The sequence below is a fragment of the Neoarius graeffei genome, chromosome 15, assembly GCF_027579695.1.
Source record: "Neoarius graeffei isolate fNeoGra1 chromosome 15, fNeoGra1.pri, whole genome shotgun sequence".
NCBI classification, from domain to species: domain Eukaryota; kingdom Metazoa; phylum Chordata; class Actinopteri; order Siluriformes; family Ariidae; genus Neoarius; species Neoarius graeffei.
The window spans coordinates 77,027,348-77,099,436 of NC_083583.1; the positions used below are offsets into that span (position 1 = coordinate 77,027,348).

The window sequence follows — 72,089 nt, forward strand, 5'->3', positions numbered from 1 at the left end:
GTCTTCATGACCCTGTAGGTTTAGCCAATATTATACTGATAATTTCAGTCACCTGAGGTCCAGTGGCATCTCCCCTACTTCCACCTGAAGTGCTGGGACTGGAGAGGTCCTGAAGGCACCACAACATATACGGAGGGCTTTGGCTTGTATCTTGTTTAGCTCTAATAAGGAAGTCTTGGCTACTGAATTATATGCTATACATCCATAATCCAATACCGGTCGGATTAGGGCAGTATAAATTCTTTTCAAGGATGTGCTTGATGCCCCCCAGTCATTCCCTGCTAAGCATTTCAGAATATTAATTCCCTTTTTACATTTGTCTATAACCTTTTGAATATGATTTTTAAAAGAAAGTTTGTTATCGAACCATACACCAAGGTATCTTAAATTATCTGTTTGCTTGAGTGGCTGCCCATACAACCTGAGGTCCACTGTAGGGTTAACCTTTTTTTTTGAGAAACATATAACTTGTGTCTTTTGAACAGATAAATGAAACCCCCACTCATGTGACCAACCTCGTTTATATCTATTTGCATTCTGTTCCTTAGACTATCAGAATTTCGGCCTCTCACCCACAGTGCTCCATCATCTGCATAAAGTGCTCTACTGATTCTGGAAACAATATTGTTAAAAACATCATTAATCATTATATTAAATAGAATTGGGCTGCAGACACTACTCTGTGGGGTACCATTTTCTATAGCGTAGATTTTTGAATGGCTCGCTCCAACTCTTACCTCAATGGTTCTATTCCTTAAAAAAATCTCATCTCATTATCTCTAGTCGCTTTATCCTTCTACAGGGTTGCAGGCAAGCTGGAGCCTATCCCAGCTGACTATGGGCGAAAGGCGGGGTACACCCTGGACAAGTCGCCAGGTCATCACAGGGCTGACACATAGACACAGACAACCATTCACACTCACATTCACACCTACGCTCAATTTAGAGTCACCAGTTAACCTAACCTGCATGTCTTTGGACTGTGGGGGAAACCGGATCACCCGGAGGAAACCCACGCGGACACGGGGAGAACATGCAAACTCCGCACAGAAAGGCCCTCGCTGGCCCCGGGGCTCGAACCCAGGACCTTCTTACTGTGAGGTGACAGCGCTAACCACTACACCACCGTGCCGCCTCCTTAAAAAATCTCTAATCCAATTGAACATTTTGCCTTCTATTCCCATTTTATTCAATTTAAGTAAAAGACCCTCTTTCCAGAGCATATCATATGCTTTTTCAATATCAAAGAATGTTGCCAAGACTGACTCCTTATTTGCTTGAGCTTTCCTAATTGAATTTTCTAGGCAGATTATTGGATCCATAGTAGTACGGCCATTTCTAAACCCACTTTGATGTGGAGAGAAAAGACTTCTTTTTTCAATCTCATATACTAACCTCTTAGTTATCATCCTTTCCATTAACTTACAAAGATTAGATGTTAGTGCTATAGGCCTATAGCTTTTGATCTCTGCTTTATCCTTACCTGGTTTAGCTATAGGTACCACTACTGAATGTTTCCAGCTAGAGGGCAGCTTACCTTGCTCCCAAATTTTATTATATAACTTTAAAATCACACTTTTAGCCACATCAGATAATTGTTCAATCATTTTGTAACAAATTCTGTCTTTACCTGGAGACGTATTCTGTCGTCTTTAATGCGTGATCACGCTTTTATACTACATCCGCAGCAAGTTAAATTGCATCACAGCTTCGTAATAACTACGTTCTTACATTACTAAATGAATTCTTAACATTACTAAGATGCATTTATATTCTTATTCTTATTCTACAAATTAACCAGAAATATTATAACAAGTACAACCCCGATTCCAAAAAAGTTGGGACAAAGTACAAATTGTAAATAAAAACGGAATGCAATGATGTGGAAGTTTCAAAATTCCATATTTTATTCAGAATAGAACATAGATGACATATCAAATGTTTAAACTGAGAAAATGTATCATTTAAAGAGAAAAATTAGGTGATTTTAAATTTCATGACAACAACATATCTCAAAAAAGTTGGGACAAGGCCATGTTTACCACTGTGAGACATCCCCTTTTCTCTTTACAACAGTCTGTAAACGTCTGGGGACTGAGGAGACAAGTTGCTCAAGTTTAGGGATAGGAATGTTAACCCATTCTTGTCTAATGTAGGATTCTAGTTGCTCAACTGTCTTAGGTCTTTTTTGTCGTATCTTCCATTTTATGATGCGCCAAATGTTTTCTATGGGTGAAAGATCTGGACTGCAGGCTGGCCAGTTCAGTACCCGGACCCTTCTTCTACACAGCCATGATGCTGTAATTGATGCAGTATGTGGTTTGGCATTGTCATGTTGGAAAATGCAAGGTCTTCCCTGAAAGAGACGTCGTCTGGATGGGAGCATATGTTGCTCTAGAACCTTTCAGCATTGACGGTGTCTTTCCAGATGTGTAAGCTGCTCATGCCACACGCACTAATGCAACCCCATACCATCAGAGATGCAGGCTTCTGAACTGAGCACTGATAACAACTTGGGTCGTCCTTCTCCTCTTTAGTCCGAATGACACAGCGTCCCTGATTTCTATAAAGAACTTCAAATTTTGATTTGTCTGACCACAGAACAGTTTTCCACTTTGCCACAGTCCATTTTAAATGAGCCTTGGCCCAGAGAAGATGTCTGCGCTTCTGGATCATGCTTAGATACGGCTTCTTCTTTGAACTATAGAGTTTTAGCCGGCAACAGCAGATGGCACGGTGAATTGTGTTCACAGATAATGTTCTCTGGAAATATTCCTGAGCCCATTTTGTGATTTCCAATACAGAAGCATGCCTGTATGTGATGCAGTGCCGTCTAAGGGCCCGAAGATCATGGGCACCCAGTACGGTTTTCCGGCCTTGACCCTTACGCACAGAGATTCTTCCAGATTCTCTGAATCTTTTGATGATATTACGCACTGTAGATGATGATATGTTCAAACTCTTTGCAATTTTACACTGTTGAACTCCTTTCTGATATTGCTCCACTATTTGTCGGCGCAGAATTAGGGGGATTGGTGATCCTCTTCCCATCTTTACTTCTGAGAGCCGCTGCCACTCCAAGATGCTCTTTTTATACCCAGTCATGTTAATGACCTATTGCCAATTGACCTAATGAGTTGCAATTTGGTCCTCCAGCTGTTTCTTTTTTGTACCTTTAACTTTTCCAGCCTCTTATTGCCCCTGTCCCAACTTTTTTGAGATGTGTTGCTGTCATGAAATTTCAAATGAGCCAATATTTGGCATGTAATTTCAAAATGTCTCACTTTCGACATTTGATATGTTGTCTATGTTCTATTGTGAATACAATATCAGTTTTTGAGATTTGTAAATTATTGCATTCTGTTTTTATTTACAATTTGTACTTTGTCCCAACTTTTTTGGAATCGGGGTTGTATTAATGGAAATATTAATTCTAATTGTACATATATGCAATCTATTTTACATCTCTTACAATGCAAATATGAATTTTCAGTTAAACATAAAATGGCTCTAACAGTATGGAAAATGCAAATAAAAAAGAAAGCAGTGATTTCCAAATATACTTTGACTTGTATTTCATTCCAGACAGAATGAACCCAAGGTATTTCATGTTTTGTTGGTGAACTTCATTTCATTTGTTAATATGCATCCATTCCTGCATTTCAGACCTGCAACACATTCCAAAAAAAGTTGGGACGGTGTAATTTAGGGCTAGTAATGACATAAAACAATTTAAATAATGTGATTTGAAATGGGTGATGTCAACAGGTGAATGTAATCCTAAGATTGAGATGCTGACCTCTTCTGCTCCTCAGACCTTCCTGATTCATCCTGATGCCCTACATCTGGTTTGAGTCTCATCACATCGCTCCTGTGGAGGACGGCCCCATATAGACAGTTGAGAGTCACACTTGGAAGATGCTCTGGACACTTATAGTAATGCTTTTATGGCTGAGGACTACAGCTGACTTGTTAACTTTAGGACTGCAGTTGTCATGAACAGTTTTGCATTCAAGTTTCCGTCAATTTAGCATCAATGAAATAGACTTCATGTTAAAAATGTTATCACATTGTCTGTTATCACCCAAATGAGGATGGGTTCCCTTTTGAGTCTGGCTCCTCTCGAGGTTTCTTCCTAATGTCGTCTGAGGGAGTTTTTCCTTGCCACTGTCGCCACAGGCTTGCTCACTGGGGATAAAATTAGCTCATGTTTAAAGTCATTACAATTCTGTAAAGTTGCTTTGTGGCAATGTCTGTTGTAAAAGCACTATACAAATAAACTTGACTTGACTTAACTTGACTAATCATGATTTGGTACCAAATCAGTATCCAGGAAAGGCCTAGTCTTTGAGGAGTAAAGATGGATTGAGGATCTCCAGGTTGTCATCAAATGCATGAGAAAATTACTGAAAAGTTTAAAAACAATGTTCCTTAAAGAAAGATAGGAAGGGATTTGAATATTTCACCCTCTACGGTGCATAATATAATTAAATGAGTCAAGGAATCTGGAGGGGCGGCACGGTGGTGTAGTGGTTAGCGCTGTCGCCTCACAGCAAGAAGGTCCTGGGTTCGAGCCCCATGGCCGGCGAGGGCCTTTCTGTGCGGAGTTTGCATGTTCTCCCCGTGTCCACGTGGGTTTCCTCCGGGTGCTCCGGTTTCCCCCACAGTCCAAAAACATGCAGGTTAGGTTAACTGGTGACTCTAAATTGAGCGTAGGTGTGAATGTGAGTGTGAATGGTTGTCTGTGTCTATGTGTCAGCCCTGTGATGGCCTGGCGACTTGTCCAGGGTGAACCCCGCCTTTCGCCCGTAGTCAGCTGGGATAGGCTCCAGCTTGCCTGCGACCCTGTAGAAGGATAAAGCGGCTAGAGATAATGAGATGAGATGAATGAAGGAATCTGGAGGAATTTGGGTGTTAAGGGTAAAGGGCTCGAGCCGAAGCTGAACACTTGTGATCTCCGATCCCTCAGATGGCACTGCATCAAGAACTGTCATTCATCTATAGCTGATAGAACCACATGGGCTCGGGATTACTTTGGCAAACCTTTTTCAAGCTACAATACAGAGTTACAGCCACAAATGGCAGTTAAAACTTTACTGTACAAAAAGGAAGCCTTATGTTAACTGTGTCCAGAAGTGCTGTGGACTTATCTGGGATGGACCATCACACAGTGGAAACATGTATTGTGGTCAGACGAATCAGTATTCCAGGTCTTTTTAGTAAGAAATGGACGCTATGTGCTCCAGACCAAAAAGAAAAAGGACCATCCGGACTGTTACCAGGAACAAGTCCAAAAGCCAGGGTGTGTCACGGTATGGGGTTGTGTCAGTGCCCTTGCCAAAGGTAACTTACACTTCTGTGATGGAGCATTAATGCAGAAAAGTACACAGATTTTGGGGCAACATCTGTTGCCTTCAAGATTACATCTTTTCCAGGGAGATTTCAACAAGACAATGGGTAAGTCCAAGCCAAAAAGACCCAATATATAGAAAATTGTTAGCATCAATATTTTTATTTTAATGGTGGAAGTTACTGATAAATGTATGCAACTCTAAATTAGTTTTCAAAATTTCAGCTTTCTAAACCCAGAGGTTTTTTATTTGTGCCATTTTGAAAAATTGCTAAATTAGACTAGAATATACCCCCTAAATCCTCGCCAGGGATTTTTGAGATTTTAAATGCATTTTTCTCAGCTTCTAGGCTACATAGAGGTTTGAAATTTGGTAATAAAAATAAATAACAAATAAATAACTCTCTACATGTTGCTTATCTGGTAGGAAAACATAGAGCCATCTAGCTAGAAAATCCTGGCCATAGGTACTTCCTAAAAATGCTAAAAATTAAGAAAAACGCACTTGCGAGTGGGGTTTAGGGCCCTAAAAATACTAAAAAACAAATGCATTCATCTCCCATCACTACCTGGTCTTATTATAAACCAGATTGCCTGGTCACTTGTATAATGGGAGCTCTCTAGATCAAGTATTTACAGAAATGTAGCAGATTTAATTACATACCCCACAAAAAGTATCATGTCTTTAAGACCCTGAATGGAAATGAAGCACAGGTAGCACAGGTCTACAACTTGGTAAATATAGTACTGTTTCATTAATTCAGTCACTACAAACATGTGAAGTGTCATCTTATTTGTACATCATTCTCTTTTTTCAATCCCAAATCATTCATTTTAATGCCCTTGAATTTGTTGTTTGTATATTTAGATGAGTCATTTTTAATATAGATTCTAATTAGTGATCAATCAAGGATTTAGTATTTTCTGTATGAGGAAGTCTCAGATGTTATTAAAGGTTATTAGCATTGAATTCTGCAAATGCTTACACAATTTTTGCTTTACTTTGAGGGCTAAGCTTATACTGTCGTGCCCTCCTGGTGCAGGGACCAAACACATTTTGGTCTATATTATTAGGGAACTAGCCATTAGTTCTATTTATAGAGTTCCAGCACCAAACGTTTGTTACAAGTACTATCTACACTCGAGACTGCAAGTTTGGATCTTTGAACAGGAGCAATGTTAAAGATCACTCAGATCTGAAAACAGAAAGGAAATATCACCAAAGAAAAAGTCATATAAATTATATACATGTATTTTAAAATACTGGTGTATACATGATCTATGAAAAATTATAAATACTGATATAGTCTCTGTCAGAAATGCAACTGTAAGCAGAAAATACACCCAATATCAGTCAAGACAAACATATGAAAAGGAGAGTGCTGCATCTGTGATCTTAAATTACTTTTTCATGGTCAAGTATATAGTTATTTGTGAACTGTAGAGTACATGTAACAGCAAAAACAACAAATTTGAGGGCATTAAAAATGGATGATTTGGGATTGAAAAAAGAGAATGATGCACAAATAACAAGAAGATGACACTTCACATGTTTGCAGTGATTGAATTAATGAAACTATTTACCAAGTTGCAGACCTGTGCTACCTGTGCTTCATTTCCATTCAGGGTCTTAAAGACATGATACTTTTTGTGGGGTATGTAACTGAATCTGCCATATTTTTGTAAATACTCTATCTAGAGAGCTCCCATTATATACGTGACCACGCAGTCTGGTTTATAATAAGACCAGGTTGTGATAGGAGATGAATACATTTGTTTTTTAGTATTTTTAGGGCCCTAAACCCCACTCACGAGTGCGTTTTTCTTCATTTTTAGCATTTTTAGGAAGTACCTATGGCCAGGATTTTCTAGATAGAGGGCTCTATGTTTTCCTTCCAGATTAGCAACAGGTAGAGAGTTAATTTACCAAATTTCAAACCTCTGTGCAGCCTAGAAGCTGAGAAAAATTCATTTAAAACCCCAAAAATCCCTGGCGAGGATTTAAGGGGTACATTCCGGTCTAATTTCAGTAATTTTCAAAATGACCTAGGTCATTAAATACACACAATAGGGCCCTGAAATTTTTTTTATTAGTTCATATTTCACCAGTACCTATTACCATAAGCTCTCACAAAGAAAATGAATCTGGTGCTGCAACCACCATCTGGTCATTTGGCATGGACCTACCCCAATGCAATACCATATTCTGCACATATTACAAAGGCATGGCTATGGAAGAAGAGAGTGTGTGTCCCTGTCCTCAATAGAGAATGTGTGGAGAATTTAGAAATGAAAAATATGACAGTGGCGACCCTGTACTGTTCCAGACCTTAAGACCTGTTTGCAGGAAGAACAGGACAAAAATAATACCTGAAACACTTCATCACTTGGTGTCTTCCATTCATAAATATCTTTTAAGTGTTGTGAGAAGGAATGGAAACATTATAAAGTGGTAAATGCTATAGTGTCCCAACTTATTTTGAAATGTGTTGCAAGAATCAAAATTGAAATGTGAAGTGTTTATTTTGAGAAAACAATAAAATTCATGAAGGTAAAACATCAAATGTGCTGTTGGATTGTTTTGAGTGCAATACAGATCAAAGAGCATTTCAGATCATTGTTTTCAGTGTCAATTTTAAATTCATCCTATCGTCCCAACTTTTTCTGATTTGGGGTTGTAAAATTTTAGACAGTTATTGAGTACTAACACTTAACGGTTTTCTGAATTACAGGTAATGTGTAAATTTCAAAAACCTTATGTCACCTTCACGTCTACCAAAAGATCAGCTTTGTATCCCGGGTTTTCAGTGTAAGGCCAGAGTTTTCGATTTGAGATGCAGGTCATGACAACAATCAGGACAACAGCAGAAGTGTTTAAGAGACACAGAGCTTATCAACGTCGTGTGAAAAGTCACTGAACATTTTACAGTTTGACTTTGAAACCCGATGGACAGGGATGTTTTGGCTCAGATGTGCTGTCGATGTCATTTTGAAATCATCAGGATGTACATAAGATACACAGCGAGTGTGTGAACAATAATCTCACTGCTTCTGCATGCATACGCAAAGCCATGAGTCAGGCATAAACCAGACTCCTCTGTTTATGTCATGTTATGTCCTATCACACCACACCGGCGTTGATTAATTTCCTATAACAATACAACACTCTCTGCATCTCTTAAAAGTTTCTGCTGTTGTTGTGATTGTTGTCGTGAACTGCATCTCAAGTCAGTGCACAGAATATTCCTTTGGTTTGTAGTTACACATATGTGTGATACTGATTTGTTTAAATGTTACAGTCGTTGTAGATTATAGATCCTGGAATAAGTGAGTAAGTAGCAGCACTGTTAAGGCTTGGAGTCTCAGAAATTTGCCCCATAAACCCCTGTGGGAAGCCCTATGGGAACCCCTGTGGGAAGCCCTATGGGAACTCCTATGAGAACCCCTGTGGGAACCCCTATGGGAAGCCCTATGGGAAGCCCTGTGGGAATCCCTATGGGAACCCCTGTGGGAACCCCTATGGGAACCCCTGTGGGAAGCCCTATGTGAAGCCCTGTGGGAAGTCCTATGAGAACCCCTGTCGGAAGCCCTATGAGAACCCCTGTCGGAAGCCCTATGGGAACCCCTGTGGGAAGCCCTGTGGGAACTCCTATGAGAACCCCTATGGGAACCCCTGTGGGAAGCCCTGTGGGAACCCCTATGGGAAGCCCTGTGGGAACCCCTGTGGGAAGCCCTGTGGGAAGCCCTATGGGAACCCCTGTGGGAAGCCCTATGGGAAGCCCTGTGGGAACCCCTATGGGAAGCCCTATGGGAAGCCCTGTGGGAAGCCCTATGGGAACCCCTGTGGGAACCCCTATGGGAAGCCCTATGGGAACCCCTGTGGGAAGCCCTATGGGAACCCCTGTGGGAACCCCTATGGGAAGCCCTATGGGAACCCCTGTGGGAAGCCCTATGGGAAGCCCTGTGGGAAGCCCTGTCGGAAGCCCTATGGGAACCCCTGTGGGAACCCCTGTGGGAAGCCCTGTGGGAACCCCTATGGGAACCCCTATGGGAACCCCTGTGGGTAGCCCTATGGGAAGCGTGGGAACCCCTATGGGAACCCCTATGGGAAGCCCTATGGGAACCCGTATGGTATTGTATGTTGTGTTTCCCGTCATGTACTGTGGTGTAACAGCGGCCCCTAGAGGCCGCGGACTGCGCGAGCAACGAGATCTCGGCGTGACACCGGAAATGCAGAAGAAGAAGAAAAAGAAGCAGAAGAAGAACATCGGCGGCCCCAGCTCAGCTTCACCGTCCTGCTTGTTTTCGAAAACAGACTCTGAGATAAACAGTAATTAAGAAACATGCCAGCGGTTTCTAAAGGAGACGGGATGCGAGGTCTCGCCGTTTTCATCTCTGATATCCGGAACTGTAAGTGCTAACATGCTAACGCCGAGTTTCAGCCTCAGCAGCTAAACAAAGTGAACTTGGCGTTAGCGTGAGTGCTAGCTAGTTCACTTTATATATAAAAATAATCATAACACACATGAAACCTCGAGAAGGAATCAAACCATGGTTTTTAAGCATTAAACTGTGATTTAAGTTCTCCTGTAAAACCGTTTCAGACCAAAACAAGCCACGTTTATCATCAAATTATTCCTATTTTAACGCCTAGCTGATGTTTGTTTATTGTTGTCACTTGTAAACAACACCAACACCACTGTAAGTGCGGATAAAAGGCGTGTTTGAGGTGCTGCTGTGAGGTTTGTAGTGTAGTGGAGCGGTTGTGATAGGTGTGGCTCTCACTCCATTCACCTCACTCTCTGCTCTGGTATGGGAAAGAAAACATCTGTTTGTTTGTTTGTTTGTTTATTCTCAGTCCAGAAGCACAAACCCAAACACGTTTCTGTACAGCTTCATGGCTTCCTGAATGAATCATAGTATGTGGGGCAAAAAAATCATCACTGGAATTTTTTTTTTTTAATTATAAATAAATAATTCATAAATTCTGGGGGAAAAAACCTTATTCGTGTTTGTTGTAACAGTCATTAATACGTCTCCTAAACCTTGAACATGTTAAAATTGTGTATTTATTATTAATCCCTGTGAGAAGTTAGTGTTTCTGTGCAGCGGTGATCCCCTGAACACGATGTTCAGACCTCCAGCAGGTAAGGTCAGGTCTCGGACAGTGAGCTGGGTTTGACGGTTGAGTGGTTCATGAAGCTCTGCTCCAGGATCGACGGATTTGACTGAGACTCGCACGTTCCAGACTGGAAGTCCTAAACGTGTTTTCTCAGCCAGTTTGCACTTAATAAGGCCATGACTTAATCCAGTGTTTCTTTCTTTTTAATCATGTTTATGTCCTTGCAGATTATTTGGACAAATGTACAGAATTAAAAAAAATTGGACTATTGCACCTTTTAATAGTAGACAAATATTCAGTGAATATCTTAAACATGAGCACTAATCAGTCAGGTTTTAACTCCTTTTTAAAAAAAAAAAAAGGGCTTTTTGTGGAAGTTGAAATCGTTTGTGGTTGAGCTGGACACTAAAGCGCCGCTGCATCACTCTTGATGAAATGAAGCTAGTGCAATTAGTCACACAGTAATTTAAGTGAAAATAGACCAAGATGAAAGATGCTTAAACGTAAAATGCAAAATAAATTCTTATTAATTATAAAGCTCCAACTCCTTCAGAGTGGGATATTTTTAATCAGTTAACACTACCAACAGTAAAGATGTGGTGTTAATGCGAATCATGTTATGTTCATGCAGAGCAAATCTGCGAGTCTCTGTTTGAACTAAAACCGATAACATAGACTACGTTCAGACTGCACCCTGAAACGACCCATATCCGATTTTTTTTGCCCATATGCGACCTGTATCCGATTTGTTATTGACAATCTGAACGACACAGATCCGATTTTTTCACATGCGACCCAGGCCGCTTGGATATGTGGTCCTAAATCCGATGCATATCCGATATTTTCACATGCGACTGCAGTCTGACCGGACAGGTCGCATTCATGCGACCTACACGTCATCAACAAGAGACAAACGTCACTATTCTGCGTTGGCTAATCCCGCCTCTTTGGTGGAAAACAACAACATTTGTACAGTTTTCAGAATTTAAATAGACTTTTATAGAATTGATCAAGCTAATGGTGGATTTGGTAGGGACCTGGATGTTGATCTGTTAGCCTGATTAAATAAAACAGTTTCTATAACTGATTTATAACTTAAACCATCCTGTACCACATCGCCAGGTCTCGCCTCATCTCCATCGCAAACTGCACTAGTGTTTCTGCAGCTTGAGCCAGCGCTGAGAGAAGTTGCAGAATTCAGCTGGCTATAAACAATCTAAATATTTATAAAAATGTGGAAAAGGTTTATTAATATGACAAAATAAATATGTGCAAATTATTAAGCGTGAATTAAGAGTTTGGTAATACAGCGGCCGTATCCCAAATGACTGCCTACTGAAGCTCGAGTGCACTATATAGAGTTTAAAAATCCATTACTTCCTAGTAACATGTAGTGCACTTATATAGAAATTAGAGAGACATTTAGGAGTCAACCCTCGTTACCAGGCTACACGTTTTCATTTCAATTCAGAAACCACACACGAGACCTCACACTTTAACACTAACCAGATAATTAAACAAACAAACAAACAAAAAAATAAATCATTAAACTTGAAGAGTGCGCTTTTTTTTTTTGTTTATGTATTAGGTAGATGTGCTTATTACATGTCAATTTGCGCATGCGGGACACTTTTGGGTCGTTTTCCGTTCATACTGGAGATCGCATACAAGTCTCATATAATTGGTAATGTGAACGGCCTAACAAAAAAATCGGATTTCACAACAAATCGGATATGGGTCGTTTCAGGTTGCAGTCTGAACGTAGTGTTAGACACAAGTAACATCTTCACAGTTTATATTATTTATTTTCTGTAGACTTCCACTTAAATCCAACTGTAATTTATAATATAATGAATAAAAGAATCGTATAGCCTCTAATTATTTTAACCATCATTCCGGTGTGTGTAAAATTCCAGCAGCTTCACTGTAAAACACCTTTCTGTGTCCCTGAGTGCAATAAATATAAAAACAGCACACAATTTTACATTAAAGGCTCCGAAATCAAGGAACTAAAGTGATACGATTGCAAAACAAAGTAAAACAGGAACTGAAGATTGCCATAGACTGGGGGGGGAAAGTTGAGATGCTTTTATTAAATTTTTGAACATTCATGTTTCCAGAAACTTGTTAGTCTGTTGTACAGTTGAAGTCAAACATTTACACACTGAGGCTAAAGATGTTCAGACTCCACACACTTCATGTTACTGAATATTTCTTCTGGTAAGTTAGAGCGTCTCCTTCAAAAGAGTCAATAGAGACAGGTTTATTTCAACTTTAATTCACTATATGGATCTGGAATACTTTTTAAACAATCTGGAAGATTTCACAAATTGAAGTAGCAACTTTTAGAGGTGCTTGATTGGGAATTTCCTTCGGTCCAAGACAACAACAAAGGAACTTGTGAAGGAACTGGAGGCATCAGGTACCAAAGTATGAACATCCACCACTAAGAGAGTCACATCACCAAAGCCTGAAAGACTGCTGTGTAAGGAAGAAGCTCTTACTTCAAGACCGGCATAAAAAAAAATAAGAGACTGAAGTGTGGAGGAGTCTTCTCTGGTCAGATGAAATAAAAATGTAACTGTAAGGCCGTAATGATCAGCGCTACGTACGGAGGAAAAAAGTGAGGTTTTTCATCTGAAGAACATCATCCTTACTGTGAAGCATGGGGGTGGTAGCATCATGTTGTGGTGGAAGAAACTCCTCAAGACTTCAGTCAGAAAGTTACAAAACTTGGTCTTGAGCAAGACGACGATCGTTAATGGTAGAGCATATGAAGGCGTTCTATACAGTTGTGTTCTTTCAGAACAAAATGTCAGGTGTGATACAGCAGGGAGGGTTAAGGGCCATACTGGTGGTACTGGGGCTTAAACCCAAAACCTTCTGATCTGTAACCCTAGACAGATGGGTTTGTATCTACAAGCTACAAAGTGTAATTATTGTGCTTGCTTTGACATGTGGCGTGCCATGTGCCAGATGTGTTGTAATAATATGGGATATCGTTGTCTCCGTCTTTCTGTATTTACAGGTAAAAGTAAGGAGGCAGAGATCAAGAGAATAAATAAAGAGTTAGCCAACATTCGCTCCAAGTTTAAAGGTATGTTCTCAGTGGTGTGTGTCTGTCTGTCTTCAAATACCTGGACAGCAAGTGAACTTGACATCGGGTTTAGCACAGATGTTAACATCCAGATGTTTTCTGCCTGTGTTTAGGAGATAAAGCTTTGGATGGCTACAGTAAGAAGAAATATGTGTGCAAGCTGCTGTTTATTTTCCTGTTGGGGCATGACATTGACTTCGGCCACATGGAGGCGGTGAACCTTCTCAGCTCCAACAAGTACACTGAGAAACAGATTGTAAGTGCTCTAGGAGGACGACCTGCAGATTTTCAGATGTGGTGTTTAAATTAGCGTGTACACAAAATGCAATTGTATAGCGTGGATATAGCCAAGCCCTGTAGGTGTAGCGACGCACTGTTTATTACTGTAGTAGGCAGTTTTGGATGGATGTACAGCTTTGAGGAAGTAATTACCTGTTAATCTCATGGTTGCTTTTTCAGTAAGGTGGGGTTTACATTAGACCGTATCAGCGGATCATCAGATTAACGTTTTTAAAACGATTAGTGTGCACACAGCAACACCAATACACGGATACGCTCGGCTCCGCAGGCATCCTGCGCTCCAAATCACTCCGCCCTGAACAGCGAGTGCCCTCTGGAGGGTGTGCACTCCGGCCCTGCGCAGCTCACAGAGCGCGCGAGTGAAGTGCACAAGCTGTGATTCGGGACTGAGTCGCTGTGTGTGTGATCCCAGCGCATATCACTTACCACTCGCAAGTGGAAGGATGGCAAGCCTAAAGACAATCATAACTACACAATGGGCAGTATTTGCATCAGTATTTGCAGTATTTTCATACTTTTATACTCTTTAATGAAAGGTGATACAAGGCGGAAGTCCGCGCCGTTTTTCAGCAGTCGCGTCACATGACCAACGCCAGCGAATCAGGAAGGTGGATGTCACAGTGACGTTGTCCAATGACGACGCCAGCTAGAGCTCAGCACAGCGTATCCGCGTATTCTCAATGTTTACACAGCACCGGAGCTGACACGATCTGCATTGAATACGTGGACCCTGGCGGATTCCCGTTTCCAGGCGGTTTAATGTAAACGGACAGTGCATCCGCGAAGAAAACGAGACAGATACGGTCTAATGTAAACTTGGCCTAAGTTTTAGGAGAAAAAAATGGCAGCATGACTATCCAAGTTAGCAAGACTAGGTTTAAAGATTTTGTGCAAACAAATTGCTTTGCAGATTTGATTTTTGGCTTCCCCAGTCAGAAATTACGAGTTAATTCCACATCTCCCATGACTCCTTAAATGCCACTCCTTTCCTCCTCTTGATTTTGTACGCCTCACTGCAGAGAGAAAAGTCCTTGGGGTGGAGTTGGACCTGATCTCGTTCTTCCTACCAGAAGTCAAGGGGAAAAGAGTGTTTGAGTTGTTTTGGGTGAGAGGTTAGGGTTGGGCTTATAAGAGGAGTTGGATCCGATCCAGCTCCACCTGCTGGACCTTTTTGGTTCTGCAGCAAGGATCATTTCAAACCGGCTTCTGTTACGACATAAATAAAATCTGCATTGCTGCTTTGTCGTCATTTTAAAAAAAAAAAAAAGAGAGTTGAATATGTACAGTAATTATTTTATTTTGTACATGTTAGGGATAAGTACTTGACATGACAGCAGATTGAAGTTTTTCTCCCCCTGTGGGGTGTTTCAGGGCTACCTGTTTATCTCAGTGCTGGTGAACAGCAACAGCGATCTGATCCGCCTCATCAACAACGCCATAAAGAATGACCTGAGCAGCAGGAACCCCACCTTCATGAACCTGGCACTGCACTGCATCGCCAACGTGGGCAGCAGAGAGATGGCCGAGGCGTTCGCTTCAGAGGTGCCGCGCATCCTGGTGGCAGGGTGAGAGATCAGCTTAATGTTCAGATTGTACTGTATCTAACACATTCATGATATGTCACAGTGAGAAGAACAAAAAGTAGCGCGAGTTAAAATGTTCTGGTTTAATTCATCTCCTTATAGAAGGGAGAAATTCTCTGTGCTAAATGTTAATATGTTAAAAGACGGAGTGTAAGTGAACACTTGTGTTGAGGTTTTGATTTGATTTTACAGAGACACAATGGACAGTGTGAAGCAGAGCGCAGCTCTGTGTTTGTTACGGCTCAACCGGACGTCCCCAGATCTGATCCCCATGGGCGAGTGGACGTCCCGTGTGGTGCATCTTCTCAATGACCAGCACCTGGTATCTTTACGTTTTTATAGATTTTAAAGACATTTTCATATCGCCGTCATTTCCTGTGTGTTGTTAACGAGGCTGTAATCGTAAGCACGGTTAAAATTCTGTATGATTTTGGTGTGCTGGTGTTGCGATATCCTGCATTTTTAATACAGCAAATATGACATTGCCTGAATATGTGCCTTAGGTTTGCGTTTTCGTTTGATTTTAAAATACTCAGTGTTGTGAAAGTAAAATCATCGTTAGTGAATAACGACACAATGTTTGTGGGATCTGTTCAGACCACTCAGTGCTGCTCTCTCATCTTTCATGTTTCCATTTTGACAGTTTTACTTAATTTTGTCCAGCAGGCACTCGTGTGTGTGTGTGTGTGTGTGTGTGTGTGTATAAAAGGATGAGATCAGACATTGATAATGAGGTTAATGCCCTTTTCCCAGGGAGTGGTGACGGCAGCAACGAGCCTCATCATCACTCTGGCTCAGAAGAACCCGGATGACTTTAAGACTGCCGTGTCTCTGGCTGTGGCCAGACTCAGCAGGGTGAGATCGTTGATCCGTCACGTCCACAAAGCAAAATGACACTTTAAAGCAAATATGAAGTGAACGTAGAACTGAAAACAGCATTAATACCCAAGGATGGAACATTTCCTTTTGCTTCAGGGTTAAACATGACCTTTACTTCCTAACGGATGCAGTCTATTGTTTGAAAGCCAAGCGGTTTTCATGGACATTTTCCCCAAAAGTCTGTTCTGTAGTGTCCACGCTGTCCTGGTTACTAGACTAAGATTAATGAATTGTCATCTGAGTTTCATAATAAACACTGGACAAATACAGAGAAGCATCTGCTGTGTGTGGATCATAGCTGTTAATTTAATTCCTTAATCTAAGAAATCATATCACGGTGTGTTAAACTGTTTTGTCATGGTGTTGAGCAGAGAAAGCAGCTGGTCAGCACTAAACAGAATTTTGTCTAGTGTATTAGATTAGGTGTGGGAGGAGGAGGAGGACGAGGAGGATGATTTGGGATGTTTGGATTCTTGTGCTTTTGAATCAGATTGATTTTTAAATTAATACAGAAACGGGTTCCGTCCGTCCGGTCACGTTTTCGTTTCCGGGCCGTATCTTTAAAACTACTGAAGATATGTTCATGAAACTTTGTATACATATCAAGCAATGTGTGAACTGCTGCCTTTTGCTATTTTGGATTTTTTGAAAAGTATTTTTCAAATTTTTACATAAATAGATTTTGACTTGGTTTCTAAGAGTATTGTTTGTTTCCAGAGCGCATATCCAAAACTATTCATGATACGGATTTGAAACTTGGTATACATGTTAACAAGGTGATGTAGATGTGCCTTTTCATACTAAAAATTTTGAGAAATTAATTTTTCATGTTTCCATGGAAACAACTTAGTCTCTCGGGTTAGTCTTAGGGGTAGGTTTTGTTTCCGGAGCGGAACTTGAAAAATGAGTGTTATGGTATTGAAAGTTGGAATATGTGTTGATAATGTATATGGGCCTTTTGATACTAAGAAATGTGGGAAATTTAGCTCACCTGAACCAAAGGTCCGGTTAGGGCTGTGCGATATATCGAATATACTCAATATATCTCCAAAAATTCTGTGTGAGATACATAAAATTATTATATTGTAACTATCGCGTATTTTATGGTCATTGCCGACTTGCGTTTGTTTAAAACATTTTCCGGTGGGTTTCTCCCTGTCCCTCAGGCAGTAACGTGAGAGGCTGCCTAAGGGTAAAAAAAAAAAACAATAACGTCACACACTCGCCAACCAATCCCGGGTGACATCTCGGTGCTGAAAGGAACTTGCGGGAAGATTTTCTAGTTTCGGTTTACAGCGCTGACTCAGTTCGTGCAATCGCTGGTGTTGCATAGGCTACCGTGTAAGCTCTGTCAATTTCAGCGACAAATTAAAAATGGAAGCGGACGAATTGGTTCCTAAAAGAACTAGTAAGGGGTCAGTCATCCAGCATTTTTTTTTTTTGATATAGCGAGGAGGACGTGGAACAGCAAATGCCAGTTTGTAAAGTGTGCAAAAAAACTGTCATCACGAAAGGCAGCAGCACTACAAATATGTTCCATCACCTGAAAACTCACCCGGCACAGTATGAAGAGTCTCTTAAACTCTGAACTACTTGCCCACGAGCTAACACCCCCCCCCCACACACAAGCTAAACAAATGACCATAGCGGCCTCGTTCTCCAAAGCACCCCATATGAGAAAACGAGTCAGAGATGGAGAGCTATAACGGCTGCAATCACTAACTTCATTGCCGAAGACATGATCCCAGTTAGTATAGTGGAAAAACCAGGCTTCCAAAAATTACTAAACACACTCGATCCCAAACATGAGTTGCCTGGTTGCAGACATTTTACAGAGAAGGCAATACCGGAATTATACACATCTGAGAGGCAAAAACTGGCCCGTCATCTGCAAAGATCTAGCTCTATTTTTTTAAATAATTTAATGAAAGAGCACTTTTCTTATTTAGGCTAAATGTCTTTCTCAGTGTTGAGCTGCACTTTATTGGTTTGAGCTCTGAGCAGCTCTGTATTGTGTTGCCCCTTTGTTGCAATTTTCAAGATTGTTTTTGTAGTTTGTGTGACATCTTTGTTGAATAAAAATAGTCTTATTTCAATTCAATTGTGATTAAATCACTAACATGAACATTTAAAATGTGTTGTTGAAAACCACCTGTAAAGTTAACCAAGAATGTTATTTAATCTGCAGGGATTGTAGTGAAAACAGTAGAGTAAAAGTTAGATTTCATGGGGTCCTTTAGAGGAGATTTCAATATATCGAGATATATTGTGAAATAGAGAAAATGTATCGGGATATTCATTTTTTCCCATATCACACAGCCCTAGGTCCGGTGGGTTTATGCCATGGGCTGCTGAGGTCAGTGTAAAGAGGTCGGGTTGGTTTCCTGTAGCAGAACTTGAAAAATATGACAATATCCTGAAACTTGGTATGTAGGGCGGGGGATATAGATGACTCTGCCTTCTTGTTAGTTTTTATTATTTTTCTACTTATTCATTCTTTCCTTCTCAGATCGTCACGTCAGCATCCACAGACCTTCAGGACTACACGTATTACTTTGTAGCAGCGCCGTGGCTGTCGGTCAAACTGCTCCGCCTACTGCAGTGTTATCCACCACCAGGTGTGTGTGTTTAATGAAACTCTTTATAATTTCTCAACATGCTTTAGTAAAAGAGGGGCTTAATTTCCCCGAAGCCTCAGTCTCAACAGGTGTGTCAGTGTGATGGAGTAGTAGGAAGGCTGAGTTCTACTTCTTCGACTACACTTCCTCTAGAATCTCAGCTATACACTGTGTGAATCTGAGGTACTGTGTGTCAAGAAAATGTTGGTCTTTGGTGTCGTGACATAAGCTAAATAAGCAGAACTAGCACAAAGCCAAGATCAGTTGGCATGAGTGTGACGTTATAAGCGTTTAAACATTCCGTCTGAAAACATTACAAAAATAGTGACGTGATGGTGAATTTCTGGCAAGAACCTCAAGCATAATCAAGGCAATGCAGAGTGTAAAATATATCACCACAAATGATCCCCAAGTACAGCCTCAACAACTGCATTCGTCTTTGTAGCAGCTGCTATAATATGAAAATATTGATTGAAGTAACACTATTTCCAAATCTGGAAATTGTTCCACAAAAAAACCAAGTGTTTAAACCAGAACAGGGTTTGTTCCTTATTCGCTCATTCTGTATTAAAGGACCCATGGCATGGTGGTTTGTTGATGCTTTAAACGGGCTCGTGGAGGTTTCCGGATGTTATATCCGCAGCCTTTCTCGAAATGAACCCTCGGCATGTAGATATAGCCTCCTGGGAGAAAGCCCCATTTCAGCGCTTTTCCCAGTGCGTCGTTTTGCTAATGAGAAGCAGGAGGCGGGGAAGGGTAGAGGGTGGGGGCGGGTCTTATTAATATTCATGACGTAAACGTGTTACCTCTGATTGGCTAACAGCACTGTGACGCTACCTCCGGTGGGTCAGAACAAGCGGATGTGGGTGTCTTACTATGGCGAGAGAGAAGGAACAAACCGCGAAGGGAAAAATACCGCACGCTGACGTCATTAAGGTGCAACACGAGGAAATAAAATAAATTCAACAAATGTTTGGGTTTTTACTGAACAAACAAATAAAATGAACGAGTGACTTAAAAAAAAAGAATGTGGGTGTCTTTGTAAAAACTGTTTTGATTGGCTATTATAACAGAGCATGCTGCATGCTTTTTGGTTTTGTAGCGCAGAGTACCTGGTTAACTGCAGGAAGCGGTTAGCCGCACAGCTAATGTAGCCATTGCAAGGCTAACGCACCGATTTTAAAACACGGCAAAACGACTTAACAGTTATACACTTACTTGTTGGGTGTTTGTGGCTGATGCGGCAGGGATGCTTGGTACGGACCCAGGCTTCAGTGACAGTTGATGTGCAAAACCTGCCCTGTACTGTCCCAAGTTGTGGAAACATTCCTCAGGAAAATGCTTCCGACAAACATACACCGTCTTAGGTAGACTCGACGGCGTATTATTGGAGTAAATAAAATTAAGCCACTGCGTCTTCAGGGGCTCTCCCGTCGGCAGTAAAAACAGACTCTTTTCTGTGTTGTCACATCCATGTACAGCGCAATTTCCATGTTTCGCTCGCTTAGGTGATGCCATGTTGTTGTGTCCTCTATGGTCTCCTCACTACAACTGGGCGGGCAATCCATACGGTGGGTGGGAATCCAGAGGGGGGGCGTGGGGATCATCTCCCTTGCTGACGTAGTGAAAGGAAGAGCTTCTCAACGCACCGTTTTGACGCGCCATTCTCAAATGTTGGGCATAGTTTGGTTTACACATTATGAAATTTCTAGCCACTGGGGTGACTTAAGAAGGTCAGAGGAACTCATTTTAACGTTAAAAAACCTCAGAAAGTGAAAATTTCATGCCATGGGACCTTTAAAGTCTGATCAAACAGCACAGATCCAGTCACCACACATCTGCTGCATTAGAACTTTGTGAGATCATTAATATTCTTCAGTTGTACGGTATACACAAGCTATTAATAGCCAATTATAACACAGAGGGGTTGAATTCTCACATCTGATTGGTCAGAAGATGTGCATTATTTCTAGTTCCAGCTGTAGTTTATAAACAGGGACTTGTATATAAACGTATTTATTTTAAATGAAATGTGTTGAGGCTGGTAAACGACCGACTGTTTATCGACGCGATGATATAAGTGTGAACAGGAGCTTACTCGTCTCTTGGAAGTTTCGCAACATTGAACTCATTCTTCATTCTGTGCTGCTGAACCTCTTCTCACAGAAGTGCTTTTGTGCTGTTCTTCACACCACTAGGACATTCCGATATCAGTGTTGTCATTTGAACAACTGCTTAATTAACCACTAATGAGGATAACTGTGTGTTCCACTGTTGCTAATGGGTTCAAAAGGGTAAAGTGGTGCGTCTCTTGGACTGGTTTCTGATTGTACTCTGCTCCTGCAATCAGTGCTGCACACTAATGTTAGGGGAGAAAATCAGACAGCTCATCCATTAACCCCAGTTTATTAAAGACTCGCTAGAGCAAAACGTTCACTCGATTCATTATGAGGGCTTTTTATGTAATAACCAGTTCACTAGATAGTACGGTCTTGGAGCTGGTTTTAAGGGAGGTGTTGTAGCTCAGCTTTGGAAATATCACAAACACTAAACACAGTTAAGCAGCGCTGCAGCAGGTCCAAGTGTTAGACACAAAGGAACACAAGCTGTAAATAGAGCAGAACAGTCATACAGCAGCGACCAGCAATAACCACAAAGGAGCAGAGTTTCAGGAAATGGCTCTTCTTTTTTTAAATGCGTTTGGTTGGTTGGTGAGAATAGTGTGCACAAATACATATTGCTCTAAACATTTCTGTATCGCTCCATACTGTGAGGAGCTACACCTCTACTTTAATCCTCAGTGTTCTGGTCTTCCATACAGAAAACAGGCCATATTGTTATTCTGGTCATGTTTCAGACGTAGAAAGGCTTTTAATTGGCACTAGTTGAAAGTTATCAGCTTTACATCACGTTTATGGTTAAGGGTGGAGGTATGCATAAGACTGTGTTTTTGGTTTTTTTTTCCCCCTCAATCCCACCAGCTCCTAAAGGAGTTCTGGCCAATCCCACAGTTATTTTTGTTTTGTACTCAAACATGAACTTCCACAGCTATAAACAAAGAAGTAACTTAACCCACAGTGACCCTGACCAGGATAAAGCTGTTTACCAATGAATGAACGAACGCACGAGTTTGTCAGTAGCTGGATTTCCATTGTAGTTTTACGCAAAATAGAAGTGGTGATTTTTAAAAATTTCAACAGAACACAATTGTGAATGTTCTGTGTTTCTATGAAGTGATGCTATGTGATTTAAGGCTGGGTTTTCTCCTCACTCACTCTCTTTTCTGAAAGGTAGTGTTTCCATTTTGTCATGTCATGTGACTTAAATGCGAAAAACATGGTTCCATTTCAGTTTTGTGAAATATTGATTTATCAAATTGTCCATTACTCGTTTTTTAGCTCAATTTTAAATTTTGCATTAAGCAGGTTAATGAAATCACGGCCACTGTGACGTCGTCTCTGGTTCTTGCTCATTATGGCTCTAATATAAATCTCATCTCATTATCTCTAGCCGCTTTATCCTTCTACAGGGTCGCAGGCAAGCTGGATCCTATCCCAGCCGACTACGGGCGAAAGGCGGGGTTCACCCTGGACAAGTCGCCAGGTCATCACAGGGCTGACACATAGACACAGACAACCATTCACACTCACATTCACACCTACGCTCAATTTAGAGTCACCAGTTAACCTAACCTGCATGTCTTTGGACTGTGGGGGAAACCGGAGCACCCGGAGGAAACCCACGCGGACACGGGGAGAACATGCAAACTCCACACAGAAAGGCCCTCGCCGGCCACGGGGCTCGAACCCAGGACCTTCTTGCTGTGAGGCGACAGCGCTAACCACTACACCACCGTGCCGCCCTTAATATAAATCTATATCTGGATATCTATAAAGCTGATTTAGGATGATGTCCATTGTTAAAATTAATTGAATTGAAGTAAATTAAATCTCAATTTAATGCATGAATTAAATGCCAGGCTCAGGACTGCACAAGCACCATGTCCAGTATGCTCCCGTGTTAATTAATATTAATGAGTCTTTACATTCAGTCTTGCAGGAGCCCAGACCAGGTGCTCTCCTCTAATATAGTGTCCTTTATTTAAGCATCTAATTGTTTTAAATAGTGGACACACTTATTATTTCAAACATTTATAGCACTCTTTTTTTTATTTCTGTCTTTAAAACCGTAGCCTAAAGCACTGAGTCATCTGTAGCCTGTAATTAAAGTGAACTTGAATAAATTTTGCTGTTGAGTATCAACATTTAAATGCAGTAATACATTAATTTTCTGTGAATGTTGACTGGATATGGTTTCAGAGGATGCAGCGATTCGTGGACGCCTAACCGAGTGCCTGGAGACGATTCTGAACAAAGCACAGGAGCCTCCCAAATCCAAGAAAGTGCAGCATTCCAATGCCAAGAACGCAGTGCTGTTTGAGGCTATCAGTCTCATCATCCATCACGACAGGTCACTGCTTTGTCCTTCACACGCAGATCCTGTGTCTGAAATCACTCCCTACTCACTATATAGTGGACTATATGGTGAGGTCGCCATTTTGTAGTGCTGTTTGAATGTATAGTGAGCACCCTGTATAGTGCACTCAAAGTATCCCACAATGCATCGTGAAAAGTAGTGTACAAGCAAGGGTCACTAACCAAGCAATATATCCCATCATGCATGGCGGTCACGCAGCGGCAAAGAAAGTATTCAGCCTTGATTTAAAAGAACTGAAAGCTGCAGGTGCTGTGTATTGATGAATGTGGGAAATGCGCTCAGTATAATATGGATTTATCACACAAACATGCATGTATTTTATTATTTTGAAAACCCATCAGCCGACTGATCTGATATGTTTTAATTGTGCGACAGTAATGATGTAAATACCTAGTCTGGCTAACGCGACTTCAAAGCTCTGCGAGCATTTGGTCTGGCAAAGATATTAAGCCCAACCGTTTCCCAAAGTGCGTGGTTGACCCGCCTCCCTGAAATGCCTCAGTTTGCTACTGGTCGAAGCCAGAAAAGGCTGTGACGAAGCTTAAACCAATCACATCACTCTTTCCTCTGACGTACGTGACGCGACGGAAACTGCTTGAGTGACAGGAAGAAGAAGGAGGAGCTGAAGAGGACGATAATGGCGCGATCAAAGGCGAGACGACCACAATGATAGGATTCTCGCTGAGCCCCATTGATTTGGCTACCAGCGGGGCTAACTGGTAGATTAAACTCTTCCCGAAGCCGGTCGGGAGCAAGGCGAAAACGGCCTTCCTTTCAATAAATACCTCCAGGGCTGCTCTTTGCTCCGTTTTCAATGAGAACTTCCCGCTGAATGCTTTCAATACAGCATCTACCGCTGTGTCAAAGGCTTGCCGCTGCTCCATGTTCGTAATGTTTCTAGTGAATGAAGCGCTTCCGGCATAGATTCTGTAAACAATCTGTGGCTTCCGGTCGCAGTTCTACTACGTCAGTGCCTTGAACACGCCTCTACCCAGGGCCATTGGAGATGCTCAAAGTTGATTGGCTCCCGATTTTTCGGGAGCTTGGAAGAGCTGTAGATAGCTTGCCTTGCCAGACTAAGCTCGCAACAGGCCCTCGTGTTGCGTCACACTTAGGATGGGCGGGCCCAGGCTAGTAAATACCAGTGTGACGGACTCGTGTCCGAAAGCGGTTTGTTTTTTTTTTGTTTGTTTGTTTGTTTTTTTATTGTATCAATGAGCTCACTGTGTAGTCCTCTATATAGTAATTCACCGCGAGTTAGCCTAGTGGTTAGCGTGTCCACCTCTCGATCGGGAGATTGCGAGTTCTACTCGCAGTCAGGTCATACCAAAGACCATCATAAAAATGGTACCTACTGCCGTCTGGCAAGGCACGCTGCAATACAGATGGGGGGGGGGTCAAACTCTCACGGTTACCAGAGGACCCGCCCCCCCACTGTAACCCTAGCTGTATAGAGGTTTTCGACCCACGTGACCGTTGCTATGTTGACAAGTAGATGGCGCCATTTTGGCGGTCACAACAATGGCGACTCCCGCTAGCCCAACATGTGGGTTATCGAACCTACTTTAAAGATTTGTCAAAAAATATGTATTTTCCCTTTTCACAGCATGCATTGTTTGAATGGTTGCCATGACATGTGCAAAGATTTCCAACAATGTTTTGTGGCAAAAAAAATTCCATAACCGTCTACTTCAACGTGATACCAAATAAAAGTAAATTCATTGCAGTTAGAAAAAGTGTCCAGGTTGAGAGAGAGTTACATTAATCATATAGAAAAACGCATAATAATTAATGTCTAGTATCGAATTCTAGTTTTGTCCATTGCATATTCACATCTAAAAAGTACAACCCACCCAACAACATGGCTCTGCCTCGCCTGAGGGCACCGTGTATGTTAAACCTAGACTACACGTAAGCCACCTGAACACTAGTAAGAAGCCCGGTGCCAGGTAGCCCCATTGAGGAGGCCGAGTGGTCCCCGTCTCACGTATATAAAACCATGGATGTATAAAGAAAAACCATCGTAGCCTGACTAGTGGGGCTTGGTGCCAGGTAGCCTGAACACCGCCTAACAGGGCTTACGTGTAGGCTAGGTGCTAGGCTACATGTGTAATTTGTCATTTATCTCGCATATGCAGGGGTGATAGCGTTCCGGCGCCGCGCCGGATTTCCGGCGTACCGTGGCTGGGGGAAAAAAAAAAATCTAGTTCGCCCATTGTCCTGTGTCATTCTGAGATGCGCAGATAGACAGTAAAGGGAATTCGGAATTCCCTTTACTGTCTATCTGCGCATCTCAGAATGACACAGGACAATGGGCGAACTAGATTTTTTTTTTTTTTTTTTTTTTTCCCCAGCCACGGTACGCCGGAAATCCGGCGCGGCGCCGGAACGCTATCACCCCTGCATATGATATCTTTAAACTTTTGGAAAAGTTACCTGAGACAGAATGTTCGCCACACAAACGCGTGTGTTCGGTGGGCTGCCAATTCTCTCGCCTGATCGCCGCAATCCACTTTTCGCGACGCTGTCGATCGGCCGGGAACCTATGGAACGTTAATCCAGGTTTATCCCCTCTTCTGTTGTGGCAGCTAACTGCACAACACGTATCAGGCATTCTATGATAAAAGTAAGCGATGAAGAAGATGGATATTACAAGCGTTTGCTGATAAGCGTGGCTTTGTTTGACCTCCAAAATGGCGGCGTAAACAGTATCACGTGACCCTATGACGTCAGGTCGAAAACCTCTATAGGCGAGAGGCCAAGGGCTAAGGGGCGGCGCCGATCTCCATTTCAATGCGCCCGATTGCATGGCACAGGAAGGACTTTAGATAGTAATTCCCTATACAGTGACCAGGGAATAGTGAACAAGTGAGTGATTTCGGACACGGAGAGTGTTCAAGTGCTAGCAACGCATCTTTCTTCTCACACACTTGCCTTTTAATTTCTCTCTCATTTCATCTCTTCCTCTCGCTCTTTCTCACTCTCTGGCTTCCTTCCTGTCTCTCCTCTGATTTTATCATTTTCTTGGTAAAATCAGCCAGAATTAATATTTCATGAAGTTACTGGTACTAGTGGAAACGACGCAGATAAAGCACTTCTCTTGTCGTTGGGCATTCAGTGGTGCTAATCACTTGGTCCATGAGTATGCAAACATATTTAGTTTATTTTTTATACCATAGACAGTTATGAAAGTGTGAACAGCATATCAACAATTAGCTCCTAGCGTTTAACTTTTTCCAATACTACATCACTCAAGCTTAAATTAGTGCTGGTGTGGAGCCCCATGTGATCTGCTTTTGCTTCCTGTTCTCCTCAAGGTTCGACATGTTGAGATGCTCTTCTGCTCACCTCCGTCTTAGGGTGGTTATTTGAGTCACTGTAGGCTTCCTGTCGGAGCCTATGACGAACCACTCTAGTCATTCTCAGACAATACTGCCATGAGTGTCCTGTTATATCCTATTTCTTTTAATCTCTCTCTCTCTCTCTCTCAGTGAGCCGACCCTGCTGGTGCGAGCCTGTAATCAGTTGGGCCAGTTCCTTCAGCACAGAGAGACGAACCTGCGGTATCTGGCCCTGGAGAGCATGTGCACACTTGCGAGCTCAGAGTTTTCCCACGAGGCTGTAAAAACCCATATTGACACTGTAATCAATGCACTAAAGGTAAACACCTTTATTTTGTATCGAACTGAATATCTGCTGTGCTGAGGATCACTAAAACAATACCGGTTTAACTCTTGTACTGTAATGGTCTCTTTCTGTCATTAAAGGACATGGGACATGAAACATAAAAGCATGCTATATCAGTTTCTTTCCATTAAAAATATGAATTAATTGCATCAACAAATACAAAATCATCTATTAAATTCAGCAAAATCGTTATATTCGTGATGATTATATGGCATTTCTGCTCGAGCTCCGATATGCATATTTTACAACCGGAAGAGCCGCTGTCATGTGATCATGCGCCACAAAAACTTTCGGGCACAGCACAAGCGGGTAGATGAATGGAGAAGTGGATGACAAGAAAATTGTTTTTATAGTCTTTAAAGTACATTAAACATCATGGTGTATTGTGCTGCTTATGGTTGCAATAATTCCAATGGGAAATGCCCTGGAGTAAGTTTTTTTGCATTCCCCAAGGACCCGAAGCTGAGGAAAGTGTGGGCTCACTACTGCCGTAGAAAAACTTTGCACCTACTGTTTCCCACAAACTGTGTTCGGACCATTTCACTGAGGATTCTTTCAACATTAATACTCAGGTGCTGAGCGATATTAATTGCCAAGCCAAATTTAAGAGGCCGTATAGCCGGGTTCATGGAGGCAGTGATAGCGCCATAATATACAGGGCCTAACATTCCTACAACTGTAGAGACAGTCAAGAAATCCTGTAACATTAATGGACATTTAAATAAATGTTAAGTTATGTTGGTAAGTTTGTTTAACTTTTCTTAATTTTCATCTCTTTCGCCAAACGGCGTAGTGTTGTTGGCTGTGTGATGGCATTTCGCCATTTTGAATGTTTTCATCTCAGACTCTGGAAGCATTGTATCTCAATCAATCTCGAAAAATATCAGCAAAAAAAAACTAGCTTGCAACGGACTTTAGCTAGATCTATGATGAACTTTCAATGTATGATAAAAAAATAATACTTCTTTCAACAGATCATTAGCCTTTGAGCAGAATTGTTTTTAACTTACCAGGAAGTGTTATCCAGCCGACCGCTTTCAGTTTCATGAGGGCTGAATGAACCCTCACTCTCAGAATCATCTGACCCGTCAGAGTAAAGACAAGATCCATGTTCATGTGAATTTCCAGCTATCGGTTCGAATTGATAGGGTCTAACTTCACATCTCTGTGAAACATCGGGAATGTCACTGTCGATGGTGTCCATTTCGGTAACCTGTTTACATTAGATTCCCAAGCGCTGGCTCCTTGGAAAGTTTTTGTGACGTCACGGGTCACGTGACCACCTAGCTCATTAACGAATCCTTGTTTTACGCTGATGTATAAAAAAGTTGAATAATGTAATGATTTTCACATTTTTGACGCCCTGCAGTGATTTAGATGGCATTTCTTATGTCCTTTATACATAATTATACCCAGAAAAAAATCCATGTCCCATGTCCTTTAAAACAAGATGTTTTTAACACACCTGAGTCAAACAGCTAAAACACACACAGGTGGACAAATCATAAATTCATTATCTTTTATTTGCTGTAATTGTACAACAACAAAGTGACCTGTCTGGTAGCTAGACAACAGAGTGAATAAACTAGCCTCTAATAATTGCACCTCGTTATATCTCATTCCTACAATCTTCTGCATGCCTGCTGTGTTTTAATTAATGCACAATCAAATATACTAAAGAAAGTGTGTGTGCGTGTGCAGACTGAGCGCGATGTGAGTGTGAGGCAGCGTGCTGTAGATCTTCTCTATGCCATGTGCGACCGCAGCAACGCCAAGCAGATTGTCGCGGAGATGCTCAGCTACCTAGAGACAGCCGATTACTCGATCAGAGAAGAGATTGTAAGTGTGTGTCTTTAATCTTCTCTCTTTTACACTCTCTTCAGTTAGTAAAGTGCTCTGTAATGTTATTAACATGATTTTCCATGCATCGTGTGTCTCTGTATAAAACGGTTGTTAAGGTTGTAATCAGAAATGAGTCTATAGTTTTACAGTGGTACATACAGAGCGAACATCAGCTCTGTATGTTTGTGGAGCATAAACCACAGAAGGTCAAAATTGTGCTGCGTCAGTGAATTAAAGTTGCACTTTTTTAAATCTCAACCCGCTGACCTGCCTCAGGTGTTGAAAGTGGCCATCCTGGCAGAAAAGTATGCAGTGGATTACACGTGGTACGTAGACACCATCCTGAACCTGATCCGCATAGCCGGAGATTACGTAAGTGAGGAGGTGTGGTACCGAGTCATTCAGATCGTCATCAACCGAGACGATGTGCAGGGATACGCTGCGAAAACCGTGTTTGAGGTATCACTCACACTCCCTGACTAACTGTTCTCATGCATGTGGCTCTTCTTTACATGCGCCTCTGTGCTGCCATGGGGACGTGCTTGTTCGACTGTTTACTGCTCCATATATGTGAAACTCTTCCCCTGGCTTTAACGCTTATGAGTCTGCCATAACTTTTCTCTCTCATCACACTTCATTCTATAGCTGGTCTTCTTTTCTCTCTCTCTCCACTGATCCTTGCTCTTTATTAATGATAGTTTGTTATCGAAGACACACACTGTCTCCTCTATTGTCTGATAAAGACATGCTTGAAAAATATTTTTGGGCTGGTGTGTGTGTATTTTTATTTTTGTGTGTATACAACCCCAATTCCAAAAAAGTTGGGACACGGTGTAAAATCTAAATAAAAACAGAATGAGAAGATTTGCAAATAATGGGAACCATACATTTCATTGAAAATAGTACAAAGACAACATATGTTGGAACTGAGAAATTTTATTGTTTTTTGAAAAATTTCTGCTCATTTTGAATTTGATGTCAGCAAGATGTTTCAGAAAAGTTGGGACAGGGGCAACAAAAGACTGAAAAAGTTGTGAAATGCTAAAAAAAGTAATTTGGTGAATTGGCAACAGGTCAGTAAGATGATTGGGTATAAAAAAAGCATCCCAGAGAGGCGGAGTGTCTCAGAAGTAAAGATGGGGTGGAGTTCACCGCTCTGTGAAAGACTGCATGGGCAAACAGTGCAACAATTTAAGAATAACATTCCTCAATGTAAAACTGCAAAGAATTTGTGGATCACATCATCTGTGGTCCATAATATCATTAAAAGATTGAGAGAATCTGGAGAAATCTCTGTATGCAAGAGACAAGGCTGAAAACTGACACTGGATGCCTGTGATCTTCAGGCCCTCAGGAGACACTGCATTAAAAGCAGACACGTGTCTGTAGTGGAAATCACTGTATGGGCTCAGGAACACTTCAGAAAACCATCGTCTGTGAAAACACTTCATTACTGCATCCACAAATGCAAGTTAAAACCAGATATAAACAATATCCAGAAACCCCGCCACCTTCTCTGAGCCCAAGCTCTTTTACGATGGACTGAGGCGAAGTGGAAAACTATATCTAATGAATCAAAAGTAGAAATTCTTTTTAGAAATCATGGACCCCACATCCTCCAGGCTAAAGAGGAGAGGGACCATCCGGCTTATCAGTGCACAGCTCAAAAGCAGCATCTGTGATGGCATGAGGGGGCATTAGTGCACATGACATGGGGAGCTTGTACATCTGGGAAGGCATCATTAATGCTGAATGATATAAACACGTTTCAGAGCAATATGCTGCCATCCAGACTAAATCTTTTTCAGGGAAGGCCTTCCTTCTTTCAGCAAGACAATGCCAAAACGCTTTCTGCACATATTAAAACTACATGGCGCCGTAGTAAAAGAGTCCAGGTGCTAAACTGGCCTGCCTGCGGTCCAGACCTGTCTCCCTTTTAAAACATTTGGCGCATTATGAAGCGCAAAATACGACAAAGGAGACCCCTAACTGTTGAGCATCTGAAATTGTATATCAGGCAAGAATGGGACGACATTTCTCTTTCAAAACTACAGCAGCTGGTGTCCTCAGTTCCCAAACGTTTACAGAGTGTTGTTAAAAGTAGAGATGATGCAACACAGCGGTAAACAAAGTTGTCCTAACTTTTCTGAAAGATGTTGCTGACATCAAATTCAAAATGAGCATTTCTCAAAAAACAATAAAATTTCTCAGTTTCAATATATATGTTGTCTTTGTACTATTTTCAATTAAATACAGCATTTCCATGTTTTGTAAATTATCGCATTCTGTCTTTATTTACAGTTTACACAGCGTCCCAACTTTTTTGGAATTGGGGTTTTGTGTGTGTGAGAGATGTGTATACACACACACACACACACACACACAGATACATACACACGCATGTATGTATGTGTGTGTGTGTGCCTGATTCCAAAAAAATTGGGGCAAAGTACAAATTGTAAATAAAAACAGAATGCAATAATTTACAAATCTCAAAAACTGATATCGTATTCACAATAGAACATAGACAACATGTCAGAAGTGAGACATTTTGAAATTTCATGCCAAATATTGGCTCATTTGAAATTTCATGACAGCAACACATCTCAAAAAAGTTGGGACAGGGGCAATAAGAGGCTGGAAAAGTTAAAGGTACAAAAAAGGAACAGCTGGAGGACCAAATTGCAACTCACTAGGTCAATTGGCAATAGGTCATTAACATGACTGGGTATAAAAAGAGCATCTTGGAGTGGCAGCGGCTCTCAGAAGTAAAAATGGGAAGAGGATCACCAATCCCCCTAATTCTGCGCCGACAAATAGTGGAGCAATATCAGAAAGGAGTTCGACAGTGTAAAATTGCAAAGAGTTTGAACATATCATCATCTACAGTGCATAATATCATCAAAAGATTCAGAGAATCTGGAAGAATCTCTGTGCGTAAGGGTCAAGGCTGGAAAACCATACTGGGTGCCCGTGATCTTCGGGCCCTTAGACGGCACTGCATCACATACAGGCATGCTTCTGTATTGGAAATCACAAAATGGGCTCAGGAATATTTCCAGAGAACATTATCTGTGAACACAATTCACCGTGCCATCCGCCGTTGCCAGCTAAAACTCTATAGTTCAAAGAAGAAGCCATATCTAAACATGATCCAGAAGCGCAGACGTCTTCTCTGGGCCAAGGCTCATTTAAAATGGACTGTGGCAAAGTGGAAAACTGTTCTGTGGTCAGACGAACCAAAATTTGAAGTTCTTTATGGAAATCAGGGACGCCGTGTCATTCGGACTAAAGAGGAGAAGGACGACCCGAGTTGTTATCAGCGCTCAGTTCAGAAGCCTGCATCTCTGATGGTATGGGGTTGCATTAGTGCGTGTGGCATGGGCAGCTTACACATCTGGAAAGACACCATCAATGCTGAAAGGTATATCCAGGTTCTAGAGCAACATATGCTCCCATCCAGACGACGTCTCTTTCAGGGAAGACCTTGCATTTTCCAACATGACAATGCCAAACCACATACTGCATCAATTACAGCATCATGGCTGCGTAGAAGAAGGGTCCGGGTACTGAACTGGCCAGCCTGCAGTCCAGATCTTTCACCCATAGAAAACATTTGGCGCATCATAAAACGGAAGATACGACAAAAAAAGACCTAAGACAGTTGAGCAACTAGAATCCTACATTAGACAAGAATGGGTTAACATTCCTATCCCTAAACTTGAGCAACTTGTCTCCTCAGTCCCCAGACGTTTACAGACTGTTGTAAAGAGAAAAGGGGATGTCTCACAGTGGGAAACATGGCCTTGTCCCAACTTTTTTGAGATGTGTTGTTGTCATGAAATTTAAAATCACCTAATTTTTCTCTTTAAATGATACATTTTCTCAGTTTAAACATTTGATATGTCATCTATGTTCTATTCTGAATAAAATATGGAATTTTGAAACTTCCACATCATTGCATTCCGTTTTTATTTACAATTTGTACTTTGTCCCAACTTTTTTGGAATTGTGTGTGTGTGTGTGTGTGTGTATTGACCAGCAGCTGCCCTTTAACATGTTTGTCCTCCACAGGCCCTACAGGCTCCAGCCTGTCATGAAAACCTGGTAAAAGTGGGCGGCTACATTCTGGGCGAGTTTGGAAATCTTATTGCCGGAGACCCGCGATCAAGGTAGTTTTAATATCATTTCTACAATTATTTATTTATTTATTGCTTTGTACAATCTGTAAACTTGGCGTAGCTGGATTTATGTCCTGTAAAGAACTTCCAAAAACCTCAGTGTTTCAGAACAGTACAGTGTTGTGGTGTAGTAAACAGGAATAAATAAAATTTTAGGACGTTACCATGATGAATCCATATCCTCTGTAATTTTATTGACATTTTTAAGCTATCATCTATTTATATTATCACAATGGCCATTCAGGCAAATTATCAGAAGAGAAAATAAAGTTTCAAAGATTGATTTGGGTGTGTGTGTACGTACACTGATGATCCAGTGATGAGATGCAAGTTGCTTTTAAGTCTCTTTCTAAGGGATGCCTTGAAATAATGTGATTGGAGGAGCCAATGACCAAACTGGTTGGAAAAAAGGAAAATGATAGCGAGTTTAAAAGCCATCTCGTGTCGAATTAATAAATAAAACAAGTTCTCATAGTTTAATCTTCAGGGGACATTGGATATTAAACCAAAATGGTGTTTAAAACACTCTATAGACTGCAGTAAGTGCAGTAAAGAAAGGTGACGCTTTAATTTCTTGAACCTCCCTTTTCCTTTTCTCCCTCTTTCAGCCCACTTATTCAGTTTAACCTCCTCCACTCCAAGTTCCACTTGTGTTCAGTTCCCACTCGGGCTCTGCTCCTTTCGGCTTACGTCAAGTTCATCAACCTTTTCCCCGAGGTGAAGGGCACCATACAGGAGGTGCTTCGTTCAGACAGTCAGCTGCGTAACGCTGACGTGGAGCTGCAGCAGCGTGCTGTCGAGTACCTGCGCCTCAGCTGCATCGCCAGCACCGATATACTGGTACACATCAAAATGAAGTGTTTTTCTCTTCAACTGTAATTAAATTCATGCTGCATATTTCTTATTTAAAGTCGCAGGGAGTAATAAGTAATACCTGCTCATAGAGTTAAAGTTGGACTGATGGCCAGAGTTTTTAATAAATTGGTAATGTTTTATTATCTACGTGAACTTCACTTGAATAGAATGTAAAGTTTGCAAGTAAAGTTACTAATCCTGGGTAAACCTAGTGTAGGTTTCTCTGTAATAAACATCAGCTTGGAGTTAATCTGTTAACTTTGTAAAAGGCCACAGTGTTGGAGGAGATGCCGCCTTTCCCCGAACGAGAATCCTCCATCTTGGCTAAGCTGAAAAAGAAGAAGGGGTCAGGAACAGTTTCCGAGGTGGACGAAAGCCGAAAAGAGCGCAATGCTAACATTAATGGGAACAGCGATCACACCACGACTAACGCAAAGGTGAGGTGGTTCTTCAGGTTTAGAGTCTAATGGCTCCAGTTTCATCATTTTTGGTAAATTTCTACACCTTTCCAACCAGCATGGGGCTGTGTTCGATGGCATTCTTGCATCATGTGTGAATGTATTTGTGTCTATTTACAGCACAAGGATCATGTCACGAGTGTGTGCAAAACCAGATACATGCTTTATCATTTTTTTTTTTTTTAGAACAGTTGTTTATTAGATAAATTTGTCATTGTTTTAGAAAAACGAAACACAGTTTAGCAGCTCTCAGTACTGGCAGTGCAAAATGCAAGGAACAGGGAATAAAATATGCTGTGTTCACACTTATACCGGTACGAAAGTGGTATAACTGTATCGATACAAAGTGTACCGGTACAGTTTAGTGCATCTGTCCACACTAGCGAGAAATGTTTGCGGTTTTCTTTCATGGAAGTTGAAATGCTCGTGCGCGAAATGTTTCCGTGGTTACCGAGTAACTTCCTTCCGAGAATATGGCGGATGAAACAACGTGTGTGCTTTTTGTTGTCAGTGTACAGTCTGTATTTCTGGTGGTCATTTATTCAGTCGAATCGTATAAAACGCGCGAGGCAGTTGAGAAAGAAACAAAGAAAACAAATCTCCCTTTTTCCCCCCTCACTTTCTCCCTCTTTCCTTCTCTTCCCCTCCCTTTCTCTCCCTTTCCCCTCTTCCTCCTTTTTTCCTCCCTCTTTCCCCCCTCCCTTTCTCCCCCCTTTCTTTGCTCCATGTAGCTCCACGGTCGTTTTGAGCCATTTTGACGTTTCATTTACAGCTGGAAAGCACGTGCGTATTGTATGAATAACCCAGAAGACGTAGGAATGGTTCATTGCGCTTGCGCATTATATTTGTATCGATACAGAGCCGCTTCGTCTGTCCACACTGCAGCGAAGCGCTACAGTACCGATACTGTACCGGTACGAAACCCATACATTTGTGGGTTTCGTACCGATACAGTTATACTGCTACAGTACCGGTATAGTTGCTAGTGTGGACAGGTGTTGCGGTACAAAAGTAGTTTCGTATCGGTACAAAATCCCTAGTGTGGACAGGGTATTAGATGCATAAGAACAATATAATTTTCTTTGGGGGAGGGTGTTGGTTGCCCCTCACTGGTGGAGGTGGGGCAGGGGAGGTGGGGTTGTGCATCCAGCAGCTTGAGGGTAGAAACTGTTTTTTAGTCTGTTTGATGCAGCTCTGAGTCTGTATCTCATTCCAGAGGGCAGTAGGGAGAACAGATGATGTCCAGAGTGGGTGTGGTCGTTCAAAAGAAGGCCAGCTGTATTTTATAGTTGGCCAGTGTAAATGTCTTTGAGAGGAGGTAATGGTGTATTAATTATGCACTCTGCGGTCCTCCGCGGCGCAGCTGGAAAATCACACCGTATGACAGTAGGTCAGGAGACTGTCAATTACAGATCAGTAAAAGTTGATCAGCAAGTGGTGAGGGAGGTGAGCTTGCTTTAACTTCCTAAGGAAGTAAAGCCTCTGTTGGGCTTTCCCTACCTGGTGGGAGATGTTAGTGGTCCAGGTGAGATCAGCAGAGATGTGGACGCTGAAGAACTCGAAGGTCTCCACCCTGTCCACCTCCTCACTGTGTATGCAGAGGGCAGAGTGTTCGGTGTGCCTCAATCTCCTAAAGTCCAATATCGTTTCCTTAGTTTTTGAAATGCTTAAGTCCAGGTTATTGTCTGAACACCATTTTATCAAGTGCTGAACCTCCTCCCTGTAGGCTCTCTCATTGTTATTCATCATTCCCACTGTGGTGGTATCGTCAGCAAATTTGACAATGGTGTTACTGGTGTGGCTGGGGGAACAGTCATGGGTGAAGAGGGAGTAGAGGAGGGGGCTGAGGACACACCCCTGTGGTGTGCCTCTGTTCAAGATGAGCGTGGACGATATGTAAAGTCCAATCCTGACATTCTGTGGTCTGTTACTTCGCAAATCCAATATCCAAGTGCACAGTGAACTGCCTAAGCCCAGGTCGCTCGGTTTTTGAACTAGCCTATAAAGAATAATTTGTTTAATTAGAAATTGGCTGTGTAATTATCACTTATTCAGTTTGTTAAAGTGTATTGCTGATATTATGAACAAGTATTTTCATATAAATATATGTATAAAGTATACATTTAAAATAAATCTAGTTGAATTGCTGTACTGTTGCAGTGCCTCCCACACACAGGGGATACTTGGACAGGTAAATGCAGTCTGTCTTAAAAAAACATTACATTTAATTTTTCATTCAATTTTTGAGAAAACAATGTGTTTTTCCAACCTGGCAGTGGCAAGAACAAAACTGAGAGAGAAGCAGTACAGCACTAGTCGGAGCTGCTGTACTACTCCCTTTTCTCTTTAGTGGGAGCTGAAAACATCAGTTGGAAAGAGAAGTGTTTATTTCTATCAGGGTCTTTGTTTGTTTGTTTGTTTGTTTTTGTTTTGGGTTTTATTATTTTTATTTTTTTGGTGCCCCCCCGCTGCATGATTTCAGTGTCCATATGTTATAAGTTGTTTATGTGCAGTCATTTTGCAACATTAATCTGGCTAATATACCGTAAAATACCAAATAATAGCCTGGGCGATTATTTGTCTCAATCACGTAAGAGACCCGGCGCGTATTAGAGACTAGGCGGCTATTTGGAACAGGCGATTAATTCCTTCTTCACAAATACCTTCCCCAAAATCTACCTCAAAACGGGGAAAAATCATTCTCAGATAGGCCTACTTTTAACCAGTGTAACTTACAGTTTGTTTAGAGTTAGATTACAGATAGCACGGTGCCGACTTCAGGGAATTTTGAAGACGCAGAATGCATCTTCGCATGGCACAGTCGGGGTGGATAAAGGATAAATCACACACCTTTTCCTGTTAATGACTAGTTAAGCGCATGCTTTACAAAATAATCAAGAAACCACACCATTGTCTGTGCGCAGCACTGTGATTTAATTACTCTGCAAAGTTATGGTCACTTGCTATCACCCTCACCCATGCAGCCTCCACCCTTTGCGCTTCGCGATGTCTGTCAATCTGAAATTGCACGGAGGGCGCGACGTTGAAGCAACATAATTAGGGTGCGAAGTGTCAAACCAAAGGGTTTTTTCTTATGCTGAAAAATAAGTGACCTGCAGTGGCTACATACTGTCATCTTGCGTCACGTTTCTCTCCAAGACGTCTCCCTGTTTGGCCGATATGAGCCTATTCCCCGAGTGAGTTGGTACGGTGGCTTGACCCCGTAGAAAACTTAAAGTTCGGATGAAAGTTAGTTGAATAGGTTACTGACTTGTAGGCCTACATGTTGCCTGCCTGACGCGTGCTTCTGCCCAACTTGCACGACAGATTACTTGTTGAAAAGGCCCCTTGGATTAGATTGGCCGCGAGCAGACTGAAATGCATGTTAGAACGCTCTCACCTTTTTTGTAAAGCGTCTTCCAGATCCGAATGGGTAAGGGCAAGTGAAATGGTATAAGGTCTTTAATAAAACTCAGTGTGTGCTTTGACGCATGCATTCGGCAATTTAGGTCGTTTAACAGAAGCAGCAGTCCAACCTTGGAAACCCGCAGTCCTCAATGTCACCACACACGCTGGCTTTCGTTGGGTATACCCAAAGGGGTATTCCTCATTCGATGACGTAAGTGATATCCCACACACCCATGTCAAACGTAATTGGCTAAGACATCTGTCAAAAGTTACGGAGTTGCATTCCTCAAGAAATATTATGGTAGACCAAGATTATAACATTGAAATGGCATGTTTATTATCACGTAACAAAATGTTGTAAACAGTATTATAGAAATAATTTCATTCATTCATTCATTCATTCATATTGTTTCGGTAGAAAACTATGCAATGCAAAATCGTTTAAACACCAGAAAACCAGAAAAGTGCTGGGCCTCAAGATTCTAGATAGAACGTTCGGACGCTTTTTTTTTTTTTTTTAGACCCCGGCGAGTATTCGGAACCGGCCTTTATTTGTCACAACACACGCGTACACCCGGCCGTTAAAGGGAACTCGGCGGTTAATTGGAACTCGGCTATTATTTGGTATTTTACGGTAGTAGTCATTCATTTATTTCCTTTTCTCCAGCTGTGCTGATACTTTATCTCTGTTCATGTCCACTTCTTCCAAATCGACATTTCTGCATCATTCTCCGTCTGTTCTTTCTCCTCCTCCTCCTCAGCCCTCTCCTCCTCCTCCTACTTGTGAAGTTTTGGCTAAAGCCACACCCCCAATCAACAGACCACGCCCAGTTCCCATGTGCTCCACTCTGAACACACTTCTCTCCCCCTTATCACTTCAGGCTTGTGCACTTCGCACTTCTGCTGCTCCTATCTACCAGGTCCCTGCATGGTGTGGGTTTCAGTGTGTGATTCCTAACAGACATGATGGTTTAGAAACAGGGGAATCCAGGATCCTCTGATTAAATCATGCTTCTGTTCATATTCAGGTGAACAGATGATGTTTAAAAGCTGGCTGATCAGTGTCCAACATTTTTTTTTTTTTTTTTTTTTTTTTTTTTTATATAGCTGTGTGTGTGGTTTATCTTCCATGATGTTACTTGAGAAATCCTGACCACTACCTTTCTGTAAAACTTTTGTCTTCTGTATCACACGTGCAGTAAAACCCCTAAGTGACCCCTAACAATCATTAAACCCTTTGTTTATAAGCTGCATGGTTTGTCTTTGGTAATGTTGCCTGTATTGTTTACATCACATGACGTTTGTTGCATTAATAAGTGAACCTGAACAACCAAATGGAATGTCTTCCAGGTGAACTCTTCTCCTCCTTCTGATCTTCTGAGTTTGGGAAACAGCACAACTCTGAACTCTGCCACTCCTCCAGTGGCGTCCAACACGGGCAGCCTGCTGGTGGACGTCTTCTCCGAAAACCTGCCTTCAGCCACTTTCAGCTCCTCCACACCCATCATCGAGGAAAACCTCTCCAGGTGCACTTCAGTCCCACATTCATCACTTCTCTCATACGATTGTTTTTATATATATATATATATATATATATATATATATATATATATATATATATATAGTTTTCCCCAAAGCGTTTTAGCGTGTCGGGCCCGATCCGCTTGCTCTGCCTGCTGATACGCTTAGCTGCTTTAGTTAAAATCTGATACGCTTAGATTTATACCGATACATTACATTTCCTACCCACAAGTAACTCGATACACAGGAGAGCAAATAACAGATCCATTTACATACTGATTGATATTTGTGTTAAACAAGCGCTCTTTTTTTCCAGTGTTTGCGTTGATTCTGTCAAAGTAATATGTCTGCGTGGTATGATGTAAACAAACTGTAATCTGTTGGCTACGTCACGATCGCGTGTTCAAACCGTCCAATAAAAATATTGAAAGAAAACGTCAAACATCCTGGAAGTTTCCGATTCATTATAAGCGATCTCATTGGCTGCCGATGTCGTCCCGCACCAGACGGGCAAAGCCGACTGATTTTAATAAGCGAGGAGACTCGCTGGACAAATTAATCCACATCAGCATGGATGACGGACTATGAGAGGATCGGACTATATAATGATCCATATATTAATTCACGAAGGCGCCTATTTTACAAGTTATGATAAAAAACGCGGCTATTTGGGCAAATTTGACGGGGCTGCAGCACCCAGGAGACGAAAGAGGAGGAGGAGGAGCTATATGACATCAGCGAAAGAACCTTCCTCCTCACTTACCAGTTTGTTGTCAATGCGACAGGTGTTCAGTTTGTCATTATTAGTATTATTGTTATACATTATTTTTATATATATATATATATATATATATATATATATATATATATATATATATATATAAAAAATTTATATTTATAGTTATTATGCCTTTGCGTTGTGTTGCCGGCTTTTGCTCCAAAACCTACAAGGATGGGGTAAGTTTATTCAAGTTTCCCAGAGATCCCGAGCTGCATGCGAAGTGGGTGAAGCAAGTCAGGCGCACTCGTGACAAGTGGGAGCCCTCACCAACATCCGTCCTGTGCTCTGAACACTTCTTCGATTTGGATTGTTTTGACACCCTTCCCAGCTTAAAAGAATCTCTTGGGTGTTCAGTTCAGCACAAACGTGTGTTACTACCATCAGCAGTGCCTACACAGTGTTGCCAGATTGGGAGGTTTCCCGCCCTGTTGAGCGGTTTCAAGTGCATTTTGGTGGGTTTTGGGCTGGAAAACGTCAGCAGTATGTGCTGCCAGATACTGCTGAAGTTTTCCAGCCCAAAATATGTTCAAAACCCACCAAAATGCACTTGAAACCGCCCAACTGGGCGGGATTCCTCCCAATCTGGCAACACTGCCAGTATTCCGGAGGGGGTCTACTAGTAGCTATGCCGGATCCAAAGACAGTCCTCCTGTCAGAACATGTGTTGTGAAACGACATAAGATAAAGGTACGTAGAGCTATAGATTCTACATGATAATCATAAATGTAATCATAAAGTCGGCGTGATATCAGTCATGTATTTGCTTGTGAAAGCTTGCGGCTTTCATGTAACTGCCGCCTAGCAACGAGAGGCAAAGGGTAAAGAGGGTAGGCTATCATAGATTCTATTTGGAAGAGATCAACACAATTCTAGACTCCCAGAAGAGGAAGAGCTAGCACTAGAGAGTTCACCGGCGTTTTCATGCGCCATTTCCATTGAGTAGAACCAGAGTAGAACAGCCAGTGAACCGCAGCGTGTTCTTCCGCTGACGTCACAGCATGGCCGCGAGCCACGGACCCAGTTTTCTTGCGCTGTGCAATTAAAAGTTGGATATTTGCGTAACAACAGCTTCTTTTCACGTAATTATAACAGAAATCTAATGTTTGCCATGTTGTATAGTTTATTTAAGAAATTGCATAGAGTCATGTTCGTGTCATCAGCACTTTAAAAGCACATAATCTTTCTGCAAATGTAAATGAATTAAGTTTTCTTTTCATTTAAATATGTTTTAATCTTAATCTAGTCCATTTAATAAAGTGCCAAAATTTAAACTTTATAATATGCAGTTGCCTGACTTTTCTTTTCAGTGCATCTTAGTTCTACATATATTACGGTAACTGCATCAGAAACATTCTAAATCATTACAGTTATAGTAATACAGCAACTTATTTTAAGGTGGCAGTTCTTAGGTTCAGATCCCTTTGTGATCAACAGGAGGTCATGATCGAGTCTCTTCACTGGATTGCGTAAGATGGAGCAAACCACTGCTCATATTTTCATGCACATTTTTGTTACAGCATTACTTGATCATAGATAATTAAGTGCAAGGGATCCTCATAGATTTTCAAATCTATCGTAGACCTCAGTAATCTATAACACAACAGTTTAACTTGCATGTTGAACTTTAAGGTGAAATTTCAAATGTGTTTACATTAATACTATTTAGGTCAGAAATCATTGAAGCACTGGTAAAATCTGTCCTATAATCATCATGGATCTAAAACCTCTGAGACCCTGAAAATGCACCTGAGAGCATCGATTTTCAAATAATTTTCCGGGGGGGCATGCCCCCACACCCCCCTAGTTTTGCTTCGCGACATTGGCACTCAATTGTCTGTGTTTTGTCATGCCAGAATTTAGGGCTTTAATTTTTTTCTGGGGAAAACACTGATATATAAAAAAACACACAGTGCCAGCCAAAAGTTTGTACACCTGTACTTGTTCATAAGTTTTTCTGTATTGTAGAACAATACTGAAAACATCAAAACTATGAAATAACATATGGAATTATGTGGTTTAAAAAAAAAAAAAAAGCTGGCATTATCTTAACCAGCTTCATGAAGTAGTCACCTGAAATACTTTTCAATTAACAGGCGTGTTTTGTCAAAAGGTAATTAGTGGACAAGTTTCTGACCACCTTAATGCATTTGAGATCAAACAGTCTCATCTCATTATCTGTAGCCGCTTTATCCTGTTCTACAGGGTCGCAGGCGAGCTGGAGCCTATCCCAGCTGACTACGGGTGAAAGGCGGGGTTCACCCTGGACAAGTCGCCAGGTCATCACAGGGCTGACACATAGACACAGACAACCATTCACACTCACATTCACACCTACGCTCAATTTAGAGTCACCAGTTAACCTAACCTGCATGTCTTTGGACTGTGGGGGAAACCGGAGCACCCGGAGGAAACCCACGCGGACATGGGGAGAACATGCAAACTCCGCACAGAAAGGCCCTCGCCGGCCACGGGGCTCGAACCTGGACCTTTTTGCTGTGAGGCGACAGCGCTAACCACTACACCACCGTGCCACCCAGATCAAACAGTAAATGATAAAAATATAGTAAATATCCCTATTTCACAACTGTAGTAATCCATATTATGTCAAGAACCGTTCAAGTAAAGAGAAACGATGTCCATCATTACTTTAAGACATTAAGTGACTTTTAATTAATAAAAATAAAGAAACTAGGTGTGTCCAAACTTTAGACTGACTGCGTGTGTGTGAGAGAGAGAAATAACTCTCGTTTCAGAAGTCCTGTGCTTTCAGATAATCTTTTAATTCCAAATAGTTCCTGCCTTTTTGTCTCCTCCCTGTTTTTCCAAATCATATAATTCCAAATTTTTGTAGCTCTTGCAATTCCAAATGTTTTTTTATATCACTCTTATAAAAAAATTATAAATTGCTGATGACTTGATACAAGGAAAGTGTGTGTGTGGTGTTAATAATTGTCTATTTTGAGTTCATTATGGGTGTGTAATCTACCGTGTGGACCCAGTGTCTAAAGCCAGATGTCTGTGTGGTTTCAGGTTCGTGTGTAAGAATAACGGTGTCCTGTATGAGAACCAGCTGCTGCAGATCGGCCTGAAGTCTGAATTCAGACAGAACTTGGGTGTGTGCCTTAAATATCTTACACACATGAACAATAGTGTTTGTATTTATTTTTTATCAGTTAATAATTTGTGTAATGAGTTTGATTAGAACTTTTATAACCAAATCCACGTGTACAGCACTGATTTTCTTCAGTAATGTAGCGTACATCTGCAGGAGTACAGTCTTTCATATTTCTTTTAGAAATGTTTACTGAGAGTTGTGTGGCTTCGTAATGATCTCAGGCTTGCATGTACTAACATGCGATGGTTGTTAATGCCTGATGCAAGCTGCAAGATACCAATCTCTCAGGTTTCCAAGTTGCTCTGCAGACAGCAGTGCTCGCTGTGTGTGTTCTTGATGACATGTCTGATATAACATGATATTCCTGTGACATTTCAGGCCGCATGTACGTGTTCTATGGGAACAAAACCTCAACACAGTTTGTGAATTTCTCTGCCTCTGTGGTGTGCCATGATGCCCTCAGTAATCATATCCTTTTATAAAATGAGTTATATCCCACTGATCAGACCAGGCTTCAAATGAAATAGAATGAACTGAAGATTCAGTATATGTGTATTTTGTATATATTAGTGAATCAGTGAATTTCTGATGTGTTTTAATGTATTCTTTTATACTAATATAATTTCCTGCCACAGTATAAATACTCTCGAGACAGCCATACACTAGGTGGCGATATTCATCTTCGGTTGTGTCCTTAATCCCTGGTTTACAGCTGAACGTTCACACGAAAGCATCTGATCCTGTAATAGATGGAGGAGCTCAGCTTCAGCAGGTCCTCAACATCGAGTGCTTAGCCGACTTTATAGATGCTCCAGTGCTCAATATACATTTCAGGTGTGTGTGTGTGCACGTCGACCTCGTTTCTGCTTCGTGTTCATACTAAAACTTTAACATCCCAAAGAATATTTCACATGCAGTCGATTATGAACAGTCCTCTCGATGGTGATTGGTTTGTTTTCATATGGTGTGAAAAGAGTATTACCCATAATGCCATGTGGCGTGGCCATCTTACTCAACCCAGTCAGGTGAGCATGAGCACTTTGACTCGACTATAGACTGAATATGGTGTCGGGTGAATGTCCGCTTGTGTAAACGCAGCATCAGAAGTGTTGAATGTTCAATAATTTTTTGCATTGTTCAGTTTTAAGTAAATGAACTACACACACAGGCTCTGTTTTGTTTAAATACTGGTAAGTCAGTGTGGTGAGCGACACACCCCTCACTGCAACCTCTCTGTTAGAGCATGACGCGTCACGCTGTGGTATTCTCCCCCTGCTCCACGTCTTATCTCTTATTACAGTTTGTGTGGCCAATTATCAGCCTATGAATACAGGAGACGGAGAGGATATTCTCCGACTGTATAGAGTTGTAAAGCTACACCTGCTGCTTTTACAGGTATGGAGGCAGTATACAGAACATCTCCGTTCGACTTCCTATCACTCTCAACAAGTTCTTCCAGCCCACAGAAATGACGTCTCAGGAGTTCTTTCAGCGCTGGAAGCAGCTCAGCGCGTGAGTAATGCTCTTGTAACAGTGAGCATTCACCATTACTATAGACTTCAAGAGCAATTTAACAAAAAGACGTTATTATAATCACACACCTCTGATGCATTTATCACTTCTTCTGCAGAGGCCATGTGACCTTTTAGCCAATGTCCTTCCCTTTTTTTTGGTCTAATAGTAATAATAATTGCTGGAAATTGATTACAGTTGAGTTACGCTCACTTTTGTTCTGTTTGCCTGCTGTATATTGGAAGAATTACAAGTTATATCCAGTAAGGGTGTGTGTCGGGACCTAAACCTCCTAGGCTGAACCAGAAAACTCCTCCCCGAATGCTAAATGTTAGTGGTGATATTCTTAATCTTTTTATTAATAAATGGAGCAGCATGGACAAGCCCACACACATTGAGATTCTTTCTAAAGCACATCAGTTTTGATGATGATGTATCTTGTGGATGTGTATCAATGCATTCTTCTTGGTCCTAAGGGGAAGATGAAAATGTGTTAAAAGCGTTATTAAAATTCAGCCTGGACATTTTATTGTTTAGGTGAGTGTGAATATTAGTTATGTCACAAGTTGGATGGCTGAGTTTATTTGCAGTGTAATGGGATTTTCTGTAAATACAGCCACTTGTTAGTGTTTACCAGGCATGTACCGATTCACCCAGTTCGCAGTCCAATTTGATTCATGATATTTTGGGGGAAAAAATTAAATGAAGAAACTTTTATTACCAAAATGTATGCAACATTTATTTTCCTATTCTTTGTCAATGTACTCCTTTTGTTAAATAAATAAAAACCTTTTTCATTTTCTTAATAACCAACAATAATTATTTACTCTCATTTGTAAATGTTGGAATAAAATATAATGGTCTATTAACTAAAATATTCCTTTTATTAAAAATGAAGCGTTACAGTGGTCTGTAAAAAGAGAGCTCCAATTTCTTGTTAAATCTATTTGTACAATCACAACACCTCTTTCACATTTTAGATTTGTTTTATTGTGTTTACATGGCATTAGAGCTGTGTTACTTCCACCTATGGTGAAACAACACCATGAGGGAAGACTAAGAAATTACGCAGCCTGATGATAATCACAATACATTTATTTCTACAATTCGAATTGTCATAAATTTGTATCAGGATTTATCACCACACAATGTGGTTCCATGCCTACTGTTTAAAACGATTCTTTACTCATTTGTGTGAAGATTCCTGTTTCTCTGTATATGAGAGTGCTGAAATTTCCTTATTGAAGTTACAAATAAACTGTTAGCCATAGTTTTCTATTTATGTTCTAATTCGTAATTCAAAAGTCCTACGGAATATGGTGTAAAAATTTAGTGTAAATAAGTGTTATGTTGAACATCCAGTTTAAATGATAATGTAGAATTTGAATAAAATGGATGTTAATTAAAATCAGATCTCCTAATAGTTTCCTTACAAAGATTTTCATCATTATGGACTGTAGTTGTCCCCTTTTGTTGGCATTTATTTAATAAATAAAACTAATTTGTTTCTTGTATCTCTCTTTCCCCTGCAGTCCTCAGCAGGAGGTGCAAAAGATCTTCAAGGCCAAGCATTCCATGGATACAGAGATCACCAAGGCGAAGGTAACCTACAGAATCAGCGAAAGCACAACTACAGTTATATTTACTTCTGTGTTTATTGGACCAAACAAACAAGTCAGAATTTCTCACTGTTGCATCAGGTGCTCTTGATTTTATCTACAAACACTGAGCTCCATTATAGCTCTATTCTAGGGGACATTTTTCACTGCTTGTGTGTGTGTTTTGAATAGATTATCGGGTTTGGAACAGCACTGCTCGATGGAGTCGACCCGAATCCTTCTAATTTTGTTGGTGCTGGTGTTGTACACACAAAAACGATACAAGTCGGCTGTCTGCTGAGATTAGAGCCCAACACGCAAGCACAGGTACACAAATCAGTAACGCACATGCATGTAAAAATAATCAGGTGCTCCCCCCCGACTTTAACCTCTCAGAGAGGTTACTAACAGTAAAATAATTGACCTGACCCTCTTCCTGTCTCATTTCTTGTACAGATGTACCGGCTTACACTGAGGACTAGTCGAGACACTGTGTCCCAGAGGCTGTGTGAGCTGCTTTCAGAACAGTTCTGATGGCTGCTGTATCCCATCAGGCCGTGCTAGCCAATGAGGACGGTCCTTCATTTCCTCTCTGTGAGCGTATAAACACTCCTGCACTTCCCTGACCCACTCCTGATGATCTGATGTAGCTCATTTCACATCTATCCTTATATACATCACTATTAACTCTGTGTACAGTGTACATGTCCCAATGAAACCTTTATTTTTTACTGCCACATATAAGTGACCTTTTCTCCCCCACATTTAGCTTGGCTAATCCTTGTCTGCTTAAATCAGGCCTTCAGATATATATATGAGGCTTTTTTACAACGATGATGATGATTATGATTTATTTCTACCATTTTGTTACACGCCAAATGCAGACAGAAAATTGTGTATTAAAAGAACGGGGAGTGATTATCGTAGCTGGACAGAACTCCATCGTGACTGATGTTACATTGAATTGAATCCAGTCGCTGAAACAAGTGCCTTGGACTAGTACAGCTGGAACTCTTAAGTCCTGTGGAGTGTTCTGGAGAGGAGAGATTTCAGTGTTTTATTGAGCTCATTTAGAATAAATCAGTTCTCAGGGGACAACAGCCTAATTCTTCTTTTCTGAAGCGTCAGTGGAAGATCTACAAATGTAAATCAGTAACAAGTGCTTTGAAAGTGATGAATTAAAAGTGCTTGATCTTTAAACCACATCATGGCTTGGGCACTGCCAGATCTCCACGTGCCTTCCACTTGTGTATTCCATCCGACTGTTGCCCTGTGACTGTGTGTCTGTTGTCCACATCTGAGAGCATGTTCTCCCTACTTTCAGATGGGTTTTTGCCAATTAAACTACAATATGACACTCATCTAATCTGCTTGGGTTTTTTTTTTTTTAATTATTACCACCAAGAACCAGAAATTTTTTTTTTTTTTTAATTAAATGATACTTTGGCTAAAACAGAATGTGCACAATGTTCTCATACACCACAAACCAGACAGGACAAAGATGTTTGGAGTCTGAAAATTGCTTCTTTAGTTTTGCATTGGAGCTGCGAGGCTAAGTAAGGGAAGCTTATGACTCTATAATCTTTGCCTTAATCAGCACATTCACCTAAAATAAGCTGTTTAGCATCTCGGGCATACTTCAGATTCTGTTGCATCTAAAACTGGACAGAAAGATGCCACATAGTTTTTTCACTGTGCATGAGCCTCAGTATCAGGTCAGAGATGTGGTGCAAGAGGAAATAATGGTGCATTTCACTTGTGGCTGACCTGTTCCTTCAGCACTTCTGAATCATAGCAAGTGTTCCAGGTGTGCGTTTTCCATTACTTTATCATTGGCGGTATTCAATCAGTAAAAACAATACACCAGCATTAAAGCTTACACCATTTTGATCATAGTCTCAAAGGGCCAGAAATGATGTATAATGAGGACGCAGTCAGGGTTTCATCAGACAAAAAGGTGCAACCAATGAGCTTTATTACTCTTTTTGTAAAGTTGTGTAAATGTTACTAAAAGCAAAAATTTTCTGCCAGATTTACGAAAGTTCTGTCAGAACCACTTTCATCAAGGAACATTATTTATGTTGCAATATTTGCTTCAAGTTGTATTTGACGGGTGGCTCTGTTCTGGGACCTCCCTGCCCTTCCACATGCCTACATGGAAAGGCTAAATTAGGGAGAGCCGCAGCAAACCCCACCCATACCCCCCCCCCCCCCCCCCAATAGGGTACAGAGCAGGCATCAATGACGACAGAGATGACCTTAATTAAGGTCGGAATATGGGACCTCCATGCCCTTCCATGTGCCTACGTGGAAAGCCTTGAGGCAGGGAGAATGTGTGGAATGGCTAGAACAGGGAGGGCGGCAGCAACAAAAATGCATGGATTTAGGGATCTTAGCCTCTTTTACAAGGGCCAGATGCAATGGTTAGATGACTGGGTCAACACATCTCCAGAATTGTAGGTCATGGGGGTGTTCGCAGTATGCAGTGATTTATCATCTATCAGAAAGTGGTCCAAGGAAGGACAATCAGTGAACCACAGAAGAGCACCTGCACAACTCCTGAAAAAGTTAATGCTGGCTATCAGAGGTGGACAGTAACGAAGTACATTTACTTGAGTATTCATTTGGGGGGGGGACTTATGACTTCACTACATTTGAAAGACAAATATTATACTTTTCATTCCACTACATTTCTATCCAGGCCCTCGTTACTATGAAGTGGCTTTGAAAGTGGATAGGGTTGTTTTTTTTTTTTTTTTTTTCTTTTCAAAAATGTGATTGGTTTTTTCGCAGGTGACACTGAAACAGCCTGTCAGTAATCACTAGGGTCACATCCACAGACTGGATAAAATCAAGTTCAATGATTTTTCCACAGCATTATTTAACATGATCAGTTGATGGCAGAATGGAAGGAGGCGGTTCTTCTGGGGAATGCACACACATGACTTTACCTAGAACCCCGTTTCAGTTTTCTTAAAGGAATGAGTCGTTTCGTTTTAAATGTTTGTTTCGTTTGCCTAAAACGAACCACATCACAGCCTACAAAAACTTGCCATCCAACGTGCGGAAGCATATTGAGGTACGTAAATATTTTATTCCAAGAGAAAGCTTGCAGTGAAGTTGTTTGTGCTTTTAGAGCTAGCGATAACATTGCAATAGCTATGCAATCTGGTTAGTCAAATTACTTTCTATGGATTTGCCCACCAAGTTGCCATCGCCTTGTCCACAGCTAACATTAACACACAGTTAACTTGGACACTGTTAACATGTAAAAATGGAGTTGCACTAACATGAATAATGTTAACTTGTCTGAAGTCCTTTCAGAAATGTTTTGGCGTAATCTTGCCAAATAAAATGTAGAAATCTTTTTTTTCTAATAATGTTAGCTACCCAATATGATTGAGTTTGAAAAGACTTTGCTAGGATGTCAGGTGGAGTTTCACTGACTAGCTAGCTTAACGTTAAACCACCATGATTCCACAGGCAGATTCATATGTACATGAATACTTACACTTGCACATGCGCGCACACACGAGACCTGTGAGATGGACAATATTGTACTAGTCAGTTACAACAAATTGTTGGAATTTTTTGTTTTGATGTCAGATGATGGTCTTGCTCCCCCCCCCCCCCCCCCTTTTTTTTTCTCTTGCTTAAAGCAGTGTTGCTGTTGGGCCATAAGCTCAAGGTGTGGACCTGGGTTTTAAGCAGGTTGGATTGTCATTTTCTGAGCAAGCTGCATTTATAGCTATTCCACTGTCTTCCTGATTAACGTACCTGTATGCACACACTGCCAGAGCTGGGTCAGAACACTACCATGCTGCTTTGTGGGGGTGGGGAAGAGTGTTGCAATTTAAAAAAAAAAATTTAAATGACAGTGGCTCTTTTTCAGTTCTGTTATTTTCATTTTGTAATATTTCTACCAGGTGTTTATTGTACAGGTTCTACAAGTTAGGCCGTAAATCCAGTCCATTGCTTCAGAGACATTTTTGGTTTTGTAAGCATTGTGGCAATAATATAATGCGTTGACAGAAAATGTACTATTTATACTTAAGTATTTTTAAAAGCAAGCACTTCAGTACTTTAAATAAAAAGTTGACTGTACAACTTTCACTTGTATCAGAGTAAGGTTTGACTAGTGGGATCTGTACTTTGACTTAAGTAATGAAGTTGGGTACTTTGTCCACCTCTGCTGGCTATGATAGAAGGTGTTAGAATACACAGTGCATTGCAGCTGCTTGTATGGGCTGAGTAGCTGCAGACTGGTCAGGGTGCTCATGCGCTCATCCTCTCCGCCAAAGAAACTTGGTACTTTCCCGCCAAGGAAAGTGCCTACAGTCAGCATGGGAGCATCAGGACTGGACCATAGAGCAATGGAAGGTGGTGGTCTGGACTGGGTTGTGAGCTGGCATCAGTGATACAGAAATTACATTGATTAAAGTCAGACAGCATGAAAGGAGAGGAGTTGGGGTGGAGGTGGGTTGCAAAATGGCTTGCAGAGGAAGCAGCAAAGGTAGGCAGGTTGAAGCAGCTTAAACAAGGTGGTCTATGAGAGATTTGCTAATACAATGCATGGAAAGGAATCCACTGAGCTGACAGCTGATGTGGGATGGCTTGGGATCAGCTGCAGTCAGCTGATATAGCTGGGATTGAGAGTTGAGCTTGACTCCGTGGCCTGCCAGAACTACACTACGCCTGATTTCTGTCAGAACCACTTTTGTTAAGGAACTTTATTTACACTGCAATATTTACAAGTTGTATTTGGCGAGTGGCTCTATTCTGGGACCTCCCTTGCCTTCCATGTGCAGAAAGCCTTGGAGCAGGGAGAGCACACCTCTCTGCCCTACCAGGTGCCTACACAGAAAGGCTAAAGCAGGGAAAGCTGCAGCAAACCCCCACCACCCCAAGGGGAGAAAAAAAAAGCCACACCAGGCAGACTTCCCTGGCCTTCCATGCTTTCATGGAAGAGCCAGCAGGAGGAGCTTGCTGAACTACTAAGTAGGAATCAAGTTAAACCAAGATGAAATACAGTGAGGCGAGTTGAAACTTCACAGGCTGCTGTTGGGGTAATATACAGTGCCTTGCAAAAGTATTCTTCCCCCTGGCATTTTTTGGGTTTTGTTGCCTCGATCTAGAATTAAAATGGATTGAGGGTTTGCATTTTCATTTACATGCCTACAACTTTTGAAGATGTGAATTTTTTTTTTAAATATTGTGAAGCAAACAAATAGGATAAAGTAACAAACTTCAATGTGCATAACTATTTACCCCCCTAATGTCAGTACTTTGTAGAGCCACCTTTTGCGGCAATTATAGCTGCAAGTCGTGTTGCATAAGTCTCTATGAGCTTGCCATATCTAGCCACTGGGACTTTTGCCCATTCCTCAAGGCAAAACTGCTCCAGATCCTTCGAGTTGGATGGGTTCCTCTGGTGAATAGCAATCTTCAAGTCTGACCACAGATTCTCAATTGGATTGAGGTCTGGGCTTTGACTAGGCCATTCGAAAACATTTAAATGTTTCCCCTTAAACCACTCGAGTGTTGCTTTAGCAGTATGTTTAGGGTCATTGTCCTGCTGGAAGGTGAATCTCCGTCCCAGTCTCAAATCACTGGCAGACTGAAACAGGTTTTGCTCAAGAATATCCCTGTGTTTAGCACCATCCATCTTTCCCTCGATTGTGACCAGTTTCCCAGTCCCTGCTGCTGAAAAACATCCTCACAGCATGATGTTGCCACCACCATGTTTCACTGTGGGAATGGTGTTCTTGGGGTGATGTGTTGGGTTTGCGTCAGATATAGCCTTTTCCTTGGTGGCCAGAAAGTTCAATTTTAGTCTCATCTGACCAGATCACCTTCCTCCATATATTTGGAGAGTCTCCCACATGCCTTTTGGCAAATTCAAACCATTCTTTCTTATTTTTATCTTTAAGTAATTACTTTTTTTCTGGCCACTCTTCCATAAAGCCCAGCTCTGTGGAGTATATGGCTTATTGTGGTCCTATAGAGATCTTGCATGTGACGTCACAGCCGATCCAGATTGTGACAGACGCCATCGTGTCGGTCAAACGCCATATTCCGCCTTCTACTTCTACTTCTGGTTCTACTTCTGCTTTTACTTCTACCTTTTCTTCTGGAAAACCCTACTATATACAATTCTACTACAACGGCTGCGGCTACAAGCTCTCCCTACCTGTGCACGGTTTTTGTTTTTTGTGTGTATTTTTGCGTGTTGTTCGTCTGTACCGGACTTCAATATCCACTACAACCGTATGGACTTACTGGACATTGGTTTCCAGCAGAAAATGACGGTTTGTAGTGATTTCCATCGCATAACATTCCGGACGAGAAAAAAAAAAACATTCCGGACCAGATTGCGAGACCAGCGGGGTCTACGTGGATTGTTATCGGAAGCAAAGGGAAGGAGGCAACGCCGGGAGCCGAAGCAAAAGCGAGGCTACAGGCAGAGCCGGCCTGTTGACTAAGCTCAGAAAACAGCCACTCAAACCTCCACTGCCAAGCCTCTACCTCTCCAACGCCAGATCCATGTAAACAACACGGACGATTTGGAATTACCTTATTCTATAATCGGCTGGTCAGTGCTATACTCAATACTTAAGTGACTTACCCATCCAGTGAGGATCATTTTCTTGTTTACAAGATGCCACATCTGAGTCGCTGACAAATCCTGAATTTCTGTAAAGAAAACTGTCCAGAGATTTATAAACACGCAGTGCTTCACCACTGAACAGCGAGGGAAAGTTGATGAGGTAATCATACACGTCCGGGTATTCCGCTGGCAGTTCAAAATCTGGTCGTGAAAACTCCGTCCGGAAAGCCATAAGGGTCACAAATCTGTAGATCGTTTATTTTAGACATATATCTAGTTATCTGTTCATTAGAAAAATGAGCCGTGTAGTCCGTCGGTTGAAATTGATCCATTCTGTACACGAGTGCAGCAGTATTCAGCGGTGTTTTTGACCGACACGATGGCGGTTGTGTACTTTCCGGTCACGTGACTGCAAGATCTCTATGGACAGATACTCCAGTCTCTGCTGTGGAACTCTGCAGCTTCTTCAGGGTTACTTTTGTGCTGCCTCTCTGATTAATGCCCTCCTTGCTTTTCCATGAGTTGTGGTGGGCGGCCCTCTCTTGGCAGGTTTGTTGTGGTACCACGTTCTTTCCATTTGATGATTAGATTAGATTAGATAAAACTTTATTGATCCCTTTGGGAGGGTTTCCTCAGGGAAATTAAGATTCCAGCAGCATCATTACAGATAAACAAAGAAAAGAAATAGAGAAATACTTCTAGATAAATTAAAATAAATCAAGTATTTACATATACAAATATAAAAGAATAAGATATGGGGAAGAGAGGAAGGAGGGAGAAGTGGGGTTAGGGTGTGTGTGGGGGGGAGCAGGAAAGCTATTGCACTTTATATTGCACATTGTCCGGTATTGCTTATTGTTAGGCTAGGCTAGGCTACTGCTCCTTCCCGTCCTCTGTCCTCCTGTTACCCCTCCTCCCTCCCCCCCAGAGAGGAGTTGTACAGTCTGATGGCGTGAGGGACAAAGGAGTTTTTGAGTCTGTTCGTCCTACACTTGGGAAGGAGCATTCTGTCACTGAACAGGCTCCTCTGGTTGCTGATGATGGTGTGCAGAGGGTGACTGGCGTTGTCCATGATGTTCAATAGTTTGTCCATAGACCTCTTCTCTGCCACAGTCACCAGAGAGTCCAGCTTCATGCCGACCACAGAGCCGGCCCACCTGATCAGTTTGTCCAGCCTGGATGTGTCCTCCTTGGATGTGCTGCCCCCCCAGCACACCACGGTGTAAAACAGGACACTGGCGACCACAGACTGATAGAACATCCACAGGAGTTTCCTGCAGATGTTAAAGGACCGCAGCCTCCTAAGGAAGTATAGCCTGCTCTATCCCTTCCTGTATAAGCGATTGGTGTTACAAGTCCTGTCCAGCCACAGCCCGAGGTACTTGTAGGAATCCACAGCCTCCACCTCGACTCCCTCGATCAGAACTGGTCATGACCTTGGTCTGGACCTCCCAAAGTCAATGACCAGCTCCTTGGTCTTCGAGGTGTTGAGCTGCAGATGGTTCCTGTTGCACCACACAGCAAAGTCCCTCACCAGGCTCCTATACTCCTCCTCTCTGTCGTCACTGATACACCCAACAATGGTTGTGTCATTGGCAAACTTCTGAATGTGACACAGCTCTGAGTTGTAGCAGAAGTCCTCAGTGTACAGGGTGAAGAGAAGAGGGGCCAGCACCGTGCTCTGGAGTGTTCCAGTGCTGCTAATTACAGTGTCAGACGTGATGTCCTTCAGCCTGATGTACTGCGGCCTGTCAGTGAGGTAGCTGGAGATCCAGGTGACCAGGCAGGGTCATCCTGTTCAGTTTGTTCTGAAGCAGTAGGAGCTGGATGGTGTTGAAGGCACTCGAAGTCCAAGAAGAGGATCCTCACTGTGCCATTTTCCCTTATCCAGATGCGAGTGGGCTTGGTGTAGCAGGTAGAGGATGGTGTCTTCCACACCAACACCTGCCTGGTACGCAAACTGCAGACAGTACTGGGCATGTTGTACCTGGGGTCTGAGGAGGCTGAGGAAGAGCCGCTCCAATGTCCATCAGACGTGAAGTGAGCGCCACCGGTCGGAAGTCGTTCAGCTCGCTGGGCCGATTCTTTTTGGGAACTGGAGCGATACATGATGTCTTCCAGAGGGTTGGCACTCTCCCCAGCTGCAGGCTGAGGTTGAAGATGCGTTGGAGTGGTTCACCCAGTTCAGCAGCACAGGTCTTCACTAGTCATGGGCACACCTTGTCCGGGCCTGCTGCTTTCCTGAGGTGAAGCTTCCTCAGTTGACCTCTGACCTGGTCTGCAGTAATGCATAGAGGAGTCTGTGTTGAGTTGGGGGAGGAGGGGGGGCCTACTGTGATGACTGGGGGGAGGTGTGTTGAGGGAAGAAGGAGAGATGGCTGCAGTGAGGGAGAGGGTGGGGGGGACGTGGGCTCGTTGAACCAATTGAAGTCATTCAACTCGTTTGCCCTCTCCACTGTCCCCTCAACGACTCTGGTCTTTGTATTGTGGCCTGTGATTGGTTTTCACACCTTCCCAGACCTCCCTCATGCTGTTCTCCTTCAGCTTCTGCTCCACCTTTCTCCTGTAGCTGTCCTTAGCTTCCCTCATGCAGCGTTTCACCTCCTGCTATGCTGCTTCATCGCCTCCCTATCCTTGCTTCTGAAGGCGGCCTTCTTCCTGTTGAGGACAGCTTTGACTTCCTGTGTTACCCATGGCTTCGTATTAGGGTAACACCGTACAGTCTTAGCGGGGGAGACCACGTCTGCACAGAAGTTGAGGTAATCTGTCCGACAGTGTGTCAGCCCCTCTGTGTCCTCACAGTGTGGGCTAAGCAGCACATCCCAGTCCGTGATGTCATAGCAGTCTCTGAGGGCATCTTCCATTTCAGGGGACCACCTCCTGATGGAGCTAGTTGTTGCAGGCTGTCTTTGAACCAGGGGGGTGTACTTTGGCTGTAGAAGAACCAGGTTGTGGTCAGACTTCCCTAGTGGGGGGGGGGGGGGGGGAAGGGTGTGACTCTGTATGCATCCCTCACATTAGCATACAGTAAGTCAGTTGTCCTGTTTTTCCTTGTTGGACAACCCACAGCCTGGTAAAAAGCAGCCAAAGTAGAGTCCAAAGTAGTGTGATTAAAGTCCCCAGAAATGATGATAAATGCCTCAGGGTGCTGTGTCTGCAGCCTTGCTGTGACAGAGTGAATCCTCTCGCATGCAGCGGCTGCATCTGCCTTCGGAGGGATGTAAACACAGATGGTGATCACGTGACTGAACTCCCTCGGCAGATAATATGGCCACAGGCTAACGGCTAGCAGCTCCAAGTCCGGGCAACATAAAACTGTCTTTACGGAGATGTGTCCTGCGTTACACCAGCGATTGTTGACATAAATGATGAGTCCCCCATCTTTGCTTTTCCCGCATGTGTTAGTGTCTCTGTCGGCCCTCACAGCAGTGAATCCCTGCAGGTCCACGTTAGCATCCGGTACAAGGTGTGTTAGCCATGTCTCCGTAAAGATAAATAAGCTGCTCTCCCGGTAAAACTACAGAGCTACTGGAGAGGCAGCCGTCTCACACAGTGCCCATACGATATATGATGATGGATTTGATGGTGTTCTGGGGGATCATCAAAGATTTGGATTTTTTTATTTTTATTTTTTTTAAATAACCCAACCCTGAATTGTATGTCTCAACAACTTTGTCCCTGACTTGTTTGGAGAGCTCCTTAGTCTTCATGGTGTTGTTTGGTTAGTGGTGCCTCTTGCTTAGTGGTGTTGCAGCCTCTGGGGCCTTTCAAAAAAGGCATGTATATATACTGACAGATCATGTGACACTTGGATTGCACACAGGTGGACTTTATTTCACTAATTATGTGACTTCTGAAGGTAATTGGTTGCACCAGAACTTTTTAGGGGTTTCATAGCAATACATATGCGCGCGTACAACTTTTTAGGGGTTTCATACAAATGCATATGCACACGCCAATTTTCAGTTTTTTTTATTTAAAATTTTTTTTAAATATTTTTTTCTCATTTCACTTCACCAACTTGGACTATTTTGTGCAGATTCATTACATAAAATTCAAATTAGAAAAATTAAATTACAGGTTGTAATGTCACAAAATAGGTAAAAAGCCAAGGGCGTGAATACTTTTGCAAGGCACTGTAGTTAGTAAGCTTATACAGAGAGCCTGAGCAGCTATGTAATAGCATTTGTTTGGTGCAGTTTGAATGAATGGGGCAAGTCAGGCTAGATGGCACTGCCTCCGGGCACAGTTAGCGAAATTCTGAAATTCAAAGCAGGACAAGAATTGGCCATGGTTGTCCAAGCCTGGAATATGGGCTATTCAAACGATGAAATTATCTAGTGCAGAGGACCACGTGAGGCATGTTGCAAATCTATTAATAACAGAACTGAGGGGCCCTTGTTAATGATGTTATAGCTGCCTTATTGTCACAAAAACAGGATTTGCTTCTTGACTAGTGTTTACCCCACAGATGATGAGCTACACGATTGAGTAGATTCCATTAGAGCAGTGGAAAAACTGTCAGCTGACAAGGATGACAATTCGTTTGACCATGCATCAGCAAACCGCTGATTATTGAGTGCCCCCCACCACCACCACCAATGGAAGGGGTTGCGTCTGTGAACAACTTAACCTGGAATCTCCATTAGAAATTTTCATTATAGAAGAATGATATACTGTTCCATTTACTCAACAGAAGGAGACCAGAACCAGGGTTTAGACCTGCAGCCAGTATCCAAGCTCACCCTATCATGGAGTTCTCTACAGATTTCAAGAGGTCAAAAGTCTGGATATAAAGAAGCGTCCCCGGGGAATGATGTGCATGCGTAATTAAGATGCCCAAACATAGAACTGATTCCCTTTTGAAATTGCTATTGCCTCCTCCACTTCTCATGACCTCTCTGAAACACTTTTTTTTTTCTTTTTTTTTTTTTTTGAGAGGCAGTGAAGCTTGCATCCGGTTGCTGTCTGAAGTGATGCCTCGAAATTCTATAATTGTCAGTTTGTGTAGTGTCTTTAGCAACAGGCATTGTTACAAAGCAACTTTACAGAAAATTAAAGACTTTAAACATGAGCTAATTTAATCTCATCTCATTATCTCTAGCCGCTTTATCCTGTTCTACAGGGTCGCAGCCAAGCTGGAGCCTATCCCAGCTGACTACGGGGGAAAGGCGGGGTACACCCTGGACAAGTCGCCAGGTCATCACAGGGCTGGAGCTAATTTAATCCATAATTTATTTCTGATGAGTAAGCCTGTGGCAACGGTGGCATCTAAAAACTCCCTCAGACGACATGAGGAAGAAACCTCAAGAGGAGCTAGACTCGCCCCTCTTCATTTGGGTGATAACTAATATGATTTTCTTCTATATAGGTGTCTTATACAGTCACAAGTATAACTGTATAACCAGGAAAATCGTTATAGTTTTAACATGAGGTCTATTTTGTTGAAGTTATCAACTATTCATTGATGCTTTGAGCTTCGTCATTATGAAGAGCAGATAAATCGATTTATTAGGCTTTTTTTTTTTCTTCCTCTCTCCTGCCCCCAAAATATTTATGGGGAGCTATCTTACATGGTTAACGGAAGTTGCCAAAGTGAGTAGCTGGGTGGTGACGTCATCATTCTACGACGCGGGAGCTGCCCCCTGGCGAATTGGGGGCATGGAGGATGTAAACAAACCAGTAGAGCTCAATGAAATGAACCTGCTGTTACCGGGAAATGTGAACTTGTAGAAGGAACCAACCAGACTCCAGGGCTTGGATTCTGGAGTTCATGGTGGCAAGTGACGCTGCATGCTGGACAAGGCTGACAAGGAGATATTCATGTCTGCAGGTGTACTGCTGGGGTTGAGACTTGCGCGCTCTCGGCCAACAGAGCACTGGAGCTGGGACTGCGTGGAGGTGCGGCAGTGTTTTGTTTTCGGCAGCTTCCCTAGGAGCAGAGGAGCTGAAAAGATCTGCAGCTGGGGGCTCGATGCAGATCTCCTCCTCCCCCCGCAACAATGCAAACAGTTCCTCAAGGGAAGCTCTGACTAGAGCTGCAATGCTATTTATTAACATGATTTCCAGGAGCCTGAACGCAGGCCATTAATTAATCTTGGGAGCAGAAGACTGCTACATGCCAAACGAGAGCTCCAGCCAATGGAAATGGTGCTCACTTGCAAAGTGGCTTACAGAGGAAGCAGCAAAGATAGGCAGGTTGAAGCAGCTTAAATAAGGTGCTCTGTGAGAGATTTGCCAATAGAATGCGTAGAAGGGAATCAGCTGAGCTGACAGCTGATGTGGGCTGGGATTGAAGGCTGAGCTTGACTTTGTGGCCTGCCAGAACTACACTACTGTAAGTACACAGTCCGTCTAAAAACTACATTTCCCATCAGCCCACTTCCGCGTTGGCCTGCGTCACGCCGGGGCGGGATCACAAACATCACATCCTCTATGAAGACATAAATAATGGAACGACACTTCTGCTCTTTCTCTCTCGTGTCCAGATTCCAAGCAGTCTGGACGCACAAAGAGAGATGCTCCGCCGGGCAAACCAAATAAGACATCTTTTCTTTTTCTTTCTTTTTTGCAAGATCCACGAGTTAGTGCGATTTCTTTGTTTACCACTGGCCACGGTAAAAATCTAAGATCGCGCGATTTTAAACTCAGTGAGTTACAACCGTTTTTTTCATTCATTCATTACGTACAACTGCAGCCCAAAGCAGTTAATTTACAATTAGGAGCGACCAGAATTCCTCCTGATTGAAGCGCTGTGCACGGTATTTTAATCAGAGACTTTCTTTTCATCACGAGCCATGACGCGTCGGATCAAGAGAAGTTCTCTGTCCACGGAATCGACTCACGTGCTCCACATCGGCGAACCTCCAACGTCTCGAAAAATCTTCTCATAATCTCGCATAGAAGCGGGACATTAAGAAAGACTGCATTTTTGGGCATAATTAAAGCTAGTCTTTAGGAATTTAGCTTTTATTGAAAGTGTGAATTTAAACCCAGGTTTATTTGTTACAATGTTAAACACGCAGCGTGTTGATTTATTTTGTTCTATGTTCTCTCAATTGTTTAATAGATAGGCTGTGCATGCTTCTTTATTCCTACTAACATTTAATTCTCTTATTATATATCTTGACCGCATCAAGATTTCAGTGAATTTGGTAATGTTATAAAGCTAGTGGATTAGCTGCCACGGCTAATTCTTCTATTTTATTAACATCCAGAGATAACGGTATTGTCCCCAAAGGACGTTTTGGCTTTACACACGGCCTCAAAAGCACGTTAGCTAGCTTTCCTTTGTCTAGTTAGCACACAAAGCTAATCAGTTGCTTACATACACAAACACATGCTAGCTAGCATTCCTTTGTCTTAGCTTAGCCACACGAGGTTAATCTAGGCCAGGGGTCTTCAATCCTATCCGCAAAGGGCCGGTGTAGCTGCAGGCTTTCATTACAGCCAAATTGGAGGCTCACTTGATTGTTGATTGGAGACGAGGGTGAAATGATTAAACAAGTGAAATCAGCTTGGTTGGAATGAAAGCCTGCAGCCACACTGGCCCTTTGTGGATAGGATTGAAGACCCCTGATCTAGGCCTTCACCACGTGGCCAAACACACTTCATTTAGCATTCCACGCTAGCTTCTTTCTTTTACTAGGCCATAGGCCTAGCCACGTGGTCAACTCCTCCCCCACAAACACGCGTGGAGTTAGCTACACAAAGCTAATTCTCTTGTGTGGGCCACACCCACACAAGGCCTCTCATACCCACACACACGCCTCACCGTTTGTATATATTCCATCTGCTATTATCCATTTTTATCTTTCTTATAATAAATTCATTTATTATTGAAACTGTGTGTTTTATTTGTGTTCTAATAATATACTCGAGGTTGCCCAATCTCCAAAGAATTCAGAAAGGTGCACATAAGTTATGTAATACGGTAAGTGATCATAATAATTTGGAATATACCATAATTTGGCTGTTTGGTAATTTATTATTAAGCACCAAAATTAACGGTACGATTCACTTTAAATGATTCACTTGAGTGATTCACTTGAATGATTCAATTTAAACGATTCAAATGAGACTGATTCAATTTAATTATTAACCTTCAAATTTAATGAGACTGATTTAATGAGAGTGATCACTCAATTACCCAAATGCACCCACACTACGCTCAATTTTTTGGAAAGGCTGATTTTCATAATCATGTGTGTTGATCACCAGTAAAGTGCAAAGTGCATTCCTGACACAGTTCATATGCACCACAAAACTCTATAAAAGGTGAAGTGCACAGCGAGCTGAGAGTACGAAATGAACCATCAGGGTAAATTCTGAAAGGCAGAAGTGGAAGTTATTTTAACTCACTTGTATGCCAGTATAAATATTTAATTTATATAATAATAATGAGAGCATAATCTCCATCAGCTGAAGTATTTATTTACAGCTATAAAATATATAATTTAACTGTTCTGTATATTCCAGATACAAAAATGCAGTAAACCATGTAGATCCATGTCTCAACATGCGTACTTCTGCACTTACCCTTGCTATCCTGAGTGCATAAGTGCATTCACACTGACAAATACAGCAACATACAGTGTACTTGGAGACTCCGATGATTTGCTCAAAATGTTGAGTGTGTAACGCTGCACGGTTCTCACCCTCAGTGGTTGCCATCTTGGCTATGTAGCAGAAGGGGAGGGATAACAAACCTATTTTGCATGTCATTAATGGCAATGAAATTTCCATATCATATATCTATATGTATACAAGCAAGGAAAACTGAAAATGCATTCATTTTTAAGAGGTGACAAAAAAAAAGACAGCTGGTATTTTTTGGCAGGTGATGCAACAATTGTGGGCAAATGTTGCAATTGCCATTTCCTGTAAGTACACAAAGTTGCCGTGCTCAGTTTGAGACGACTCTACCCTGTCGAACTTCTTACACTACACAAGTAAGTTCATAATGAACAGTTTACTACATGGAAGTGTACTAACAGAAGTACACAAGTTGAGACACAGCATCAGTCATCTTAGGCGTAAATTGACTTGGGAGCACGAGTAGGATACGAACGTTTTTTCCGAATTTAAGGGATTTTCAAATTACCAGATTTCTTGAGTAAACACTCATCCCACTTAATCGGCTCAATAAATGAGGCTCAAATGCCAGGCACACAGGATTTCCCTCTAAACGCCCTGCCCAGCTTTTAACATCCAGCGTGTAACTGAATTATTTTTACTTTTGCAAAAGATTTATTCAGCATCCAGCCTGCTTTGTGATTGGTTTAGAAATTTAAACCCGAATTTCCCACTAACCCCCAGGCCCACATGTGTAGACTCTTTTCATCTTTACCTGGTCACTATTTGTGCTAAATGAAGCAATACGCCACTTATTATCAGGCAAAGCATAAACAGCACCCACCCAACCTCAAGCAGGCACACATCACTTGAAAACTTCATGTGGAAAATAAGACAGGGGAGGGGGCACATGTCTTGATTAATAAGCCTCCTTCCATCCTGATTACATCAGAACACACTCTTCACTTAACGTTGCTCTCTTGTTCTCTACACAAACTGTCGTGCGTGTACTAGCCCTTTATCCACAGACAGATGACATGACATCATCTTAAGTGGCCATGAAGGGTTGCAGTTATTTTCATCGTTGCTGCTTTATTCATATTCAGTAAGTGCTTCATCCTGGTCAGGGTCACAGTGGATCCGGCGCCGATGAGGTGCAAGCGCCTCCTGGATGTGACACCAGACCACCAAACATGCACTCATTCACATGTAGAGGAAAATGAGCATGACCTAGCATGTTTTTGGGTGGAAACGCTGCTCTTTTTTGCCACTCCAGTATTTTACTCATCTTGCCATGACACGTTAGTTGGAGGAGAACAAACCTAGCAGGCTAATTCCTGCAGCTGAATCAGTCAGCGCTTCATTAATGAATCTGAATCCCAGTGTGTCTGAGTGTAGAGAGGCTCTAACTGGGATGTGCTCCATTAATAAAGTGATCTGAATGCAAGTCTTGGATATCAATGACATCAGGTGTCACAGAGATTCTTGAACTGTAAATAAGACTGGATTGCCATAGTGATCCCATAATGCCCATTTAAGACTGCTCACTCACAGGTCAGAGACGCTCAGAAATGTAGAGGAACAAAAGTTGAGTTAATAAAAAAAAAGTAATACTTGCACCACGTGCTAGAAATTAGCCAGTGTTTATTTGCTTTTATTTTACATTCGAGACTAATGTGGCGAACAAATCAAGTCAAAAGGGATCTAATGTATTCATGGTGTGTATGGATCATTTTCAGGTATCAATATAAACATACATTGCTCACATTACCAATATAGAGATGCTTTGTTATAGAAGGGTGTATTTTATGTTAGGTAATTAGAGTTGGATAAGATAATTCCATATTCCATTATAATGGATTACATGTTACAATGGAAAACAACATTTCTGGTCAATTTAGGTTAATTACATCCTGCATGTAAGGTTAGAGTCCCGATTCAGCCTGAATGAGCTTCCTCTCGTCAGTCATTATAGTGTAGCTATAGCACACTGTTCTGCAGTGACTAAACACAAAGGCTTTTGTATGAGCAGTGAGTCACTCTGGAATTTACTGAGAAGCAACATCAACACTCTCAGGCTTAGGCTTTACTGATCATTTGCCAGTACACTCCATAAACATTGTGTCGGATTTCAATTAATTTCTCATGAGCACTCACAAGGCACTCCAAACCAACGGGGGGGACCATGCACAAGTTAGTGGTGGAACCCAAACCCTCAGCAAGTGTTTTAGAGGGACCATATTTACCTGTGCACTCACTGGGAAAGCATGGTAGGAAATGTTTGGACAAAACCCAGTTAGCCTTTCACCTGCTCCTGGAAATATGGAAAGACCACAACTCCAGATCAACCTCAAAACGCAACTGGTAGAAAAAACAAAAAACAATGTGGAAGATGCGATGAGGTCATGCTTCATCATGACTGTTTGTTAATTATTAAGTAAATGTGGTTTAAATTGGATAATTTTGGTTATGCTAATTAGGGCCCGAGCCCTATGGGCGAAGGCCCTATTGTTCTTGTAAGAGTTCACTATTATTATTATTCCGTCTTCTTCTTCTTCTTCTTCCGTCTTCTTCTTCTTCTTTATTTTTCTCCGCTGTTGGGCCATTTTCGGGGCACTTGCCATGGGCGAAAACGCACGAAATTTGGCACCAGTTCCGAGAATTGCCACCGCTACTCAGAACCAGAAGCCCAAACTTGGCCGGGGCTCAGGGCCTCTATAGCGCCCCCTAAGTCGTTGTGATTTTGGCCTCCCGCATTAAGGTGCCTGGGTGCCATGTAGTTTGTAGTAGTGGCATGCCATTTGGTACGCATATGTATCTCACTAAGCCGGACAAAAATGTCATGCCAATGCATTAGCCACGCCCAACAGGAAGTGAGGTAATTTCACTTTTGTGCGAAATGCATGGCCACGAAGACGGCGCAACTCCTCCTAGACCGTTCATAGGAATGTCACCAAAATTGATACACATCATCTACAGACATGGCTGACAAAAGTTACTAAATACGTTTCACGTAGCATAAACCGTTCAGAAGTTATACGTCAATCAATTTTCGATGCAAAATTTTACATGCTTAAAAATTCATAAATCTTCTGATTGCTCAAAACTGCTCATACTTCACACGCAAATCACTCATTGGGCTTCTGACATGTTACCCTATTTCTGTGATACTTCGCCACTGGGGGCGCTATTTTGGGGCAAAAATCCCAATCTTTCCTCAAATTTGGTCAAACTTCACGGCCACCCTCTTTCTACCTCCCATGTCATGTATACCACATTTTGGAAATTTTCGTCCATGGGGGGCGCTGTTTTTGGCCGACGCAATTGCTCCAAAACGGGTTTTTGGTTAATAATTCCATAATGCTTTTCCTTCACACCACTACCTTGTGAAAGTACGTTGCTGTTGTAGACACTTATTTTTCCAACTCATAATCGCTCATGTACAGCATAGCGCCACCTTCTGACATGGGAAAAACCAAAAAATTTATTCTTCAAAAATCTATATCTCATCTTCTATTTACTCAATTGTCATCGAACTTCATACGCAAACTCTTCATAGCTCACCTGACATATTCACCAAATTTTGTGCACTTTCGCCACTGGGGGCGCTATTTTTGGGCAAAAAATCCAATCTTTCCTCAAATTTGGTCAAACTTCACGGCCACCCTCTTACTACCTCCCATGTCATGTATACCACATTTTGGGAATTTTCGTCCATGGGGGGGCGCTGTTTTTGGCCAACGCAATTGCTCCAAAACGGGTTTTGGGTAAATAATTCCATCATGCTTTTCCTTCACACCACTACCTTGGGATAGTACGTTGCTTTTGTAGACACTTATTTTTCCAACTCATAATCGCTCATGTACAGCATAGCGCCACCTACTGACATGGGAAAAAACAAAAAATTTATTCTTCAAAAATCTATATCTCATCTTCTATTTACTCAATTGTCATCAAACTTCATACACAAACTCTTCATAGCTCACCTGACATTTACGCCAAATTTTGTGCACTTTCGCCCCTGGGGGTGCTGGTTATGGCAAAAATGATATTGCAGCTTCTGATTTGTCAAACTTGGCAAGCAATCTCTTTACAAGACCCTTATTGGGGCGCTTGCCATGGTCGACAACGCACGAAATTTGGGTCCTTTTTCTTAGACTGCCACCGCTACTGAGAACCAGAAGCCCAGATCCAGGCGGGCCTCAGGGCCTCTATAGCGCCCCCCGAGCACCGTACAGTGTGAGACCCTATTGTTACCATGTGTCCAATTCTGTGCTTTGTCGCCATTGTGGGAGTAATGTCTCTTGCCGAAGAAGCTGTGGAAGTTATTTCGCGGGGACGCATGCCCCCGCCCCCCTTGGCCGCTGGCGCGAGGGCCCGTCGAGGCCGCTTGCGGCTTTAATTTAAACTTATTGTTGAAAATTTACTTTGTTGAAAATGTATCTGAATTTACAGTCGGAGGAAAATGTTTGTACACCCTTTGGAATTTTTTACATTTCTGCCTAAATTGGTCATAAAACATCGCCTGAACTCTCCAGCAATCTTAAGAATGAACAAACAGTGTCTGCTTGAACTAAAACCACTCAAACAATTACATGTTATCATATTTTTATTGGCCATAAGATGGAAATATTGACAGGATAGGGAGGCATAAGTAAGTACACCCTTAGCTAAGGCTCATCCAAGAGCTAATTAGACTAATTAGATGATTAAACAATTTGACTCAGGTGTGAGCCAACCTGATGTCCAATCACTGAGGTGTGTCGTAAGCTACCCACCCCACTGGAAAACCAGTTAAAAGGTGTGTTTTGATGAGAGGCATGTTCTGTGCATCATGCCTCGCTCAAAGGAGCTGTCTGAAGACTTAAGACACAAAATAATTGATTTGTATAAAACTAAAAAGGGTTACAAAACCATCTCTAAGACCCTTGGTGTTCATGTGTCTACAATTAGAAAAATTGTGTATAAATGGAGACAATTTGGAACGGTTGTTACTCTGCCAAGGAGTGGCCGCCCTGCGAAGATCACTCCAAAGGCACTGCGAGTCATCATCAATGAGGTAAAAAAGAATCCAAGAGTGTCCGCTGAAGACTTGAGGAAATCACTGAAACATGCAGACATCTCTGTGGACACATCTACTATAAGAAAGACACTGAACAAGAATGGGATTCATGGGAGAAGGCCACGGAGGAAGCCATTGCTGTCCAGAAAGAACATTTCTGCTCGTTTGGAGTTCGCGAAAAAGCATTTGGATGCTCCTCAGCGCCACTGGAAAAACATATTGTGGTCTGATGAAACCAAAGTTGAATTGTTTGGGGGGAACACACCACATCATGTGTGGAGGAAAGTCGGTACAGCACACCATCAGCAAAACCTCATCCCCACCGTCAAGTATGGCGGCGGTAGCATCATGGTGTGGGGGTGCTTTGCTGCCTCTGGGCCTGGACAACTGGCTATAATCAATGGGAAAATGAATTCTCAAGTATATCAAGATATTTTGCAGAAAAACCTGAGGCAATCTGTCAAAAAGTTGAAACTCAAGAGAGGATGGGTTCTGCAACAGGACAATGACCCTAAACACAGAAGCAGGTCGACATTAGAATGGTTTCAGAAGAACAAAATTCACATTCTGGAATGGCCCAGTCAAAGCCCCGACCTCAATCCAATCGAGATGTTGTGGCATGACCTCAAGAAAGCCATCCATTCCAGGCATCCCAGGAATCTTGCTGAATTGCAACAGTTTTGCAAAGAGGAATGGTGCAAGATTTCTCCTGATCGTTGTGCCCGTCTAGTCTGCAACTACAGGAAACGTCTGGTTGAAGTTATTGCAGCCAGAGGAGGGTCAACCAGCTACTAAATCAAAGGGTGTACTTACTTATGCCTCCCTATCCTGTGAATAATTCCATCTTATGGTCAATAAAAATATGATAAAACGCAAATGTTTGGGTGGTTTTAGTTCAAGCAGACACTGTTTGTTCATTCTTAAGATTGCTGGAGAGTTCAGATGATGTTTTATGACCAATTTAGGCAGAAATGTAAAAAATTCCAAAGGATGTACAAACATTTTCCTCCGACTGTAATAGTAGTAGGATATTTTAAGTTTGTCTATTGTTACTTTAACCATTTAGGACTTGAGGCCCTAATTTGAATGACTTTGTTTGTTTGAGGGAAAATGTTTATTATTTCATTCATTTTGAGACAAATACTTGCTTTTTTTGTTTATCTTGAAGGTTATCAACTTATTCAATATTATCCAATTTCATCATTTGATTATGTCCACTGAAACCAAAACCCTCTTCAAGAAAATAAAAATCAAGGAATAAGAAGAATTGAGTTGTCCATTGTATCCTTCAATGGTTGATCAGGCAGTTTTCAAGTTTGGGCAGAGTTGTGGTCACAAAAAGCACAGAACTTGACAGTTGATAACCAGCGTGGCAGTAATGACTGGGATCAAAGGCCTGAAGGCAAGCTGTTGATGCAAAGGAAACTCTTCACCATGGTGAAGGAAACTCTTGGGAAAACAGCCAAGCAACTGAAGCAAGAGAGGACCGTGGCTAAAACTGCCTTCACCAAGTAAGCGAACTACCTGAGCAGAGCTGCAAATGGCATGATCAAGCATGAGCTACAAGAGGAGTTCAGCAAGCTCAGTTTCCTGGCAAGGCATGTCAGCAATGCAAATGAGGAATACAGGGCTGGCCTACTGGCAGATGATGAAGCTGGAACCGGTGAGGGTGAAGAAGTCAAGCTTGGCAAGCACCAGCAGGATGAGCTTGAAAAGACAATGGAAGAGTGTGACGTGAAACTGGATGAAGTCCGGAAAGCAGTCCAATCCAACCTCTGGCAAAGGTACGGTGAAAAGGAGGTAATATCTGCAATCCAAGGAGCAGGGATAGCCTGTGAAAGAGCTCATGCAAGCCCCATCACTGCTATCAATAGAGACGGCTATGAACTGCAGCTGGAAGGAGTGAGAAGACTTGTCCATGATACAATTGCAAGCCTGAAAGACTGGGAAAGATGGATCCCACCTGATCAGACAGCACACTTGGAGGGCAGAATAAAGGACCTGAGAGCATTTGGCAATAACCTCGAAACCAGAAGGGCAGAATTCCTCACCGCACAAAGAAATCACAGAGGAGGAAAGAAGAGAAAGAGAGCCTCAACTTATGTCAGTTCCACAACCAGTAGTGAGGATAAAGCCAATCAGCCTACCTAAATTCACTGGGTTCAAGAGGAATTTCCACAGATGGAGGAGAGACTGGGAAAGCCTGCAAAGGCAGGGAGAGCTGACTGGCTCAGTGGAGGTGAAGAAGTTCCAACTTCTTGATAGTGTGGGCGAGAGGATATGCAGAGACCTGTGGTTGTCAACATACAACAGTGCTGAAGACATATTTAGAGTACTTCAAAACAGGTATGGAAACAAGCCAGCAATCGCCTTGGAAATAATTGAGGACCTGGAGAGGATGCCCCCTGTAAAGTCACACCAGCCAAGGAAGGTGATTGACCTAATTCAAGCTGTAGAAAAGGCTCTGAATGACCTCATCGAGCTTGAGAGCACTGGAGCCATCAAGAATCCCCTGGTGATCAGATCCATAGAGAGCAAACTGCCAGACAATATGAAGAGAGACTGGCTCACATTCATGGTCAATCCAAGAAGTGGAGTCACACCGGACAACCACTCCGACAGCCTTCTCACATTCTTAAAGACTCAGGAGGACATTCTAGAGAAACTAGACCAACTGGGTTTAAGTGAAAGATCTGAAAAAGCCTACTTACCAGGAGAAGTAGTATGCTTCCACAAAGTCCACAAGGAAAGGAGGATGTGTTGTCTGTGGAGATGAAAGGCATCATGAGAGGATCTTCTTTTGCAAGAGGTTCAAAGAACTAAAGCCTAGCGAGAAGCTAAATGCTGTTGAAAAGCTGTGAGCATGCAGAAGATGCCTCATGTGTCATGCAGAGGATGAGGAATGTATGGACACTTACCTGTGCAGGAACAGGGACTGCAAGAAAGGGAGCTCATCAGACTACCATTTCTTTCTTTGCCTGAAAGGAGGATTCAAAGGGAAAGAATCTGAAAAAGTGGGAAAACCTAGCACCAGAAGGCAAGCACTCACAGAGAAACAAGAAACTTTTTTTTTTTTATTTCCGTTTCCGGTTGAGAGTACGTCGTGCGCATTCTGGCTGCTGCTTCTCCCAGAGCTTTTTTTTTATTTTATTTTATTTCTTTTTCAATTTTCATTTTATTTATTTATTTTTCTGTGTGTTTGTGTAGTTTGATGTTTGTTTGAGTGTTTTGTCCGCCAGTTGTGGTGTAGCTCCGGACCCAGTTTTGGGCATTGGTTCCCTTTAGGCCTTGGTTCGCCGTGGGTGATGCCTGTGCTCCCAGCTATGGACTGCAGTGAGCTCGCTGCTCATTTAACATTCGTGGTTGTCTAGCGCTCTGCGCTTTAATGCTTGGCATGATGTTCCGAGCAATGTTGCTCGGTGGCGTCGCGGCGGCTGTGCAGGCGGTTTGGGACACACCAGCGCTCTGCGTGCCGGAGCTTCTGTGCTCACTTTGTGGATCCACGGCGTGGTGTTTGAGCGATGTGGCTGACGGCGTCACGGCAGCTGTGCTGGAGATGTGGGACTCGTTTTCATGCGCCTTTTGGTGGGACTGTGGCTGCTACACCTCTGGAATTACATCCTGACTCCTACTTGGTGGACTTTTTTTATTATTTATTCATTCATTTATTTATTTATTTATTATTTTTTATTCTTCTTATTTTTTTCTTTGTTTATAATTGTAAAGCATCCTTGGGTTTCTTGAAAGGCGCTATATAAATTGAACTTATTATTATTATTTATTATTATTATTATTATTAAGAGAGATTAATATCTGGACTCACCCCAGACATGGCAGAAAAATTCAGCGGAGCTTTCACCAACGTGGCTGCAAAATCACACTGCACTGAAAAGAACCTACCTGGAGTGATGGACTCAAATGCATGTGAGTTACCAGTTATTCTTATGCTTCTGGAAGTAACTGCCAATGCAGGACAGAAAATTGGAACTCTTATTGACTTGGCATCAGATACCAACTACGTCACTCACAGAGCTGCCAGGAGACTGAAGCTACGGAGTGAAAAGATCATGCTTGTTGTCCATGGAGTCGGAGGCATGGCCATGAAGGTAAAAACCAAAAGATACTTACTCAAGGTGAGAGTCAAGACACCTAGAGGCATGGAGAGAGCTCATGAGCTTATCTGCTATGGCTTGAATGAAATTGCAAAAGTGCAGAGAGTAATCAAACCACATCAGCTCAAGAAGTTCTTCCCCAACACCAACCTGGAAGACCTTCACAGACCAGAGCTTCTCATTAGCCACCGTGAAGGAAGACTCGCTCCACAAAGAGTAAAGGTAGTAGGAGACCTCGTCCTTTGGGACGGCCCTTTAGGACAAACTGTTGGCGGAGCGCATCCAGACCTCTGTGAAGTAGTGGACATGGCTCTGCACAATTCTGAGACTCACTTTGCACGATCAATGAGAACCACAGCAGTGAAATATCAAGAAATTGCTGAGATAGAAGAATTCAAAGCTGAAACCAAAGGCACAGTTGCTGGCAGAGAGTTCTTAGATTGGTGGAAATGGGACAGCATTGCAGCAGCCTATGAATCCATGTGTGGAAAATGCCAGTGTGGTAACTGTCAGCCAGGAGGCAAAGACATGACTCTGAGTGAGGAAAAAGAGCTGGAGATTATCAGGCAAGGCCTCACCTATGTGAAAGCGGATGCTCACAGTCAGAAGCCTTACTGGGACACAAAATATCCCTGGGTTGAAGATCCAAGTTCCCTGCTCAACAACAGAAATATAGTGGAGGCCACCTTTCTGAGGACAGAGAGACAGCTCAAGAAAGAACTAGAGTGGCGTGTGGCATACACAACTCAAGTCCATGAGATGGTGGAGAGGAAAGCAGCAAAGAAACTCACTAAGGAGACCATCGCCAACTGGAAAGGCCCAGTATGGTACGTCAGCCACTTGGTGGCGCCAAACCCACACTCTATTACAACACCTGTGCGACTGGTATGGAACAGAAGCCAGAAGTTTAAAGGGCTTAGCATGAATGACCTCCTTCTGAAAGGGCCTGATGTCCTCAATCCCATCCGAGCAGTGCTACTAAGGTTCAGAAGAGGAGTCCATGCTGCCCTAGGTGATATCAAGAAAATGTATAATTCTGTGTGGCTTGAAGACCTGGAGATGCACCTCCACAGATTTCTCTGGAGAGACAGTGAAGATGGAGAAATTGAGGAATATGCCATCACCAGAGTCAACATTGGCGATAGACCAGCAGGGTGCATCGCACAACTGGCCATGAGAGAGACAGCAAAACTGCCCATGTTCACTCACCTGGAGGAGGAGCGTAGGATCCTTGAAGAGGATTCTTATGTAGATGACATCCTGACATCCCACAATGATCTGGAGAAGCTAGATGGAACCACCAAAATAGTTGAAGAAATCCTAAAGGCAG

At 42.2% G+C, this 72,089-nt stretch overlaps 1 protein-coding gene across 1 annotated transcript; it reads left to right on the top strand.

Annotated features, from left to right (window-relative positions):
• The first annotated feature begins 9,547 nt into the window (after nucleotides 1-9,547).
• Nucleotides 9,548-47,765, top strand: LOC132899752 (AP-2 complex subunit alpha-2). The gene is made up of 22 exons (XM_060941872.1): nucleotides 9,548-9,760; nucleotides 13,501-13,569; nucleotides 13,683-13,825; nucleotides 15,241-15,434; nucleotides 15,645-15,774; nucleotides 16,206-16,307; nucleotides 18,841-18,949; nucleotides 23,269-23,419; nucleotides 26,938-27,106; nucleotides 28,835-28,972; nucleotides 29,252-29,434; nucleotides 33,050-33,147; nucleotides 33,765-33,996; nucleotides 34,281-34,448; nucleotides 39,228-39,403; nucleotides 43,210-43,292; nucleotides 43,673-43,761; nucleotides 44,004-44,128; nucleotides 44,690-44,806; nucleotides 46,339-46,408; nucleotides 46,597-46,731; nucleotides 46,861-47,765. Exons 1-22 carry the CDS (start codon nucleotides 9,694-9,696, stop codon nucleotides 46,936-46,938), a joined length of 2,826 nt encoding a protein of 941 aa, XP_060797855.1. The 5' UTR covers nucleotides 9,548-9,693; the 3' UTR covers nucleotides 46,939-47,765.
• The last annotated feature ends 24,324 nt before the right edge of the window (nucleotides 47,766-72,089 follow it).

Excerpts from the sequence above, each read along its gene's own strand:
- LOC132899752 (XM_060941872.1), top strand. The coding sequence starts at position 9,694 with ATGCCAGCGGTTTCTAAAGGAGACGGGATGCGAGGTCTCGCCGTTTTC. Across the intron at positions 34,449-39,227 it reads ACACCACGACTAACGCAAAG|GTGAACTCTTCTCCTCCTTC; the intron begins GTGAGGTGGTTC and ends AATGTCTTCCAG. Across the intron at positions 44,807-46,338 it reads CGCTGGAAGCAGCTCAGCGC|TCCTCAGCAGGAGGTGCAAA; the intron begins GTGAGTAATGCT and ends TTTCCCCTGCAG.